Here is a 72,089-nt window from a genome sequence, read left to right as displayed (position 1 = left end):
CTGAGGGGAGTCAGGTGAGTCTGAGGGGAGTCAGGTGAGTCTGAGGGGAGTCAGCTGAGTCTGAGGGGAGTCACCTGAGTCTGAGGGGAGTCACCTGAGTCTGAGGGGAGTCACCTGAGTCTGAGGGGAGTCAGCTGAGTCTGAGGGGAGTCAGCTGAGTCTGAGGGGAGTCACCTGAGTCTGAGGGGAGTCAGTTGAGTCTGAGGGGAGTCAGCTGAGTCTGAGGGGAGTCAGCTGAGTCCTTAAGTGACAAAGGTGGGGGTTGTAGCACAGCATTGTGGGTAGTGGCCGTGTTGTTGTTCCATGGTCGGCAGGGCCGTTTCTCCTTGGAGTCTGGTTCACTGTTTGCCATTACCTCAACACCAGGAGGAATATCACACGGAGCCACGCTGGCCTAGTGGGGCCTGAAATGTCAGAGCAAGAGGGAGGCTTTTAAAACTATCGTGTTAGAGGTTTGCACTCAGACATGCACAGACACACCACACATACATACACACTCACGCATCACACAGGCGCACATGCACACATACACACAGTCTCACTTACAACATCATAACTTAACATTTGTTTTAAAGTTCCTTGATGTAAATAGCTAAATGTTTTGCTTATCCAATTTAATACATTGGAAAGGATGAATGTGCTAAATGCAATTTCTCTCTCTCTGTCTTTTCCAGCTATGTCCGGTCTGGTTGTACCTCCAATGTAAATGCACTTTCATCGTCTCAAGCACCAATCTTCTCACCACGATACAGGACACCCCTTTATCACACAACAAAGACACTGGCGTAATCTAAAATATTGAGGATATAGTCAACAGTTTATTCTGTTTTTAATGAAGATAAAAACATGATTTTCTTTTAAAAGACTATTTCAAGAGTTAAGATTTGGACATTTGGACAAAGCATTTCATTAGGAACTCAACAATTTTAGCTTTTTTGCTCATTTTATTTCCATTTGATCAACCTCGAAGAAGACAAAAGATGATGGAGTGTTTATTTTGCATACCTATCGGGTTGAACTTTGGCTTTGTCCAGTGAACCATATCCTGGAAGGAACTCTGTGGACTCATCATTTGGTTTTAATGTAAACACTGATGTACATTTACCTATGAACTTGTTTGCCTCAGAAAATGTTTTTTTGTTTTAACTCTCTTTCAATAGATTCACAATTGTGTGTCTTTATAATGTGACTTTTTTGTATTTTTATGTGTGATAAAATACAGTGGGGCCAAGAAGGTTTAAGATTTTCAACTGGAAAATATATGAGATATATAATGTAGAAATCAATCATAAAATACAGGAAATGCAAGTAAATGGGTGGGGCTGGGTGGGTGGGTAAGATTGTGTCATGTTTCATTCATACATCTTAAATTAAATTAGTAATTTATTGTAGCTAGAATTTCATCTTCGAAGTGAAAATGATCTTGGATTCAACAAGTACACTGGCGTATGTAGAACGCCTGGCTAGAGCTTCCTTTTAAGCAAGTGTGTTTTGCCACGTTTCTTTAAACTTTTTTGCTAGCACTGTATATTAATGCATTCCTAGGCTACTGTGAAGTCTGTTTCTTGTTGAAGAGGGCCATCCTCTTCCTTCTATCTCCAAATCCCCTTATGTGTTTTATATGTGGTTATAAACTTGTAGACTATTGTGATATTGCCAAAATTGTGCTAAATATTTAGGCATCTGTCTTTATTTTAGATCAACAACATTTAAAGCAAAATTAAACTCCATCTAAAATGGAAAGTAGTTCATTGTCATATTTCCGTTCCAATACACACTTGCGCTCACTTGAGGGAGATTTTGTAACATATCAACTATAAATATTGTATTTATCTCTGATATTTTGTATATTGCTTTTCATTATGTATGTATTAATTGTCATGCCCTTAATAGTGATGCAGCACAGAGAATTTCAGCCAAGAACTGTTGCCTTCATGTTTTTTTTGTATTTGATCAAATGTAATGTCCATATATTTCACATGTATCTTCAAAGTTTTGTTACTCTGTCAAGACTCTCTGTCCATTTTTTTTAAAGGGAAGTCAAACTTCATTGTTTATTTTTATATTGATTTTAAATTATCTATACATACCATTTTTGGAGAACTTTGTTGGTTGTATTGTCAAATAAATTGTTTGTGACCCATATGATAGTTGTTAAGATACAATAGAAACGATGTGCATGAGGGACAACCTTGGAGGAAGGGACTCCATTTGTGGTAGTATTTTCTTTCTGTTTTGTAGAATGTATACAAGTCACTTTTACTCACCACTTATGACTCTGCCACATAGCTTAAATGTGTTTACAGGGAACAAAAATTCAAAATGTCAAAATTTGGAATGGAAACAGAAATGAATAAGTGATGTTTTATTAAAATTTTCAGTAAAAAAAAACAATACTTGCTAATGCCTGTGGATTTCTTCAGTTGTTATCTTTACCTGAAATACGACAGCAACATACATTGATTAAATACACAGAACACTTTTGTACATGAAACCTTGGATTACACCTGTAAGAGCCAGGGATATCCACTCTCTCCATGGTGGTTTCTAGCCTTTTAGATTCAGAAACAGGTTGCAACAGACAGCTGGGCCAATAGAACAGAACTGCACAGAGCTTTGTTTTGACAATTTCGGGGAGATTATAAATACGTTTTAAAAGAAACTTAAAACGTATTTCTAATCTTCCCTAAATAGTCAAAACAAATCTCTGTGCAGTTCTGTTGTTCTATTGACCCAGCAATTTGACTTTGAGGCACATTCATATTGATCTTTATATCTGAATCTTTCTCTACAACCATGCTTTAAATAGCCTGTTAAATGCATTGTAGCCTTTCATAAATGGCGTGAGCTTTTTTATTCAAAGCACCCTAAAGAGGCCCCATTAAAATCCCTCATTTCATTGCATTAGGCTGCCTAGTTAATAAAGAATCAATACATTGAAAGAGCAAGGTTATCTTTTGTCTATAAGGGGTTGGTATTGTTTTGAAACTCATAGTTTGAACGCTGAAAGGGGGCCCTGTGAAATCTATACTCATCAAGTGGGTCAAACAGAGATAGAGAAGCAACGGGGAAGAATAGCGCCTCTCCTGTAAAACAACTAAACATCTTATCTGGCTTTCTGAGTGGTCCTGGAGACCAGGTCACAAAATGTCAATTTCTCATCAAGGCAACAGTGTCCATGACCATCTCACCCTATAATCATGTTTAAGTGAATGCAAGTTGAGCAGGAATCAGCGAATCACAGCTTATTATGCCAGCGGTGTGCATAGATCTCATGGCATATAAGATAATGCAGGTGATGCTGATAGTGTGATGTCAGATACACCAGAGAATGATTCAATTTTCAACTGCGATCGATGTGTGCGTCAAAGCATTCCCTCGATAATCTGACGTGTCTAATAACAATAGTCACATACCTGCTTCCTTATCTGTTTCTTGCTCAGTCTCTTTTTTTTCTTAAAAAATGCAAAAACTAGTTAAAGGAAAAACTGAATCCATCTACTCCATGTAAACACTTGTAATCATTTCTAGTCTTAGCATAAATTAAGTGTTATACATTGTTTATCTACAGTATGTCTGGGATGGGCAACTTTAACGGAGGTGGGGGCCACAAAAAAACTGAACTCATCATAGTGGCTCGTGGGTCGAAATTGCACCTTGTTTTTTCTATCATTCTAACTCTCAACAGTAAGTTGAGACCCCGACTGGCCTAGAAAAGGGGGGCCGCGGGCCGCTAGTTGTCCCTCCCTGATCTATGTCTATCAATGGACAATGATTTAATTTAATAGTAGGATAACAAACATAGTAGGCAAGCATTTTGAGCATGCCCAGTAATGCCAGGCAGGAATGTACTACTGCTTGGAAATCAAACCAGGCTCTCTCTGTACCAAAAACCAGCCCATAGCCACAACACTCAATCATGGTGAGAGCCTCTTTATTGGAGAACTCTAATGGCCTGGCCGCCCTCCACCATGCTCTTAATGTTTTCATTCAATATTTATAAATCCTGAGTCAATAACGCCCTATAACCAGGGCCTGACAGACACCCAGACAATGTGGCCACCACGCTCTCCAACACAGGCTGGGGTCAAGAGGTCATGCAATCAAAGGAGGCCAAGGCTCACCACATCCATATGTTGCTACTCTTATCAAGCCTTTCCTCAGTAGTGGTTATCTGTCAAAGGAGAGAAATATTGAAAGCAATATCGATCTTAACTGCCCACATATTGTTATATTTTAAAATACCCCCTCTTCATTACACAAATCAAAAGGTAATGTTGAATATATCTATTCAAGGTTTACTAACTGACTATTTTATTTGCTACTCCTGTTGTTCTAGATGTCTCTGCCATTGCTTTATTCCTTTCAGACGTGGTTGCCTCAGATGCTATACCCGACCATATCACTGCGATGTTCCTATAGTGTTCAGGTGAAAGATTGCACTCCAGTGATAGCGCCACACAAAAGCCTGGCTGGACAATGAGCCAGTCAATGGAGAGATCCAGTTGAAAGAGTCACAATGGCTGTGCATGCTGGGAATTGGGCTGGATGATATAAAGGAATGAAACCTCCATGGAGGACAAGCATTCAGAAAAGGGGTTTTGTTTGGTCTTTATCAATCCACAGTTTCCCATGAGGAAAAACAATTCAAACTGACCTTAAAAGAGAATATTACCTTACACATCCACTCCCTATGTAAGACTTATTCAGGTGCTTATATGTTAACTTTCAGGGGTGCTGATGTAATGGCTTTGTAGCCTCATGTGTACAATATCAAGATGTTCATTTATACAGTAATTATTATTCAACCTGGGATTTGAACTCACAACCTCTTGGTTCATGGAATTCCAGCATTCTTCCTGCTACGCCACCATGCGTGTCAATGACTGATTTCACCTGTATTCCTACACTTTGGACTTCAAAGTAAATCTCAGTTTTGTTACAGAATACACTCAAGAAAAACTATAATATTTATCATTGTGATTCAAAAGTAACATTAAAAGGTCCAATACAGCTATTTTTATCTTACTGTGATTATTTTCAATTAAAATGGTCAAAAAGAAACAAAAACAGCTTCTTAGCAAAGATACATTTCTCAAGCAAGAATGTTCCTAGGCCGGTCTGGGAGTGGTCGGAGTGGGGGGGGGGGGGGGGAAACTGAAAACTAGCTGTTATTGGCAGAGAGGTTTGGAAAACTAGCTGTTATTGGTCTATTCATTAATTAATTTACCACCTGGTGATGTCACCAGGCAGGCCAAAACTCCATCATACCAAAACAGGCTGAAATTTCAGGCGGTCTTTTCAAACAGCTCTTACACTAAAAGGGCATTATCATAATTTTCACAATTTCACTGACCTCCACCCTATAGGCTATCTCATCGTTGTCAGTGATATGGCCTACCATCGTCGTGTTGTCAGCAAACTTAATGATGGTGTTGGAGTCGTACGCGGCCACACAGTCGTGTAGCTCAGTTGGTAGAGCATGGTGCTTGCAACGCCAGGGTTGTGGGTTCGATTCCCACGGGGGACCAGTATGAAAACAAATGTATGCACTCACTAACTGTAAGTCGCTCTGGATAAGAGCGTCTGCTAAAATGACAAAAAAAACAGGGAGTATAGGAGACTAAGCACGCACCCGAGGGAACCCCCGTGTTGAGGGTCAGCGTGGCGGATATGTAGTTGCCTACCCTCACCGCCTGCACGCGGCCCGTCAGGAAGTCCAGGATCTAGTTGCAGAGGGAGGTGTTCAGTCTCAGGGTCCTGAGCTTAGTGATGAGCAGCTTGGAGGGCACTATGGTGTTGAGCACTAAGCTATAGTCAATGAACAGCATTCTCACATAGGTGTTCCTTTTGTCCAGGTGGGAGAGGGCAGTGTGGAGTGCAATAGAGATTGCATCATCTGTGGATCTGTTGGGGCGGTATGCAAATTCGAGTGGGTCCAGGGTGTCTGGGATGATGGTGTTGATGTTAGCCATTACCAGCCTTTCAAAGTATTTAATGGCAGTGGAGGCTCCTCAGAGGAGGAAGGGGAGGACAATCCTCCTCAGTGAAGTTCATAAAAATTAAAATAGTGAAATATTTAAAAAGTTATCATTTTTAGATAAAACTTTTAAAAATATATTCACGTCACCAAATATTTGACTAAAACACACTGTTTTGAAATGAAGGTCTACAGTAGCCTCAACAGCACTCTGTAGGGTAGCACCATGGTGTAGCCAGAGGACAGCTAGCTTCCGTCCTCCTCTGAGTACATTGATTTCAATACAAATAAACTTCCGGAGGACATCCTCCAACCTATCAGAGCTCTTGCAGCATGAACTGACATGTTGTCCACCCAATCAAAGGATCAGATAATTAATCTAGGACTGAAAGCATACGGTACAGCTAACTAGCACTGCACTGCATACAATGTGGTGAGTAGTTGACTCAAAGAGAGAAAAATACAATAGTTGAACAGTTTTGAGCAAATTAATTTCTTCAAAAATGAAGGATGAGCAAGAGAGAGAGACAGACAGGCAGACAGACAGACAGAGAGAAAGAGAGCTATATTTTATCATTTCTTTTTCACTTTCACTTACTTAGGTACCAAATGCTGCTGGCTAGTTTAGTTACTCAAACACCCGGCTCAAACAGAGGGATACCATGTTAGCTAGCTGGCTATGACTATCCAACACTGGAACTCTTCCAAGTCAAGGTAAGCTTTTGGTTTTACTAGTTTATTGCCACCAGGGCCCGCCGGTGTAACTGCTAAACTGCTTACTAACTGTACACACTGTACTGCATGATTGTAGCGGGTTTACTAACGTGTTAGTTCTATTATTAGCTATGTTGACTATGACGTTACTTTAGCTAATATGATGACAACGATGTAGGCTGTGTGTAGCGGTTATGATATGTTGTGCATTGAAGTCCACAGGCAAAGGGAAAAGGTGAGAACACGTAGATGTGAGCAGGAATAGAACAAGCTTTTTGTATGTGGCTATGAAAGTGAACTGTTTGCGTGTCATCCGGGGTGTATTCATTCTGCCGATTCTGTTGAAAAACATTTCTTAAACGGAACCAAACGGTGATAAACATACCTGAATTTGTCCAACTGAAACTCTCATTTGCAACTGTTGTACTAATGATTACACCCTAGATCAGCTAGATGTCGGCAAGTGTGTGCAAGGCGGTAATGAATGTTTAACTGTCTGTCCATTTCTCACTGTCTGTCACCTCAAATCTTTCTCTTGACCTGTGTGCACCTACATTGTAGACTTTCATTCATAGGCTAGGTTGTAGCAACCTTAGAATGGGTATTGGTAAAATTAGAGTATCATGTAGTAGCCTAAACCTATCAATGTTACATTGAACTGGGTTAATGGAATATGAATGACAGTCATACAATATGCTGTAATAGAAATAAGGCCATGCTCATAAGAAAAAAAAAATGGTCCTCCCTCATCTTAAACGGCACCGACCGCTACTGTTTCATAGAGGTGTGAGTGCTATGGGGTGATAGTCATTTAGATCACACAGTCGTTCGGAACCGCTGGTGCTCTCATGTATGGTTCAGTGTTGCTTGCCTCGAAGCAAGCATAGAAGGCATTTAACTTGTCTGGTAGGCTCGCATCACTGGGCAGCTAACGGCTGGGTTTCACTTTGTAATCCGTGATAATTTGCAAGCCCTGCCACATCCAACCTCATAGTGTGAAAGTATATTCTGTATAAAACACAGGAAAATAACATTTTTGACTGAACTGGGCCTTTCAAACAGAATAGTATGCCCCACCAACATTAGACAACTATACAGAAAACCATTCAATTACTGAAATAAGTATGAAATCAATGATGAGAGAATAATCAGATTAACTGATAACTACAGTAGTAGTGCAGATGGCAGTCTTTTGCTAAGTACAGAGATGTATTATAGGCAATGAATGTGTAGGGGAATGCTACTGACTTTGATGTGCAGCAGAAGGATCAGCGTACCCCAAATCCAGAGGTTGTGAGTTCAAATCCCAGGTGGGGTTATATTGAAAAGTCAGTACTAAGTGATCATGTAAAATGTACTGTAATCATGTTGTCATAGATTAAAGACTTTTACACTATTTTAGCTTTACAGCGTACTTACTTTAAAACACCCCCACCATTTCAATAATTTACTTATAATGGTTTGGGACCATCACGTGATGTCTTGACGACTGGTAAAACAAATGTCTTGAGAACATCTTACAAATGTCCTAACATGGCCCTCAATGACGTTCTTGGGTGGTTGTGTCATGGTCCCTAGGAGGGTTTGTCTAGTTCACGGTTTGTTCCAAAGATATCCCAGAGGACATTTTAAGGACGTTCTCTGAATGTTGTGTCATGGTCCCCTGGAGGTTTTGTCTAGTTCCCTGTTTGTTTCAGGGATCCCTTATGGAAAAAACACATGAATTTCATGTGAACACGTAAAGATAATGTGATAACGTGTAAAGCAACTAAAAACACTTTATCACATGATTTCACATCCCACATGTGAAGTCATGTGATTTTCCATGTGATATCATGTGGTTCAACATGTGATAACATGAAATTACATTGTTAGCCATTGCTGTTAATTTTGCGGGAAATGATACAGTCATTTTACAGTACATTTCTACAGTAATTGGATACTGTATTATTGTTTTGCTATATATTTACTGTCAACTGCAATGCACTTGGGTACTTTTTGGCCCGACCTGCAAATTAACTTGGCATGCCTCACTGGAAATTACATTTAAACTTATAGGATATTTTAGATGCACTGTAAAAAAAAAAAAAGAATCCTTAAGATGCTCCTGTCCATTTTCCAGTAACTTAATGGCAGCTGATTGACAGGAAGTTCATGTTTAATTTTCAGTTACTTACTGTTAACTAGCTGCAAGGGGGTTATTGTAAAATTCACAGTAACTTACTGTGGCTACTATGACACTCACTGACCTGATGGTGTGGCAGGGAAGTGAGTATGTTGACAATGAGCATGTAATGTTGCATGTTGCAAAGGCACAGTATTTTACTGACAAGTACAGTATTGCCAGCGGAAGCAAGTTGTCTGTTAGGTTACTGGCAACATTTTGCCAGTAAGTTTTGTGAATTTTACAATAATTTACTGACAAATGATTTCCAGTTAGGAAATTATCAATTCACAGCAACAGGTTGCCATTAATGACTGGAAAATGCACAATAACCTCGTTACAGTGCAGCTCATTAGTGACACATGCTCTTACAAAGTTTGAAGAACAGACAGTGTCAAAGGAGGTGCTTAACTTGCATCGGCATAACCTTAAAAAACTGCTACAACACTTCCACTGACGGTTGGCACAAATACAAACATATTTGAAAACACCCCCCAAAATGCTAATGAGCCCTACCAGTACTTTGCCCCCACCTATATTTAAAAGAAAAACGTCCCATTATACCTACATGTGAGTTCATACGTGTACATGTGAAATGTATCTTTAACCTTTTTGTGCCTCAGGGAACAACACTGTACCCTAACCATACCGTTATTTTTTGAGAGTGTGTTAATATACAGTATGTTCCAAGCAATAAGTATGAACCTGGTGGCGCTGCAGAAACATCGTTGCACAGTTCAAATCCCCGAAGCATTCATGTATACCCTATGTCAGTGGTATTCAAAGGAGATGATCGTGGACTACAGGAAACAGAGGGGCGAGCACGCCTCCCATCCACATCGATGGGGCCATAGCGGAGCAGATTGAGAGCTTCAAGTTCCTCTGTGTTCACATCACTAAGGAATTAACATGGTCCACACATACACAGTTGTGAAGAGGGCACATCAGCACCTCTTCCCCCTCAGGAGGCTGAAAAGATTTGGCATGGGCCCTCAGATCCTCAAAATGTTCTACAGCTGCACCATTGAGAGCATCTTGACTGGCTGCATCACCACTTGGTACAGCAACTGCAAGGCACGCGACTGCAAGACGTTACAGAGGGTGGTGAGTACGGCCCAGTACATCACTGGGGCCGAGCTCCCTGCCATCCAGGACCTCTATACCAGGCGGTGTCAGAGGAAAGCCCAAAATATTGTCAAAGACTCCAGCTACCCAAGCCATAGACTGTTCTCTCTGCTACTGCATGGCAAGCGGTACCAGTGCACCAAGTCTGGAACCAACAGGACCCTGAACAGCTTCTACCCCCAACCCATAAGACTACTAAAGAAGACTGCTAAATAGCTAATCAAATGACTACCTGCGTTGACCCTTGTTTGCACTAAGTCTCTTCCACTGACTCTGCACACACACACAGTACGTACACTGACATCCCAACTACATATACCACATACGCTGCTGCTATTGTCTATTATCGATCCTGTTGCCTAGTTACTTTATCCCTACCTATACTGTATGTACATAGCTACCTCGTACCCCTGCACATCGACTCAGTACTGTTACTCCCTGTATATAGCCATGTTACTTTTACTCGGTTGTTATTCACTGTGTATTTATTACTCATGTCACTATCTCTATTATATATATATATTTTTAATCTTAACTCTGCAGTTGGAAAAGGACCCGTAAGTAAGCACTTCACTGTTAGTCTACACCTGTTGTTTACAAAGCAAGTGACAAATAAAAATTGATATTGGGGTCGCAAGAGATGAAAATGTAATGAATTGAAGGTTATTTGCTGATGTAAAACATTTAATTTACCAATTTTAAGGTTGTGTCATTAGATTTGAGGTGGGGTCGGCAGAAATTCTGTCCCAAAAAAATGGGGTCCCCAGAAATTCTGCCTAAAAAAATGGGGTCATGTAACGTATACGCCGGGAGTCAGAAAGCAGGTGCAGAAGGTGAGTTTTAATACTAAACAGATACAAAAGCACACATGGGACACGTACTGAACGTAAGAGAAAAAACCAATAACACCTAAGGGGAAGTAATCAGGGAAGTGATGAAGTCCAGGTGTGCCTAATGATGAGGTGCAGGTGTGCGTAATGATGGGTTGCCAGGACCGGTGGTTAGTAGACCGGCGACGTTGAGCACTGGAGAGGGGGAGCGGGAGTCGACGTGACAGGTCCCCGCTGAAAAAGTATGAATACCACTGCTCATCAAGTGGCATTGAGCACTGTTAGTTTTACATTTATGGTGATAATTGTACAATTATTTACTTGATTCTGGGCAGCTTTTAGCATAGTGCAGAAATGTATTCTTGCCAATAAGTCTGTGGCCATATCTCTTTCATGGATCTGATACTGTAGCAGGGGATTTCAGGTTGCTAAGAGGTTGTGAGTTCAAATCCCACGTAAGGCTCAGTCCCAAGTGTGGTCACAGTGCAACATTTTAGAAGATTGTACAGTAATTGAAATCAGAATAGAGCAGCATACTGTCATTTTATAGAAATAACACCTTCAAGTTGTTGTATATATTTACTTTATTTTTACTGTAGCTTTCGGCAAAGTGCAGAAACGTATTCTTGGCAATAAATATACAGCCAATCTCTGTTATGTCCACAGGCCTCGTGGCGCAGGAGGAACTTCAGGTAGCTAACAACCTAAGAGATTGTGAGGTTGAGTCCCGAGTAATCAACATACAGTCCATTAACGCCTTAATTTAGCTGTTAAAACACAGTAACTTGTTGTAGATGTATCGTATTTTCACCGCAACTAGACACAAACCTCCAGGGTACCACGACACAACGTTCCGAGAAACGTTGAAATGTTGCATCCCCATGTTGTAAAGAAATTCACATGAGATCATGTTTTCACATGTGCTCACATGTTGTTTTCATGTTATCACATGTTGCTTCACATGTTGTCATGTTATCACATTAACTTCACGTAAAATCACTTGTTCACATGGGTGACCATTGGTCCGTCTATCTGCAATCCAGTCCAGAAAAAATAGATAAAGTTAGATCAGCAGAAATATATCTACTTCATTCACTGTGGAATAGCAAAGTATCCTAATGGTCAAAAATCCATTAAACTTGTATTTGGGTGTTATTTGATACTATTTCAGACCCACAGATGCAGGATTTCCTATATTATTTTCCATAAAGCACACTCAACCAAGAACAGTCATAGTACAGAAACACAGGTCAGAAAGTGAGAGATGACAGTGATAAAATAATATAACTTCAACTGCATTTTTATGCCATCCTCTGACACATAGAACTCCTTTCATAGTACCCCTCAGTAGTGCTTTGTCCACTAGTTCTGGATATGATATCATCTATTAATAATGGATTGGCAATGGATTACATAAAAAAGAGACCAGAAATAACATCCAATATTCATGCCCCCTGAGCTTGACTGTGTCGATTCCTTTTGGCCCATAAAACCTTACCCCCATTTCCATATACGCTGAGGGTCGAGATCAGGTTTGCCGCACAAAGACTCACAGAACAGCTCAACTCAGGAAAAGGGCTATAAAAATTTCTGAACCCTTATGAAACAGTCCTCCTAGAAAGAAAAAAACTCTTCAGATTTCAGCGCCTGTGAAAAACCTGGTACAGTATTTCTCCCTTTAATTGTGCCACTTGAGAAATTGACGTGACTCTGAAACATGCATGAATCACACAGTTATTGTAGTCCCCTTGTTGGGGAATGTTGATACAACATCTGCATATTACAGAAAATAATGGAAGTAGCAGAGGTGGCAGCTGCAAAGCAACAGGAAGCGTGCCATTTTCAGTCAGCACCGCTGTACAAACCACTAACTGTCTGCCAGCCATGGTCTTACAGTCGACACTGAGTGGGAGACTGTAACAAACAGGCAGGGTCTGAGAGCTGTACGTCCTAGGGGGGTGACAACACCAGTTTGACTGTCAATGAGGCTAATTAACAGTGTGTTTTAAAGAAACCTGAACAGTGATTAGGAAGCTTGAGACAGGGTCCTCTATCAACCGACATGAAGTTCCAAAATTGTTAAACTACTCTTACCCCATATCCCTGAACTCCCCAAAGAGGATGTGCCTGGGCCCTTACTGTATCTTTCTGTTCAGCCTTAAAACATTTCTCAGCATCCAGCATGTAATTTACCCCCATTTACCTAAGAAAACTAGGGCACTATAAAAAACATTATAATTTACATCCTCTAAAAGAACGTCTCATAAATTGTCTACATGCTACAGAAAATACTATAATCTACAAGCTCCAAGAGAAATGTCATCCTTCATGGCCTTATGAAGACATCTCCCTCTAGCTTCCACCTAACGGAGCAATGGCCAATGAAAGCCTGCGTGTAAGGGCCTTTCCTGAACAGTCCATGTCACACAGGTTAGCGTTTTTTGTCATTAATCTTGTTCTGGAGGCAGCGCTGCAGAGTGGTCACTAGCTAGCATGTCATAAAATCTGATTTTAAACCTAACCTGAAAAAGCAAAAAAATAAAAAATCCAGACATTTTTACCCTATAGCCAATTTTGACTTTGCAGCGGGCCTATCTAAGGGGAAATTCCTCAGTTCTGCCTCCAGGACAAGATTCATGACAATAATCATCAACACCGCGCCAAACCTCTGTGATTATCATTGCTTTTGCAGAGTGTCCAGGCCTGCCAATACCACTGTTCCATAAATGAATTTGGCCTCTCGTCAACAAATTACCTAACACGCAGAACTGTGTATGTGTCAGATTCAATTCCAACACACAGGCTTTTTTAGTGCCATGGCAGGTGGACTTAATTATAGATCATCAATCATAATATAATAATCACATCTATATTATTTTAAATAAAATATCTCAAACATTTTAAAGATACTGAGTTGACTGGGCCAGGTGTATTTTTTATCAATTAATAATAATTAATCATGACAAATCAGTGAAAGCTTTCCTGTAAGAGGATGCTCCAGCTCCACCAATCAAACACATATAACTGATCAACAGTTATCTCTGGATGAGTCCAGAGTTTGACACATACAGTAGGTCTACATGAGTATTTGTATGAACATGGAATCCAATCTGTAACACACTTCGCAACACAGTATAAATACTGTATGTTACACTAATGTTATTGACTACTACTACATTCAGACAGACTTGTGCCCAGACGCCATACATACCCCCACTCCAATTTAGAATATAATTAAACTGATAGAATTACAGAAAATCAAGACACTAGACATTGGTAAATATATACAGTACATCTTCTCTAGTCATACAGAACTTCTAATAGGTAAAGTGTATTTCTCACAAGGCTGCAGACAGTATTTGGCACCAAGGCTCTTATTTTCCCACTCCCTGATCCAGTCCACTCCTCTGTCCGGGACTCGTCATATAGATCGCAGTCTGCAGGGGCCAGAGGTGCTGACGGAGCCCAGATGCTCACAGTCTGTCTGGGGGACTGGGGAGACTGGTGCCAGGGGGTCCTGGAGCCTCTGAAGTGCAGCCCCTTCGTCAACAGAACACGGCTAGACCTGCACTTTCCAGCCTGAGACACTCTGGTTCCCACTCTCTAAAAACGAGGCTGTAGTCATAGGTTAATAATACGTGAAGGAATACACACACTCAGTCTCAGCCCATGTCTCTCACTGCAGTGCATACAGCAGCATACACGTTCACAAGTTCACACGGACACTCACACATAAACATAAGGCTGAGTGTTCTGGACTATATGCTACCTTTTGGAGATTCCCTTACGGAAAAAACATATGCATCACATATCTTGTGATCTTATGTGAAGTTAATGTGTTAACGTGACAACATGTAAAAGCAACATGTGATAACATGAAACTACACATGTGAAAACATGATCTCATGTGAAATAAATGCAAAATTTCAACATGTGATACACTATATTACAAAAGTATTTGGACACCCCTTCAAATTAGTGGATTTGGCTATTTCAGCCACACCCGTTTCTGACTGGTGTATAAAATCAAGCACACAGCCATGCAATCTCCATTGACAAACATTGGCCTTATTGAAGAGCTCAGTGATAAAACATTTTTACCCCCTTTTTCGTGGTATCCAATTGGTAGTTACAGTCTTGTCTCATCGCTGCAACTCCTGTACGGACACGGGAGAGGCGAAGGTCGAGAGTCGTGTGTCCTCCGAAACACAACCCAACCAAGCCACACTGCTTCTTGACAAAGTGCCTGCTTAACCCGGAAGCCAGCCGCACCAATGTGTCGGAGGAAACACCGTACACCTGGCGACAGAGTCAGTGTGCACTGAGCCCGGCCCGCCACAGGAGTCGCTAGTGCGCGATAGGACAGGAACATCCCTGCCTGGACAACGCTGGGCCAATTGTGCGCTGCCCCATGGGTCTCCCGGTCGCGGCCGGCTGCGACAGAGCCTGGACCACGATCTCTAGTGGCACAGCTAGCACTGCGATGCTGTGCCTTAGACCACTGCGCCACTCGGGAGGCCACGGGCTCAGTGATTTTCAACGTGGCACTGTCATAGGATGCCACCTTTTCCACAAGTCAGTTCGTAAAATTTCTGCCCTGCTAGAGCTGCCCCGGTCAACTGTAAGTGCTGTTATTGTAAAGTGGAAATGTCTAGGAGCAACAACGACTCAACTGCGAAGTGGTAGGCAACACAAGCTCACAGAATGGAACCGCTGAGTGCTGAAGCACGTAACGTGTAAAAATCGTCTGTCCTCGGTTGCAACACTCACTACTGAGTTCCAAACTGCCTCTGGAAGCATCGTCAGCACAAGAACTGTTCGTCCGGAGCTTCATGAAATGGGTTTCCATGGCCGAGCAGCTGTACACAAGCCTAAGATGCGCAATGCCAAGCGTCGGCTGGAGTGGTGTAAAACTCGCCGCCATTGGACTCTGGAGCAGTGGAAATACGTTCCCTGGAGTGATGAATCACGCTTTACCATCTGGCAGTCCGATGGACGAATCTGAGTTTGGCGTATGCCAGGAAAACGCTACCTGTCCCAATGCACAGTGCCAACTGTAAAGTTTGGTGGAGGAGGAATAATGGTTCGGCCTAGGCCCCTTAGTTCCAGTGAAGGGAAATCTTAACGCTACAGCATACAATGACATTCTAGATTATTCTGTGCTTCCAACTTTGTGGCAACAGTTTGGGGAAGGCCCTTTCCTGTTTCAGCATGACAATGCCCCTGTGCACAAAGCGAGGTCCATACAGAAATGGTTTGTCGAGATCGGTGTGGAAGAACTTGACTGGCCTGCACAGTGCCCTGACCTCAACACCATCGAACACCTTTGGGATTAATTGTAACGCCGACTGCGTGCCAGGCCTAATCGCCCAACCTCATTAATGCTCTTATGGCTGAATGGAAGCAAGTCCTCGCAGCAATGTTCCAACATCTAGTGGAAAGCCTTCCCAGAAGAGTGGAGGCTGTTATATCAGCAAAGGGGGGACCAAATCCATATTAATGCCCATGATTTTGGAATGAGATGTTCGACGAGCAGGTGTCCACATACTTATGGTCATGTAGTGTACCATGAAACTACACGTGACAACATTTGAAGGTTTTTCACATGTGAAAATGCAAATGTGATTTTCACATAAATCTGCAATTCACATGGGAGGTGAAAACGTTATTCTATTCATGTGAAAAGGTGGTGTGAGCTCTAAATGTTATACATGTGAACATATGGTTTCACATGAGAACAACTGACCTCACATGTGACTCTTTTGATTTCACATGAACATTTCAGCTCAACATGTGAAAACAGCTATTTCACATTTTTACATGTGAAATAGCTGTTTTCACATGTTGAGCTGAAATGTTCACGTGAAAACAAAAGAGTCACATGTGAGGTCAGTTGTTCTCATGAAACTGCACAGTTCATGTTTTTTTTTGTAAGGGAAGTAATTAAATGGTGTGGGTGTTTTAAGGTAAGTGTTAAGATAGTGTAAAGATCTTTAATCAACATGATTACATTAACATGATCACTTAGTGCTGACTTGTCAATATGACCCCACCTGGGACTTGAACTCACATTTGGGGTACGCTGATCTGTCTGCTGCAGCACAAAGTCTGTAGCACTCTCTGAAGTTCCCTACACATTCATTACCTATAATACATCTCTGCCCTTAGCAAAAGATTGCCATCTGCACTTCTATTTTAGTTATCAGCTAATCTGACTATTCTCTCATCATTGATTTAATTATTTGAGGGTTTTCTGTATTGTTGTCTAATGTTGGTGGGGCATATTGTTCTGTTTTAATGTTACTCCTGAATCACTATGATAAATATAATAGTTTTTCTTGAGTTTATTTTTTAACAAAGCTGAGATTTACTTTAAATCCAAAGTGTAGGAATACAGGTGAAATCAGTTATTGACACAGACTTGGTGGCGTAGCAGGAAGATTGGGATGCTGTGAACCAAGAGGTTGTGAGTTCAAATCCCAGATGAAGACATGTTGAATAATAATCACTGTGTGAATAAACATGCACCATGTACATCAAAGTGTGTCAAATATGTACGTTGAAAACACTACGACTGCGTGACATCCTAACGACGAATTTCTGTTTGCAGAGGGCATCACCTGTGAAATATCATCACGTTAAGTGTTCCATAACCACATGTGCAAACATGGACATTTCACATGTGGTTTTTCCGTAAGGGTTAACATTAAGTGTGACATTGCAGATGATACAATGTGCCCACTGTCAAACTCAGATCACATCTGCATGGCCTTGCCCCTGACTAGCTGCATCCTGTTATGCCCCACAGCATGGCATAACTACTTCAGTCATAAAATCTGAACCTTTGGCCAATAAGGCAGAGTACAGATAGGCTCCCTCTAAAAGTCTGGTTCCTCTCAAGGTTTCTTCCTTTTATTTACAGCTGAGTTTCTAGTCATTTAGCAGACGCTCTTATCCAGAGTGACTTACAGGAGCAATTAGGGTGAAGTGCCTTGCTCAAGGGCACATCGACAGATTTTTCACCTAGTCGGCTCGGGGATTAGAACCAGCGACCTTTCGGTTAATGGCACAACGCTCTTAACCACTAAGCTACCTGCCGCCCTTACCACTGTCATCCTAAACCGTCTCTTTTTGGGGAGTTTCTTTTGTCAAAATAGACAAAGCCCCCCACTCTCTCAAGACCCCAAAGATCATTACAATAGCTTCAGAGCATGCCATGTTGAAATTATATTAGTTTTTGAAGTGCTGGGCTATGGCGCCGTGTGTTGGTATTAGACTGCTGTAGCAGCAGCTGTGGAAGCTGGTCTGGCTGCATGGTGCCTTGGTGTCAGAGCCTCAGAGACATCAAGACAGAGGGGGAGGCAACATGATAGGGCAGTGGAGCCCAGTATAATATTGGTTTGTTGGTCAATGCTTATCTGCATGTGTAATACCCTGGAATCGCAAAGGCATTACACTGCCTCTTGCTGGGTGCTGTGATCTAGTTCTACTAATATGTTAAGGCAATATAATACACAACCAAACTGTATGTGTAAGCCTACAGTAGCATGTAAAATGAGGCTGCTGGACTGATGTACATATTGCATGATAGGGTAAGCAGAGAAGGACTTTTATAGAAATTGCCAATGTGAGTTGTGACTACACTGGTATGTGATGGATTAGTATAGGGAGTAACGATGGTTGACTGTATGAGGTGCGAGCACAGAGTGTCTGTATTTGATGTGGGGGCAGACAATTACTGTGTTATGAGGAGGGATGGCAGGATATGAGATGGGAAGTAGGGAGTTACATTAGAGACAGGATATAACTTATGAAATGGAAATGTTGGGAAATATTGTTATAGAAGCCTAAATATATCTTAACACTATCAGCAATGATTAATTCAGCCTGACTTGGTCACAGCCTTGTAATAACGATGTGAATGCCACCGACCCTTTCCTCGGTCCTTCAGAAGCTCTTTTGAGTATGTGTGTGTGTGTGCACGTATGTGTGAGGGCGTTAATAAATGTTGAATCAAACGCCGCACGAGACACCCACACTCCTTAAGGGTTGCCCATTAGCGGTGTGTGGGTGTATGGGGAGTTTATCAGTGTCTGGGTGATTTATGAAGTCAGACTCAATATCCTCCACTTTACCCCCACACACACGCATGTACACGCACCACACACACACGCACCACACACACGCATGCACACGCACCACACACACACACAGAAGCAAATATTAGGACAAAATTAGACGTTTCACAGAGATTAACAGAGCAGATAATAAAATAGTAGTCTCAACCGCTTTTAATGGTGTCCATAATTCCATTATAATTCCTTTGAATCACATGGCCAGGATGATATTAAAACAGAGTACTAGCACATGCATGATACTAATATAAGTTATCAAAGTGCATACCGCATTTTTCTCTGATCCCTGAACTGTAACGGCCAAACTACTCGCACATCTGCTAATCGGTTGGCCTGTATCTCTGACTTAATACATATAACATATCGTTGACCTTTTACTCCCCTCTGTTGTGTAGTGTAGCCTATTACATAGACTTGACTTAGCCACAAGAAAAGAGGGCGCTTACAGTGCACTTCAGAGTGTGCTCCTTTTAAATATGATCCCCTGGTGGCTCTGTCACAGCAGCCTTGGTTACGGGCTGACTGTAGCCTGTAGCCACCACAGGCATCATTAGCCCTGTGTGAAACCACACACTGAAACTCATTCTTCATCTGCCAGTCTACAGCAGTCTGCCTGCTTCAACATCGAGGCTGGAATTGTGCTCTGATGGCAGAGTGCTGTGAGTCCAACAGTACGGCAGAGATGCATTCAAAGATGCTTCAAAATGTACCACAGTTAAGTAGAAATGGATGAATCAGTAAAAGTCGGTGAGATACTGGTTTGCAAAAATAGAATAGCAGAAATTATATAATATTGCATAGATTAAAATGACTGTCAATCTAATCCTCACAGAAAAATGTTCATGCACTCTTTACCAGGCTGCCTTCATATACCTCGCTCTCAGAAAAAATATATAATTTCTCTCAATGGCATTAAATTGGAAATTGATCCCATTGTTCAACTTACAGATGAAATGTGCCTGAAGAATTGAAAGCTGAATGTTTATGCCTGTTTCCCGTTCTACACTGCCCTCTATTGGAAAGCATATTTTTTTATAAAGAAAGAAGCACTAATATTATTTTCAATGGTGCTTCAAATTTCAGCCATATTTGAGATGGCTAACTGCACACAATAACACATCTATTGCAAACTATATCTACAGTTTATTCTGGTATAACTACAACATTTAAAATAATTAAGTGACTGGTTATGCAAAATGAAGCTTTTAAAACTTTAAATGTATTTCTGAAAAATATAAATAATTTTAAACACTATCGTTGTAGGTGAATCTTAATGAAGAAAAACTAATGACTCAAAACACAATTTCGAGCATTTTTCCTGGATGTTGAACAAAGCATTCGCTTGGCAGGAAATACAATAACCAACGAAAGGTACAAAGAGTGATTTAGCATAGGAAGGAAAACGATTCAAGTGACATATTTTGGAGAAATAATTATTTAGAGAAACCATTCCAACAATAACTGGCAACACAAACTGGCACCCATGGGAACATATGCTTGTAATTCCTACTGTTCAATGTTAAAGTTATTTTAGTGCCTTTAATTTCAGATCAACATTAACTATACAGTATGATTAGTAGAACAGAAGAGCAGTAGTATTGGCATAAACATAGTTGTTATTTATGGGTGTCTACTGGTGATTGTCTTATCTTGTCCCGCTGCAGTATAGTTAGAATCTATTTCACTGTACTGCTGGACTGTAGAGAGCGTTGTTACCGCCGTTCTAAAACTGAGGACCAACTAGGGTGGTAGACTGTGCCCTCTACACTAACCCTCCCAACACCTCCACTCCTTTAAACCTACACTTTATTCTTTCACATGAATTAAATTAGAACACAGATTGGACAGTAGGACAAAGCAGAACAGAAGCAAATTGAAAAACAAAAACATGAAAGCTCTCCCTTGGGTTATAGACAGCATTTTCAAAATAAGGCACAGCTGACACACATTTCACTTGTGAAGCCGCCCCATGTGCACGTCATGCAACTATGTGCAGGTTTCCTCAGCTGTGGTTAATTGTTGACATCGCATCTTGCTTACTGTTGTATTTCACAAAGCAGGATAAAGGAGTTAGCTTGCTTACTGTGATAAACAGTCAGAAATAATAGTTGGTGTTCATTCATATAACACAAAGAAAGCTCTTAACTGTTTCAGGAAGTACAGTGATTTCAGAATGGTTATACAAGTTGTCTGGATAACACTTCAACCCTGCTTTGTAAAAAATATCCCACACTGGTCTTACTATATCACTCCACTGTTCTTCAGTTTTCCCCTTTGACCTTCTCGTGGGTGAGCAGCCATTGTTTCAGATGGTTACCTTTGCCGCCCATGTACATCCCACTCTGACCACTGCTGGAGATGACGCGGTGGCAGGGGATGAGAAGAGGCATCTGAGGTGGAGAGATAAATTAAATTGCGTGTTTTGGCAATATTGGGGGTACAATTGGTTGAACAAGCCTGTCCTTGTTCTTCACACCACTAGTTATGAAGAGAATACGTCCATGTCATAACAACGTTTAGTCAAGTGACATGACAATCCAGAGGCTGCATTCTCATGTTGACACAGACAGACACTGTGAATGTAGCATAATTGTTGATGCTTTGATAACACAGAACCACTGAGGCATCCCTGATTTGCTATATATGAAAACATGAATCAACAACATTTTCCCTTCATTTGATCATGTAAAAAAGCCACGTCAAAAGTGTCTGGTTTGATCCTGAACAGATCCACATTGAACGTGAACGCTCTGTCTTTGGTTATAAATGATTTTTGACTCTTTAATAGTATAAAGCAAAGCAGCAATCAAAAATTAATGGGCAAAAACACCAGCAGGATGAATATTCAATGGAGAGGGTGTCAACATTAAGATCTGATAACCCTGTGATCATTAAAAATAGGAAGTTGATGGTGCGTTTACTCTTGTTGCAGACGACTGCCAGGGGCTCTGGATTTCTTTGTAAACTAAATGACTGGTGAAGGATAAAAAAAGTGAGATTACACAAGTTCATTCATTGTGGAATCCAAACAAGAATAGTGGCAATAGGGCAGGCACTTTATAACAGTTGTTTGCATTTTCAAACGTTAGCCTAGCTTACATCGAGTTGCTCTTACTCCGCCTGTATATTGCCTGCATATTACCTGTATTTTGCTGTCATTATCAAATATTAAAAGTATGTTATTAGTAATTACATATTAGCTGGCATACTGCAGCCCTGTAATTTAACTAGATGTCACTAGTTCAGGGTTGGTTGTCATGGTTTGATGGTTGTACCTTTAGCCCTTCTCTAACTGTAGAACAGTAGGAAATCCTATGCGTTTTAAATCTATCATTAAAACCACTCTCATGTCAACAGCAATAAAACTTTCAGACCCCAGATTAACCTTACTGACAGAGGGATGCTGCAACGCTATGTGGATCAATACTGGGTTCCCCGGGTTTGAAGAGCAGTCTGGGTAGGGTACTCTCAAGGCCTTTGGATCAGCCTCTTCACTCGGGGAAAGAACACTAAAGCTTATCAATACTCAAATCCTGGTAAAGAAGTGCCACAGAGAGGCAGAAATCAATACTTTGCAGAGCTTTTCACAGCTGAAGCCCAAGTGTATCAGCAGTACTGTCAAGTAATTGACATTGAGAGGATCTGATTCTAGATCATGAGCCAAAAGGCTAGACTCTTTATTGTTTAACTGGAAGGTATTACTCTAGAATGTAATAGTGAGTAAAGGTACTTTTAGTGCATATTACAGAGCAACAGCGTAACATAATTCATAATATTGTATTTATATTTCCATACATTTAGGCTTTAAAACGAACATTGGTTACCTTGTAAAAACACAATGCATGTGTCTGTGTGGGTGTCTTCACAAAACTACTATTACTACTACTGCTATACAGTGCCTCCATCACATGCCCACAGCTAGCCAATTAAACTCAACTCCACGATTAATGATGGAGTTGAGCGGCGACTAGTGTTGGCGGATGGAGCGCCGACGTCACATAAAATGAACAACATTGTTCTGTGTAATTGCGGGCTATTCTTTGGGTGCTGAAATCAGCAGTTTTTGATAAAAACTTCATCTTATCTGAAGTCGGACCTCCAGTCGGCCCACACTAGTCGCCGCCCAAGTCCATCGCAAATCGTGAAGTTGAGTTTAGTCGACTAGCCCACAGCACTACAGTCGTGGTCAAAAGTTTTGAGAATGACACAAGTATTGGTCTTCACAAAGTTCGCTGCTTCGGTGTTATGAGATATTTTTGTCAGATGTTACTATGGTATACTGAAGTATAATTACAAGCATTCCATAAGTGTCAAAGGCTTTTATTGACAATTACATTAACTTTATGCAAAGAGTCAATATTTGCAGTGTTGACCCTTCTTTTTCAAGACCTCTGCAATCCGCCCTGACATGCTTTCAATTAACTTCTAGGCCACATCCTGACTGATGGCAGCCCATTCTTGCATAATCAATGCTTGGAGTTTGTCAGAATTTGTGGGTTTTTGTTTGTCCACCCGCCTCTTGAGGATTGACCACAAGTTCTCAATGGGATTAAGGTCTGGGGAGTTTCCTGGCCATGGACCCAAAATGTCGATGTTTTGTTCCCCGAGCCACTTAGTTATCACTTTTGCCTTATGGCAAGGTGCTCCATCATGCTGGAAAAGGCATTGGTCGTCACCAAACTGTTCTTGGATGGTTGGGAGAAGTTGCTCTCGGAGGATGTGTTGGTACCATTCTTTATTCATGGCTGTGTTCTTAGGCAAAATTGTGAGGGAGCCCACTCCCTTGGCTGAGAAGCAAACCACACATTAATGGTCTCAGGATGCTTTACTGTTGGCATGACACAGGACTGATGGTAGCACTCACCTCGTCTTCAACGTACAAGGTGTTTTCCGGATGCCCCAAACAATCGGAAAGGGGATTCATCAGAGAAAATGACTTTACCCCAGTCCTCAGCAGTCCAATCCCTGTACCTTTTGCAGAATATCAGTCTGTCCCTGAAGTGGCTTCTTTGCTTCCCTTCTTGACACCAGGCCATCCTCCAGAAGTCTTCTTTGCAGATGCACTCACACCTGCCTGCTGCCATTCCTGACCAAGCTCTGCACTGGTGGTGCCCCGATCCCGTAGCTGAATCAACTTTAGGAGACGGTCCTGGCGCTTGCTGGACTTTCTTGGGCGCCCTGACGCCTTCTTCACAACAATTGAACCTCTCTCCTTGAAGTTCTTGATAATCCGATAAATGGTTGATTTAGGTGCAATCTTACTAGCAGCAATATCCTTGCCTGTGAAGCCCTTTTTGTGCAAAGCAATGCTGATGGCACGTGTTTCCTTGCAGGTAACCATGGTTAACAGAGGAAGAACAATGATTTCAAGCACCACCCTTCCTTTTAAAGCTTCCAGTCTGTTATTCTAACTCAATCAGCATGACAGAGTGATCTCCAGCCTTGTCCTCGTCAACACTCTCACCTGTGTTAACGAGAGAATCACTGACATGATGGCAGCTGGTCCTTTTGTGGCAGGGCTGAAATTCAGTGGAAATGTTTTTGGGGGATTAAGTTCATTTTCATGGCAAAGAGGGACTTTGCAATTAATTGCAATTAATCTGATCACTCTTCATGACATTCTGGAGTATATGCAAATTGCCATCATCAAAACTGAGGCAGCAGACATTGTGAAAATGTGTATTTGTGTCATCCTCAAAACTTTTGACCACGACTCTACATGGACAGAGCTAAACAGACTTTGATCAAAGGTTCTGATCAAAAGCAGCCACACCGTTTTCCCTCTGGCTTTTCATTTTGTACAGACTGAATAACATCACCAGTATAAAAGATAGAGGGTAGGGCTGGTTTCCTACAAGAGCCATACATTTGAACATAGCCTTTACAATAATGCAGATACTCAGAAAATGGAGACCAAAGTTATATTGGTTATGGTTAGTATACTATAGTATAATAAAATGAATCATTGAGTTAAATTATTATTTTGAATAAATCATTGCTAAAGCTGTCTGTGCCTTACTGAAGCTGTAACAGGTATGTACTTGATACCCACCACTAAAAGATGTATACCTTTGGTAAAACTAAAGCCAACTTTGGTGTCCTGACTACCTATGGCTAATCTCAGAGGAGTGTGCGTGTCAATCAAAGAGAGCCCTACTGACCGGGTTCCTCCTCATGGCCCCTCCCACAGCTCTCACAGCCCTGGGGTTTCCTGCCATATCAGCCACCCGCTTGTACGACACCGTCTCTCCCAGCTTCACGTCCCGCACCAGAGTCTGCAGAACCCGGCTGGTGAATGCATCTACAAGATCAAAGAGAAAGAGAGAAAAATGGAGTGAGTGGGAGGTATAAAGGTAGAGACTGATGCTCACTTAATCAGTCACACTCCTGACACCACCACTCATAATAAAGGACGACATGTGCAAGGTCTACTTCCTTATTCACAATATTGTGTTTAAAACGTGATTTTCCTGTATTTTATATACAGTATATTTCACACCATGAGGTTGGAATAATACAGTGAAATTGTGAAAATTATGATAATGCCCTTTTAGCTGTTTGAAAAGACTGCCTGAAATTTCTGCCTGTTTTGGTGACATCTCCAGGCAGTAAATTAGTTAAAGCTGCAATATGTTACTTTTTGGGTGACCTGACCAAATTCACATAGAAATGTGATTTATAGATCTGTCATTCTCATTGAAAGCAAGTCTAAGAAGCGGTAGATATGCTCTATGTGCGCTATTTCTATGCTTCCCGTGATTACGTTTGTTTTTGCGTCTTTTACTTTCGGTTTTGTACACCAGCTTCAAACAGCTGAAAATACAATATTTTTGGGTATGGAAAAAATACTTCACAGCGGTTTAGATGGTACAATGATTCTCTACACTATTCTTGCTTGTTTTGTCACATAAACAGAAATTAGGTAAACTAATAGAATTTTAGCAACCAGGAAATGGCAGAGCAATTTCTGAATAGTGCATCTGTAATAGACCACTAAGAAAGAGCATTCCAAACCTTTCTGCCAAATGAAAGCTCGTTTTCCCCTCCCCACTCAGACCAGTCCCAGACAGTCCTAGCAACATTTTTGCTTGAGAAATTGCTCTTTGCTAAGAAGTTTCTTTTTGACTATTTTCTTTGAAAACAATCACAGTAAGGTGCTTAATTGTAACCCAGAAATGAATTGATATTGAGATAAAAACGGCTGCATTGGACCTTTAAAGGAAGTCATTTTCTTTTGTTGAGCAAACTACAATAGAGAAAGAGTAACACAGATACCTAAGTTTTACCTTTAAAACACCAGTTTAACATGGCATTTTACATGAAGGAAATTATTTCTGAAGAAGGACAATCTAGGTTATATTAGATAAGGTCACAGCTAAAATTATAAGGTCGCTCTTTCATTTAAAAGGATTAAGAGAGGCCAAATCTGTTCTATTTTCTTTGAATAAAAATAATTTGAATGTTGCACACAATTTGTGGCAGTGGGATGACTTCGAGGTTAATAAGACTAATTTGTCCTTTTAATTGCTTTCTATTGAGAGTAGATTCATTATATCAGGCTCTCTTAAATGGTGGAATTCACAAATTATTTGCAGCTTAAGAGGCCACATTAACAGCTTTGATTTCATTAACGCTTTAGCGGTAGCATTAACTTTAACTGTCCTACCAGACTACTGATTACTTACAGTAGAAATGCAATACATTCAAATCTGACCTATTTTTACTCTGAACATTGACTAGCTGTGTACAATTGAACTGTACCTTTGTAAAGTGAAATAGTGAACACCATACGCTTGTTACTCCTTTAATTCATGTATCCTACACAGTCAATTAGTCATCTAGCATTCCATCTCATTCTGGTCTAAGAGAGCACCTGACAAGTGATCTACAGTATGTGAAATCACTCTAAATTGGCATTGTGTGAAAACATGTAACCCCCCAGTATCTCTTCTACAGAGCGAACATCCTTCACTCCCTAGGCTCCCACCTTATAGTCACTCTCCGCTACACAAAGCCACGCCAACAAGGCAATTTGCCTAAACTGAGGGGAATAAGTATAACACCTGAAGGAGATATATTTGATTGATGCGTACCCATGTGAGTTCTTTGTCTTCAACAAGGCCCGTAGGTACTGTTTAATAATTATTCAGGTAATAATCACGCTGTCAACGAGCTGATGGGTTCTTACGAAGGCAGACTTCATGTTAAGAGGAGAGAGGAAGCTTTATCCTCAATTTTTAAATAGATTATTCTTGCTCGTAAATTATGGATTTGCGTGCATGGTGTGTGTGTTACATATTGATACTGCTGTTACTCTGGTGGCTAAACAGCACCACTTCCTGACTACAGATACAAATCAGTGTTTATGTACACATTATCGACAAACAACTAGTCAATGTCAAATTGACAGACTCTACATCATGACCAAGGCTATGTTAACTTGCACTATATGTCTTAAGTGAGTCTACACCCCCAGTTTCTTGGTCCAACAAGAAAAAGGTTTATACTGGTTCCACAGACATAAACCTACACGTCTAGAGGTTAAACAACTCTGGCCTCAACAGTGTTGGAGAGAGAGTTTCATGAGGGTCACTTCAGGTGACCAGCAATGATTTGAGAGCGGTCCCCTAGCCCCATACTTCATAAAGGGCTTAATATGGTGTGTCTGGGGTCAAGACCCTGTTTAGATAGGGTCACACCGATGTCAATTGTTTAAATAAAAGTTGAGGGGCACCACTTACACCTTTACAGACTTCCCATAATGATGTCACAGGTCATTACCTACCATAAGGGCAGGTGACAGGGACATTGGAGAGGCCAGATTAGCTGGGACTAAAATCGATGTGTAGGAATGGATTATATGATTTTAAATCTACTGACGTAATTGTTCTTTTTAAATGTAATACTGTACATAAAATAATAAATCCAGTAGTTTATTAGCTGTTCATAATGTTGTGTAGGTGACTGTGTGGAACATTTGCAGACACTACATAAGCCTAGCTAACTAACACAATGAGATTTGGAGAGATACTTTTCCAGTTGCTACCCAACCCTCTGTAGTTGTGAGCATAAAGTACAATAGTGGAAATGCGGCCCCCTCATTATCCTTTGTGTCTAATGGCAGGGAGGAGAGAATTTGGCTCCTAGTCAAAGTGTCTCCTGAGTCTTGGGGGATCCATACTTTTGAAGGCTAACGGGGTGTTCATGATTCTCTGATTATTCGATATTCTGAAAACGTTCATTTCCCTAATTCCTCTCCACATCACAGGGGCGGGTCCTGGAGAGTCTCATCTCGCCCTGCGCTGTGCACAGAGGGAGGTTCAGACTCCTGCAGGAACCCAGTCATATGGGCTTTGAAGAGCACCCTTCCCCCTCCCAACACGTTCCCCGTGCCGCTTACCCAGACTAAGATCCTCTCGTCTTTTACATATGGATGTATAATTAATGAAAGAATATGCATCATTCTGAGAACCTGTGGTGTCTGTGTTTGAGGAGACACACACACACACTCACTCTCTCCATCTCTTCTCGACCAACCAAAGTTTGTGTGTGATGTGGTGCATGACAGCCAGAGTGTAGGGAAACAAGTTTCACAACTTTACGCAGAGAAGCTTAATATTAAAAGTGGTTCCATTTTTATGAACCGAGCAAATGAATGTGACAACATTTAAAAGTAGAGGCAATGATTCATATGTGAAGCTGTGAGTACTGTGACATCCAGCTTTTCTCACCCCAAAAAAACAATTCCATTATGTTGGACATGAACTGTTCTAATTACTCTATGCATTTTATGAATCTCCTGAGGACACTTAACAGGTTAGTATAACCAGCAATTCATTTAAACTGTAAACACATCCTTAACCTGCTCATAACCAGAGGAACATTTACAAATTCTGATGATCATCAAAAATATAGAAAGTACATTTTCTTCCCTCAATAGACAAATACTCATGCTGCCTGCATTTAACATGTCTTCACTGACAACCGTTACAGCTATAGGACCACTGAGAGCAATTCACTCCTAGGCTACCATCTATTTACCCAACCTCACAACAACAGAGAGGTGTGTGTGTATGTGGGGGGGGGGGGGGGGGGGTAACAGAGCACAATCATTTATTCAGATCAGGTACTAATGAAGAATTCCATCTATCCAGAATTTTAATTAAAACCCCAAAGACTTCAGATGAGATGCGATTTGAAAGAGCCCGGGGCGGGTACACAAGCACTTGGTGGTGGAGGGAATCACGCTGGAAGTTGATATCGTAATTGCTCCTGATGTATTTCTGCATTGCCTTTGCGGGAGCGTGGGACTCGTTGCAGTATACAGAGTCTCAATGGAGTACCTACTCATTGAAAATGCCATCACTCAAGCACTGTGTGGATCTGCATGAAATTAGACTGCAACTAAAACCTAATAGCAGGGGAAGAGTAGTACGGTTGTTGAGTACATGCAATGGAGTGGATTTGAGTGCTGTCATATTTTTGGGTGTAGGTGCGCTTTATTTCCTCCTAAATTAAACCTCTTCAGAAAATGATCAGCTTCAATACAATAAGCATTCCGATTTAAAAGTCTAATTGTCTTATATTTACATTTTCTTGGAAATGATTTTGAGTCCTCCAAAGTTTATCATTTCAACAATGTCTTATGACATTATGATACTCATTTATTCTTGCAGAAAATGCTCTGATAATTGCCTACCTATCTTCGGTCAAATGTACTGCTGTGTGCTCTATCATAAACTATGAAATCACAGCTATTTCTTGAAAGCACACTAACTGTCCATTGTGAAGGCTCTCTTGTCCCCTGCTGTGGGTGACTGGTCAAGTGAACAATGCCCTCATTGAAACTTTACTAACATTCACATGTTCTCATTAAAAAAAGCTTCCCTTCTGAACATGTCAAGAGTGGAATTTGATAAGTTTTCAAGAATGTGCCAAGAATCATGGGAACAGCGGCCAAGACTAACACACGCGGTAAGGGCTGCCACAGATTACTGAACCAAGTTACAGCTCCGGGTTCTGTTCTCTCTCTCTGCCTCTCCCACTCTCTCTCTGCCATAAAATACTTCATTATAACACAGTGATCCAGAGAGTGTAAGTGTTGTAACTGACAATTAAGAGTGAAAGCCAGATTCCAGTCATGGCGCTGAAAAAATATTTATCCATGGCGACAGACCTCCATGCAGGGTGGGGTGGTGAAAGACCGGGAGCGGGAGCCTCCCCACGGTCCACGGCTTGCTGAAGTAGGCCCGAAGCCATTCCACGCAGCGCTGCAACTCTGAGCCCATTTCCTCTTGGCCATCGCTAACAGTGACCACACAGCTTAGGGAGGCATCGTCACTCCTGAGAGAGATATGAGAAGCACCCCCCCCCCCCCCCCCCCCAAAAAGAAGATTAATAACAGACCATTCTCGGTTAGACAGTATCATAGCATGTCATATGTGTGTAATAAAAGTCATGAATGAAAGGGCATGAATGATAGAGTAATGACAAAAGTATTTAATTGTATGCAAACTGACAGACGTTGTTGATATGAATGAAACAGCTGAATAGTTTGGCATTACATCAAAAGCTAAGTATTTCATGCTTCATGCAACAGTGTTATTGCATGTCAGTTGTCGAAAATAACAGGATTTACAATTAATCTTATGGCAGCAAGGCTCTAAAACTAGTTTAGTCCCAGACTAAAAAAAGGCAGCATATCAATTTAAAGGGGTGCCTACAAGAAACAGACAAAACTTGGATGTGGGAAAGCACTTTGCCTATGGTTGAGTTGGCATCACTTAACAAAGATGAGGTTGCTTGGTGATGCTGACCAGCCTCTAGGTCCGTGCAAGCGGACTGACCCATTTTGGACATGTAAAGACCCTACTGGGATAGCCATCTCTTAACATGTACATTTCGGTAAAGTAGACCCCAAGCTGTGTTGCGGCTCAACACTGCCAATTCCATTAACTGGTGTACAGACGTGTAAATAAATAATGACACCATTTAAGTGCCTTTTTGGAAGATTGGATTATCCTGTATAGTATTAATAATACACATTTAGTTTGTTAAACACAAAGAGCATATTTTTTAGAACCCTAAATACATAAGTCAACATGGTGTACTTTTTAACAGTTTGTGCAACAACAAAAAAACGAAGGTTGAGGTTTACTAGGTAGTGTGTTATGGTGCAGTTCAGTTTTCAGAGAGCACCATAGCCTAGGTGTTTGTGGCTGTAATGAAACTCTCAGGGGTGCTATTTTACAGTAGGTGTGAACACTGTAAAAGGTGAAAATACTCATTTCAAAATACACCAAACCACAGTTGAGTTTATAGTCAAGTGCTGACAACTCAGACAGCTAGCCCTGGTCCATGCCGAGACCCAGTCAAACAATGGCTCTGGCTCATAGCAATCTCTTTCGGCATGGGTGAGTGCCCAGCCAGCCCCTACTTTTCATTGTCTCTCCCTCACCCCCTTCTCCCCCTCCCCAATCTCTGCTCCCCCATTTCCTCCTCATTTCTCCCTTCTCTGAATTTCTCTATTCCCTCTCCAGATCTCTCCCCACCCCACCCTTTCTCTCAGTGAGGATGTTCCAGCCACTGCACACTGACAGCTCAGGGATATTGTTTGTGGAAATGTTCCTGTTGGACCCGTAGGCCCTTACAATCTACTGGACAGAGGCTAGAGCACCTTTGCTTAACGCATGGGACCTTTGACCTTCACTCACACTTTAGACCTGTCACTATGGCTGTTATCCCACAGCCCTTTGCTACAGACCCTCACTATGAGCGTGTCTGAGTGATCCTACATTGACATTTACATTTAGTACAAGTCAATATAATACAGTCAGCAATGTAAATGTTACAAAGTTAGTTTAGCTGAAGACATATTGGGAGAGGCTGGGCATTTGTACTCTTTATCATCATACGCAATTTGTAAACTCAGATTATGCATGAGAGCATCTCTCTTTCACCAGAATACGGATTATAAAAAATTAAATAAAAAAACTGAACTTTATGGAAGGAAGATTAGAAACCATGACCTTGAAATGAGAGATCAGAGATATCCAATCAATGTCTTCAATGTTCTTCCAATTACAATAACACTCTCCCAGGAGAAATACTTGTGTCTTGAGATAAACAAAAAGAAAGCCAAATTGCATACAGCTTTTGTATACCGACCAACCCACAAATGAAGTGTTCAATTCCTGTTGGCCCTTTCAAATCGCACAATTTTAATGTTACTTATCCATAGTTTAGAATGGAATATTTTTAACATCCTGTGACCTGTTTTCCATTGGTTATCAGTTTCCACACAGGCAAGGGTTTGCGTCAAAGGACAACATATTTCCCTTGATAGTGGATTGTGAGTTGAAAGAATTTATAATATTGTGCTCCTGTCACAATCGATTTGCAATTACCATAAATCACTGCTGTGCAGTGTGAGAGTTGTTTAGCACTCTACCTATTGTATTTGAACTAATACAAATAATGAATTGAGCATGTATATAGTTATTAGGTTGGCTATTTAATTTACCCTAGGATGAACATTAAAAAAAGAATTAGGGAGCGATACCGCATCAACAAAAATATTGTTGCCATATTTTGTCAAAACTTGTTATAGTTCTTCTACAGTATGACTTACGCTATCTACTGCACAGTGTGTATCAGGGACATACTTTGGTGGGAGTATCTACTGTCATTTAAAGGAATTGCTTTAATCTAATTGTGGACATTGTTGTCAGAGTACTTTAGAAGGAGGAAAAACCTTCAGCTTTCATGCCTCCATCCTGTGAAGTGTGATCTTGCTCATCCTGTCTCGATTGGCAGCCACGTTTGGCACCACTTACCCGAGTTCTCCTTCACCAATCATGGGTAACATGGCAGGTCAGAGGATGAAACAGAAAAGGGCAAGACTGGTCCATATTTCCCTTAGCCTTACAGCAGCAGATACTTAACTCTGAGATGTCAGGACTCGAGAGAGCATGAAAACAGCCTGAAATGACTGTCTAAAAAGGGAAGATCTTGATAGACTTCAAGGCAAAGGTTGTGTTACAGTTGTATGCCACTTGCTCAATGAAGCTTACTCAAGCAGCTGAAATTCCATTTGATAGCCCACTACAGTATCTAGCTACAATAGCCACAGAGACAGTGAGGTACTTCAAGCTGGCTGTAGCACATGGCTTAGTAACCATGGAATCAAAGTAGACACACATTACCAGTGCCTTAGTTCTTACTCTATCATCCGCGTACAACCAACTCAGCAATATGTATCTACATGGGACTAGTGAGCAGTTTAATAGTGTTTTCAGCCTCTAGTCTCCAGTGTCTTCCAAGGAGATTATAATTACCAGAGTGGTAAAGTAAGAAGGCAATGAGGGAGTCAATGTATTAAGGATCCCCTGGAATGAGGACCTCTGGAGCCACAACTGTCTATCCCATGATGAGAGAGGGGGGGGACAGTGACCCTGCATGGATAGCCTCTGTCGAAATTTGACCATGTCAAGCACAAAGGCATTATGGGAATCCAGTGTCACCAAGTCCTAATTGCCGTCTGTGTTCGGAGCAAATGACTGCCTTGTTCCTCTGATTAGTGAGGAGGGTAATATTCACCTGTTATGCCAGCCCTGCTGAGGGCCCTTGAGTGTTAGTGCTTCTTCTTCTGTAATTTATTTTTAAATCAGTGCCCGTTCCCAGGAGTTTTGAGTGTTTTGTTGTGAACCGCTTACCATGATCCCCACCACCGCCCCCCCCACCCCACCCCTAAATCCTTGACTAAATCCTTGTTTGGTGCCGTAGGAAGATAAGCAAGAACAACACTTGGCCATAATTGACTCATACTCCTCTCCAAGATGTCAGAACACAACCATCTTCCTGCTTACTGCTTCAGTACACCACACACTGTACAGTGTTTTATAGCAAAAATGTAGAATACTTTCAGTCTCAAAAACAAGCCACATGGCATCATGCTACCATCAAACGTTTTCAGATAATAATAGAACATTTTGATCTAGAAAGGTTTCTCAAAATACAGCTTCCCTGGGTGAAATAAATCCAACCCGGCCTAACTTGAGATTTGTGCTCCCAACCCACATTTTCACACAGATCTCAAGTTAGGATTCAGCCCTGGGTGAATCTACATTCACAAATGAATGGCTGTGTTGGGCAGTTTACAGGTAGTGTGTCAACACAGGTGTTGGTTTCCACAGGAAATGACACAGACAGCCTGATTGGGGACAGAGTCCCAGGAGACAGAGCTATAGGCACAGAGCACAGATGGGTCCAAGGGCCACGGGGAACTGCACCTTAATGAACCTGCAGCTGAGCACTAGGCCAGATAAACAAAATACATCTACAGTACCTAAGGCCATTCTAAAATCTAAATGCAAAATGATGACATAGTCTAACCCAGCGTTTCCCAAACTCGGTCCTCGGGACCCCAAGGGGTGCACGTTTAGATTTTTGCCCTAACACTACACAGCTGATTCAAAAGCTTGATGATTAGTTGATTATTTAAATCAGCTGTATAGTGCTAGGGCAAAAACCAAAACGTGCACCCCTTGGGGTCCCGAGGACCGAGTTTGGGCAACCCTGGTCTAATCGAACTTGTAATTTCATGAATTATATAACATATATGTCAAAAGCTCTCACAGAAGCTGATTATTGCGTCTTAAAAATTGCTCACAAAGATCTGAGTGTGAGCTGTGCCTTTTTTCAGTCTCTCTGTAAGGTATATAGCACTATGGAGATATATTAAACATTTTGATAGAAATCTACAGTAAACTGTATATAGCACATCCACTTAAAATCTATAGCACTCCCCGTCCACTCCCGTCCCCAGAAAGAGGCCTACTGTTGACGGGTCACTTGATGAGCATGAATCATGCAAACATGCCCAGAAAACAGGAATAGGTTTCTGACACTATTCTGTGTGAACCAGCACATTGATTACCAACACTGCATGAGTGTGAAAAATAGATAGACACACCACTCCAGGTCATTCACACTAGTATTAGTAGTGTGTTAAAACTGCTGTGACACCTGGGGTATTAGACAGAATATAGAAGGCATGCTTAGACAGTTTGACAGTGAAAATGTTGAGGGAGAACAGTTACAAATCAAACACTCGACCTCATGTGGTCTATGACAATGGAGGGTATAGGTTATACTAACTGGGGCTAAATAGACTAAAACACTGAGGATATCCATTCCTCTTGTGTGTAACACAGTCTTCCTCTCTTATGCTTTACTATAACATGGCGAGCACATTCGTACAAAAGACTAATTACTCTTGTACTGTAAGGTTTTCTTGCCTCTTTCTCCTCTCAATGGGTATTTCTTTTACAAGCAGGCCTGATGCTGAACAAAAGCATTTAAAAATCTGTGATTGCTTTCATCCATTTTAATTACATTCAGAAATGGCATTTCTGCCACATAATACACCCCTATTGTTTCAGAATTATCTGGCTCGGAAAGGAAAATCTACAATTTTTGATGATATTCCTGAGTTAAATCGCCTCTTGAAATTGAAATATGCTGTTGAAATACAAAATAAAGACAGCCTTTCCTGCTGATATACCACAAGCTCCTTGGCTTTGTGCAGGGTGCTGCTATTATTATGCATATCCAGGTAGAAAGTTAATTAACCCAAAGCTTAAGCTAATTATGGTAGCAGAATGCTATCAACCAAATGCTTTCAGTCAGACAGCTGTCCAGAATTTCATTTGCTAATCAGTTGTCTTTTGGAAGAGCATATGGTAGATTTCCCTGCTATCAGAGGCAAAACAAACAGATGAAAACAATTAACTAAAAACAATGTGCACTGTTGAAAAATCAGACACAGATTTATACAGCTTTGTGAGGGAAGGAAAAAAGCTGGATTTATGGCATAGGGAAGTATAATGACAATTTTGGTTTGAGCCACTTAGGCTTTCCGGCGCATCACATGATCCATGTGTGATGGGAATTCAGATGCACAAATATATTGTTTATATCTATATGCAAATGAGACCGAGTGTTCATTGTTTATCCGTGTAGTATTAATGAGAATATCTATGGAAGCATATGCGGGCCGGCCGGCAGTTTTTCTAACAGTTTCTGTTAGAGCACCACATTTTCTGTTTGTCCAATGTTCTTTTTTTGTTAAAGCAGGAATATATCACTGTAATATTTTACCTTTGAATTAAATCAATTATTTCTGTCAAATATTGTATGCATTATTTTTGTTACAAAATTGCAGCATAATGGTAGCTGTTAAAGAATGATTGATATCAGTATCGCCTTGCAACATTATCAGGCAATAAAGACTACTCAAGTACTAATGCAACATGTCACACACAGGCATCTGTAGTACATTTCTATTGAGGACCTCACAAGCTAAATTGCTTTTTCCAGCTCTCCCACATCTCAGCAAGGTTGACAGACAAATTGATCAAAGCATTGTAAAATAATATGCCCACAAAATGTCTTGGGGGCAAAAGTCCAGCCCTTTTCCATTTTTCACTCTAATAAAAAAGTAGTCTGTTTTTCGTCTGTATAACATGTCTCTGTTTTGGTGTGAGAAGCATCATATTTCAGATAATAGTAATCTCCTGTAAACAAAATGTGTATCATTTTTCAGTGAACAATGTTTTGGCCATGTTAAACAGGGAATGCTGGTTAACAGTGTGTTGGGTGGATTGAGCCCCAACAGGGGTTGTTGAGATATAATGAATTTGTTCATCTGACGTTGCCTTCAGGGCTGTCGTTAGACTGGTGGAGGTTTATTTCAGCAAATGTTGCCTAGCTATATCAGTTAGGAAGCAAAAGGGGCTTGAGACGTTTCTATTAGAAAAGCTGACGGTCATGGTGTGTAAGCAATGCTTCAAGTGCATTTGTGTAGCTATAATGTCATTTATCAATCACAATTTTTCAATGTGGCAAATGCTTTGTTACCACTGCTGTTGTTTTGCTCTGAACAATGCTAACCCTAGGGTTCAACCAAGCACACATCTTTGGTTGCCAACTCTTCTAGTGCAAAACACTCCTGGACCAAAACCAAAACATTGTTGGAAAATTATACACTTTTTGGACAATTATAAATCTTGAGGAAGACTGGCTTAGGCAATTGGATTCTTGTTGCTTTGTTTTGCCATTTTGATGCTAATTGTATCGGCTACTTTACAATTAAATTGTTGCTGACATACTCAACTTAATTATCAATGCCAGTATCCAACCGATTGTGATAGCATTCAAACATTATCCAAGTTAAATCCTTACTTGTTCTTACATTTGGGAAGATACATTGCAGTCTAACAGAAACTACGCTGATGGCCGACATAGCAAATTATATTAAACGCAGCATCTACTGATGCGAATCATTAAATTCATTTGCATATTCTCACTGAACCTGAACACACAAATTAAACCACATCCAGAATGAGGGGCAGAAAAGGTGCTTGTGCATGGTTACAGTACATCTTCCATAATCACATTCCATATTATTCATTTCTACACTTCTGCTGATTAACAAGTTGAATGTTTTTACTGCTTGATTAATTTTAGGGGATGGGAGACAGCTAGGAAGCAGACATATTGATTTAAAATATACAAGGGCATTAATATGTTTCCATAAATTACAGTTTGCCATACATTACTAAAAGGGTGACTTCCTTTTTGGTGAATGTAAAAAAGCTTTAATTTCCCAAACAAATGAAGTTGATCAAATTTGAATCTGTGATACAGGGATATTTAATTTCCATCTAATCAAAACAAATGTGAAATGTAGGGCATGGACCTGAAAATGTGAATTTCTGGAAATTAAAGAGTACATACTTATTTATGCAGATATTAATCCGTTCCAATCATTCAAGATTGCAAATTGTCAATATTATTGAGCAATGATTGCTCTGAAATCCCACAGTACCTGTTTGAGGAGTGTAAAAGGGTTTTCTAGAACTGACAAATATCAGCAAAATACATACGGGTATACAGTACGGAAAAGGCCATGTTCCCTTAGCTGACCCTAGCCTTCCACACTAATACTCACCCCTGTGGGTAATAAACAGTTAGGTTTCAGAAGATCTCAAATATACTGCAGGAAGAATGTGCCATCAGAAATCAAATTTCGAGCTCAACTGTATTCTAGCGCCCCTCATATTTCTAGTGTCTCCTATATTTTGCCCAACTTTCTTCGGGATATTTCTTAGGGGATCAACAAAAATGCCCCTGCTTCCAATGAGGAATAGGGGGCACTCGATCAAATGGGTGGATTCTGTCTGCCTGTAAATTGCACACCTTTGTTTAGAATGTCAGTGGCTCTACAGTACAGTACCTTTCTGCAGGTGGAACATCCATTAGGATCTGGATGGTGTGCACACCATTTTCACATCCGCTGACTTGGATCTTTCCCAGGGGACTTTGCAATGAGATGGTCCTCTGTGTGCACTGACCGGGACTCTTCATGTCATTGCCCTGGTAGGGAAACATATGCATTGTTGTATTCATGTAGGTGGCTAACTTTAATAATTTTTTACACATTCTATATTGAAGGAATTGTTGAAATGATAGCAAGCCACGTAAGAGTCAAATATTAATGATTTGTACACCTACCCTTGAAATTATGTCATGATGTGACTTGAACCTTACATTAAAATCCTGTATTTCTTTGTTTTATGGTGAAAAAAACTATGTGCCCATCTAACCAATAAATCGCTCGTTTTTTCCCGCATTTCTTTTTTATATATCATATAAATGAGAAAAACAATGCAGTATGTTCCCTTGTCTGGTGAGGGATTCCCTAGATAGCTCAACATTATTTTCAATCCATCATTTTTGGTTGATGGCCGGGATGTTTTCCTAGCATTAAATTTGTTCCTTAGGGTGCAACTCCAAGGGGATTCCGGTTTCCAGCCCTTAACAACAGTGAAAACGTGCAGCTTTTCTGACGACTGAGATGGATTTTGGCAATAACCAGACAGCACTTTCTTTTTTATTTTTACTTTGAGGGAAGGAGAGATGATTGACTATGTTATATTGCTACTTTTTGAGGTATGGGGGTTATAATACATAAAGGTCACATTGATTCCAAGAAACCTCTATTTTCTATACAGGCCTGCACATTAGTTATAAAGTCTAGAAATAACAATGGGTTTACATTTCCCCCATTTTCCTCATGCACTTGTTAAAGTAAACAGGAGGTACAGTCAAAAACACAACCATGATACAATCATTTGTTGCTGTCATAATAATTTAAGTGATTTTGATCTGTTTAACTGGACCTATTGCTCAATTCCCTTCCTCTCTATCTACTGAAACCACACAACAGCTTCCAGGAAAAAGCAGAGCACGTAAACTCCTCCCTAACTATTCCAGCAACTCCCAGGTTGTGTTCCATGAGGGGGGGTTTAGGCTATGAACTAAACAATCAAGCTGCAATGTTGCAGAGCAGCGCCCACATTGGCAAACCAAGCAATGAAACAGCTTTGAGACTGGGGTACTGTACACATATGAAACACGTACAAAATGTTTATCCTATATAAATTATAAGGAGGGATATAGAGAGTTCAGCTGTTTGATGTGCTGATTAGGCCTAATATACATTATCTAAATGTGGTGCAAATAACTTTGTATGCATTTAGGTATAGCTTAAAGTATACTAGGTTTATTTAGCCTATTTGTATACATAATGAACAGACAAAGCGATACAACTATTCGAACAGTCTGTCTGTAGCCAGCGTGACGAGATTTGGATGGCCTCGCGAGACTAAATAATGTGCAAACTACTCGAAATTCGCGCGCATACTATCCCTACCCTAAACATAACCCTTACCATTTTAAATGTCAACTTCAATGTGATAGGGACGTAGCAAGGACCCGAATAGCACGGACCATGCAGATATTCGCGGGTAAATGAGGTGCGCAGCACACGTTATCTTCTAAAAACCGAAAAATAGCAAACATGTATGACATGTGTTGGTGTAGTAATATTGACAGTAGCCTAATATTGTCAGGAAAATAACAAACAAGAACGTAGCCTACAACTTTATATAATGCCCAAATACTTGCCTGCTCCATGTAACAATGTGTAGTTGATTCTCTTCCTGGTTTCTTCCACAACGTGTATGAGGCAGCCAATCAAAAGAGGCAAACGGCTGCATCTACTTTATCTTTACTCCGTCATTGGATAGACGTGCTTCCCCCTCTGCTCCCTACAACAAATAATGCAGCTATACTGCTAAAAGCACACATGCACTATAGTATTCAGTTAATAATATACAATTTGTCATCAGCATGAAGGCTGTATGCCTAATCAAACTTTTAAAAGCAGGTAGGAAAAAATATATTTAAACAAACTGCAATTTTCAGCCCAAATCTCACCCACTAGAATACTTCAATGATAATATTTGTAACACCCAAAACTTTCCTGGTGCTTATTTGATCCACTCATAAATCATGTATCTTCATGAGCTTGCAGCAGCTAGGTAGCCTACTCTCTACACTTTCTCTGTACTATATTTCCATGCAAGTTTCCAATTGAGCTTTGGGTGGCAAGCCAGGCAAGGCCCACACCCCACTCAGTGGTAAGGGTGGGAGCGTGGAGAAAACGCCACCCCTGCAGAGAACATTTTGAAATCTTTGAGGATTTCCGTGCCATCTGGACCCTCTGCCAGTCTGCCCCAGATAGTAAGGGTTGGCAGCGCTACCCGACGGTGCAATATGGCTCTCTCTCTAATGAACTACTAACTGTCCCCCGTTTTAATTGATGTGACATTTGAGCCATTTATCTCTGACATTTCAATGAAAGATGATTCTCAGCCTTGCCATTTACTTTTTTGTGCAATTTCTAAGTCATTTGCATTTTGCTGCTCTAAACCTGCTTTTTGTCTCTCGTTAGCTAATTAGAGGAACATGCACAATTAGGCCTAATAAAAATGAACATAACCTGGTTTGATATTAGCTTGCATGAGTGATAATATAAATTAAACTTTTCTTAATTCTGCATGTGATTCTGATGTAGGCTATAAGTAAGTGAGTTAGGGATTATTAGAGGCATTTCGACCTTTATTCACATATCTTCATGTAGGACAGCTTATGTTCACAGCATGGTGAGAATCAAGCTCAATTAATCACCATATGATTGCAGTAAGCAGCCCCCTCTGCTGGAAATGCTGGGCCATGATGCCTTGACTTTGGTTTAATGATGATAATGTCCCAACAAAAATATAGGCCTACCCTGCTCTTAAAGCAGTTTACATTGGAGTTTTTGTAATCCAATTTTAGCAAACAAATATGTTTTAGTAACTCAAATGAGCATTAAGATTGTTTTTTATCTGTTATACATACTCATGCTTTTGCCCTCACCCATTGTATTGGCTCAATGCTGTTTTGAAACATCCAAGTCACATACATTCTGTATTGGTTTAAGCATCACCACAGTGGTATTCATTCAAATGAAATGAGTGGAAATATTTAACAAAACAGGAAAAACTCTGACCATGGTGGGGTCAAATGAATAATGTGTGTGTGAATGACCTGTACAGTAAAGCTTCCAGTCCCGATTGTTTTCCATCAGTGGCACACAATTTAATATTTTTAAGATATCCTTTAAAAACACAGTTCCACTGGTGACGGCTGTTCCTTTGATTGTGAGCAGCATCAGTGTAAAGGTGTGGTGCCCTGTCTGTGTTGGCAGCAAGGCTGATCTCTTTTGTTTGAAACTCAAAGAGCTCCTTTTCCTGTTCGGTTTCCCTCACTATTTTTGTTTGTGTGAGGTGTTGATGGACTTAGAGTACAACTTCCTTTTAGTGTAGCCTATGGCACCAGATGTTTGTGAGAATAACAGGACCTTCTTCATGAACACATAAATTGTTTATGAGCAATTTCGTCCATCCGCTCCTCTACGTATGATTGTCATGGCTCTATCCTATACTGTCTGTCTCTGTCTCGCCCTTTTCCTTTGTTCGCAGACTTCTCCTGATATTGACATGGGAGGAGCTGCCGTTTATAATACCCAGCATGCTTGAGGAGTAGAGGAAAGTCCTGGGAGATATGAACACCATCATTCTTTCACAGGTATGTGAGTGAATTTTCATCAGGAAGAAATGCTTCCTGGGCCTCACACTGTGGAGTTCCTGGGTTCTGTATTGTTCGTAATGTACAGTACGTGTGAACTGTTTATATTAAACCCCTTCTATTCGCAGAACTGTATGAGATACATTTTTATTTAGTTAGTTGTATGCTTATTTCTAATTGATTCTTTTCATCCTTCTACCGAAGAAGCTTGACCACTACATTACACCCCCCCCCCCCCCCCCCCCCCCCCTAAAAGCGGTGATGCCATAATTCTCCATACCCACTGGTGTACACTTATTCACTGCCTCTGTCCTGCTCTCCCCCTTTTTATGGTATGATGTGGCTTTTCCTATTTTACTGTTGACAGTGTTAACAATGTCTGAGCACTTTGCAAATGAAGAGGCTTGAACTCCTGACAGGCTCTGTCGCCGACGCTGTGACACACTGGCCTGCACATGCTGCGCAGCATAATGATGACATTAGGATCCAGTGATAATATCAGGACACTCTTCAGATAAATGACTGATAAACCAGGGGTTGTACCTCTCGTATTACACGCCTGACAGAGCAGCTAATCAGTGTCCAAGTGACTGCTATTACATAAATCATGAGCTCGACTTTGATGCATATTCCATCAGCGTTCCCTATTCATCACGTCATCTGGAGAAGACTGACTGGCTGCACAGGGGGACAGACATTTTAAGAGCACGTTATGTTTTCATTAGAATGTGATATGATCTATTTCACTGTTGAATTGATTCGATTTTCTGTGTCGGGCCATTTGATAGGAAATTAAAGAAACATTTCCAAAATGTTCAACTTCATATTCATCTCCAGCACCACCTCAACATCAACATATGTGAAAATGGTGCGTTTCTATGTTTTGTAGTAAAAAGATAGAGGAAGATAAATGTTTTCAATGACATCATCAACCATTTAGTAGACCATTAGTAGGTAATGCCTACTCATAATTAGTTAAAATCACACAATGCACACCGATGATGTCATTGGAAACACTTATCTTCCTATCTTTTTTACTACAAGACATAGAAACGCATAATTTTCCACATTTGTTGATGTTGGGGTAGTGCTGGAGGTGAATATGAAGTTGAATTTTTTTTTAATTTCCCTTTAAATAGTACTAAGCATATTGCTACATTGTGTGAAGTTTGTTACAGTGGGTGTCCTTTTCCACTAATTTACAGTATTTATATGAAAGATGTGTGTTGATTTTACAACATTATGAGTGGTACATAGTGAATGGTTATATCAACTGTTTCATGGTGTTTTTTGCAGTAAAGTTTCAAAGGTGTCTGAAGATGACATATCCAAATATGTCAGATAGGGAAATAATGCACGTTCTAGAATGCCCTTCAAGCCAATCAGAAACAAGTATTCAACAATGCCATGGTATAAGTCAGTTATATTCTACAATATTGTTTAGTATCACTCAATCGATTACAACATGTAGAAAACAAAACAAAACCCCATCTTTTTAGAAGACCACCAAGTCCATAAAATGAGGTCTGAAGCATGAAGTAGTCTTTGATTCAGTCATGGTGTATGTTTTATTCTGCACTATTGGGGTCACAAGATGTGAAGGTAGGTGGGGGTGTTAATTTAATCCCCATTCTTACCCAGAGCATGGCCACACTCTCTAAGGAGCTTTATCTCTGACAACTGTGTCAAATTAGAGAGACCACGACTCTCTTATAAAGAATATATCTGTCAGAGCACATTGTTCCTGGCTCTTCAAATTGTATATAAGGCTAGAAACAAAAACAATCGGTAACACCATAGTTGGACTTCAACATGTTACATTCATTTTAGGCTGTGTAGGCCTGTCACAGAGACAAACCACTAATCCAACAAATGTTCTACATTTTTGTGAGGTTTGGCTACTCTGAGGGTCCAATGCATTATTTTTTAGTTAACCACATGTAACAGTATAATATGCTGCAGCAACGCAGTTCCAATTCAGTTGAGCCTCAATTTATTGTAATTTTCATTTTCTAATGGTTATGGTTACCGGATTAGTCCAGTATGATACGTGCCCATCATTTATCTCTCTGGTATCATTGCTGTCCTGCAGTCAAACATGTAAATCAACTCTTAATGTTCTCCCTACTCCCCTATAGGTGTGTCCTATTGTCATTGTTGGTCGTATTCTAATGGGACTTCCTCTTGACTAGTGAATATTTACAAGCATGTTTAATATATAATAGATCTCATCTATGGATATCAGGAGCCGTTTTCTGCTCAGTCAGCCTTAGCCTGATGCCCTGAGGTAATGGGTGACCCGAGCCTCATTTAGGCCAAATAGCATGCACACGTATTTTAACAGTCCTTAGGGTATAGGCTACATGTTCATAACAAGTAAAGCTGCCTGTCTCTCAAATGTAAACATCTTAGCACTGTAATATTATTATATCACCAAAGTCCCAGAAGGTGGAAGATTTAATAAAGGGGGTGGATTATATTAGAGAAAATAAAGTAATAATTTGAAATTGTTAAGAGACCCTTTGTGTCAATGGGTATATAGAGGCTAAGGGACAATTTCAGTCCCTTAGGCCACTGTTAAAAAGCAATAGCTTTTCTTGCCGTACATGCACAGCATTTTGAAATCAACATGCATTGCTACCACCAAAGGCTATTATCGTGATTAGTAATACATAATACATTTGATACCATTATCATGTAAGGAGAATGAATTAAGGTTGTAGAAATAATACATTTTCTGTATTGAAAACAGGACTGCAGTTTGAATATATGCGTATTACGGAATAAAAGTCATGGTTTGCAACTCTGGTGCTTATACAACCACAAGGGTTTTTAATCTCTTTTCTTGCCGATGAAAGTCCCAGTAATTGCTATATTTCCCTTTTTTGTTTCAAGGACCTTTGCTGATCCCTTGGCTTGCATCAGGGGGCAAAGTCATTAGTGGCAAAATGAGCTCAAGTGAAGAGAACGAGATTGCTGGGCTCCCAGCGTGGTTTGAAACTTTACCACACATTGCATTCTAATTTGAATTTAATTCCCAATGTATGCGTGTGTCATAAAGACAATTATAAAAACATATATTTAGGCCTATAAAATGCAATTGTTATTGTCTTTATTATCCTCGCCAGTAATATTGAACTCTTGACAGCCCTGTTCATGTTCTCTGTCAATTTGTGTTGCAATTGCTAATGTGAACAATTTAATTGTATCCCTGCAATTACAATGTTGACCTGATTTTGCTATCACTCCAATTCCTTGTTTACTTATTGTCATACCTATTGTTCTAAAGCCTATTCTGTTGTCAATTTTGATAATCTCATTTTGATTTTATATCTAACTAGTTTGGAAGAACTACAGCTGCATCTGTTTTCTTTAAGCATCTTATGTTCATTAAGACATAATGCTGTTCAAACACATAAAAATATGCAAACTTTTCTTGTGAATGTGTGATAGGGATTCTGTGACATATCACTTATATTCCAATTAAAATATAGCCCTCTTGAATAGTTGTACACGCACTGTGAGTCGATAGCCTAGCATGTGTTGCTCTCGCCGTAGTCTTTCTCTTGTGTGGAGTCGCTGTCCCCTGAGTCCTACCACCGGTCCCCAGGGTGCACTGCACATAATTACCCACAATCCACCCTGAAACAGCTCTCATTTACAGTAATCAACAGTCTGCACCTCAAAGGATCCATGTGGCATCCGACACAGCGAGTCAGCGTGTGTTATAACAAATTATTATTACAGATTCACAATTACCTTTGTGCTGAGGGTGAACACTGTATGGTGCTAACAACTTCAAAAAGCCAAACATAGGTTCAGTATTATAGGTTTGAATAGTGATAACATAGCAATCTAGATAAAATCACGACCACATGACTAAAACATGTAGTCACATAGTTGCAAGTAAAAAATGCATGGTAATTTGGCAGATAGGGTAGTCACTGTGATAATGGTCATTAACATGAAACTTTGCAATCATTACGGTTGATTTCAGATAATGGTCAGCATAGAAACCCTTTTAAATAGTTGTACCCCTTTTCCCATTAAATATGTATTAAGAAAAGTACCACATTATGAAATGGGAATCACTATGGTGCAGTGCCTGGTAGGTAATGTAGTTATAATGTGAGGTGATTTCTCCAGACTGAAAACACTCTGTTTGCATTCACAATGCTTATGTTTATGATATTGCATTAATTTTGGAATAGAGCGTTCTCTCTACATTAAGCTAGTATTGTACAGGAGTACCATGTTTTGATAATGGCTCACTTTTTATCTGTCTTCCATTCACCCCTAATAGTGGCAAAATATCTTCTACATCTTAGAGACCACCTTCACACAATGCATAGTATGTACCCCAGTGTACTGTGTAGCGTCCTCCGCTGAAGCTGCCTTTGACCCTCTGGCACTGCTGGGTCTCATCATTGCCGGTCCATTAGGGATGCTAGAGTAGGTCTCCAAACGGGCATGCTTGCTTCTGCTGCACCACATTACTCCTCCCCATCACTGCTGGCCTGCATGGTCCCCTAGTGGCCAGGTCATGTCATGGCATGGGTACCCTGTGAGTGAGCTTGTACCGGGGCTGCCCTTGACATGCACCCCCCACCCCCCCCACCCCCCTCCCCCCTGGCAGAGAGGAGAGAGCAGACCATCCGGATAGGGCATCAGGGGTGCCAGCTGGTGCCAGCTGCGAGGGGAGGTTTCCAAGGTGGCAGACACCTGTCCTAACTTGCGCCCCCCAGCTCCCAGAATGCATCAGCTGCTGCCCGGCAGACCCATCGTAGGGAAATGAGGCGCTAACCTTGAGGAGAAATGCTCCCAGCGTCACATTAAGAGAGAGCCTAATTGCCCAGTGCTACCACTGCCAAACGACATTAGGAAGTGCTGTCGTTTACTTTAACATAATGGCTCAGTGTGTTCTTTGGCCGAAGCTACTTTGCCTCTCTGAGATGCATCAACGCGACATCCATTTTGACCCATCCTGACCAATCGACATGGAACTTGAGGACAATACTACATCTGTAGTATTCTGAAATTTTTTAGGAGTACATCTAAAGGAACCAGTGGGACTAATGTCAGTATAAGAGAACATTCCACAGTAAAAAATAACTTCCAGTAAGAGCAGAGGTCTGTGGGACTGCCATTCTTAAACTACTAGCATCATTCACATGCACATCCGCTTTAGTGATTGTATTATTTATTTCCCTTTATCAGACCACATGGCGATATGACTGGATCGTTAAATGACACACTAATACAGTATGCACTCAGTGTGATTAAATTAAACAAGCACACTCATTACATTATGCATACAGTAATACGAATAGCCCTGACCGCTCTGCATTGGTACAGTAGCCTCCGCCGAGACAGATCACACGTCTCGCTGCTGCACCAGATTTTGGGGCGCCCATTAGCAGAACAAAAATCACCTTTGATTTAATGAAAGGTCCTCATTTGCTCACCGGCTCCCCTCACTTACGGGCACATGGTTGAATTAAGCCCTCCCCCCATCGTATAAGGCGGTGGAGAACGCCAGCGTCCTCACTCCTGCAGTATAATGCTGTGATGATTCTATGATCTGGTGTTTCAAGTCTGCAGGAGTGTCACGAATACACTGCAAGGTGCTTCTAATTGCAGATACACCTCAGCACTTGATAGTAATGAATGTGAGCACGGTGAAACCTCCAAGGATCCAACGCTAGTAATATATCATCAGTTCTGAAAAGGGTAATTCGTTTCCCTTCGCCAAGCAAAATATTATAAGTTCACATAAGGGGTTTATTATTAATTTATTCCTTCCCTCAATGCATGATTTTGTAATTGAAGTGCTATGAATAAAGTTACCCATATATCTTAGTGAGCTCCTTGCCTTGACTAGACGTGGGATTTGAGCGTGTAAATATTGGTTGTAATGAGGAGCAACAAGGATGCTTGTTCTTCAAACAGACGGATGAAATGTTTGATTTGGAATGAAATATCTCCTAAGACCTTTACAACCCATTTACAACTGTGTCTCAACTTCAAATCAGAGTTCTATCCTGAAGGTGCATGTGGAAACCATAAAATATTAAGTAAAAAAAATCATCAAATTATTATGATAACAATCTTCATGTACAATATGTTTCAAATCCAAGCTTACATGCATCATTCATGGGGCTCTATACAGTATGTGTACCTTTGCTATATCTATGCATCTAATCTAAGTTATTCCTAAATCCAGCTACACCAGATACCTCAACAATACTTCACCTCCAGCCCCTAGGAGGTAATCGTGCCATAGGGACTTTGTGAAAACAGTCCAGCAGTTCACTTGAAGACCGCCTCTTACAGCAGGTCGACCTTTGCGGCCACCAAGCTGTTGACCCCAGCAACGTCGGGGTAACAAGTTCAAAGCCCAGCTGTCTGTCCGTGATCTCCCATGGTCGTATATGCCATGGTCGTTCACCATGGGGCTACTTCCCCGCTGCTTGAGACTGAAGTAAAAAAAAAAACAAAAAAAAAACTGGATATGCCATGCTCTCCAAATGGCGCTTTAAATTGCTGGAGTGCAGTTGAGTGAAGAGTGTGTTTGTGTGTTCACTGGAGGTAATTTACAGCCTTGTGTTGAATGCTATAGCTTCCAACCTTGCGCTGAGTGTGGCGACTGCACGTGTCTTGTATGCTCTAACCTCTGCTGTAGAGCGAGCTTAACAATGTGCCATTCACGGGCCAGATGATATCCTACTGTGAAGAAGAGCTGGGACAGGAAGGTTGAGAGAAGGGCAAAAAAATAGTATTTTAGATGGCCTTTTATGAGGTTAAAATAAAACAGAAATAGTTAAACCATCAAGTCAAAAGAAGTAGGAGAGATTCATAAAATGGTCATTGATAAAAACACATGGAAACATTAAAAGGTTAAATGTATGTCATACTTCTACTTTTGGATCTAATTAAATCATCATACAATAGCTCTATTTCTCACATTCACTCCTCTCTCATGTAATTTACACAGAGAGCAGTGAGATGGGCGGCCGTTGAACCAGGGCCTCGGCAACCTGTCATCTGCACCGACCGGTGAGGAGGTGAGTGCCTTTTGGGGGAGTGATAGGGGGATGGAGGGGTCCGAGGGGCTGATAAATGAGTCTCTCCCTAACTGCATATGGTATGTGTTTTAAACTGTCTCCCCCTTGGCCGCTCTCGTAGCGAGCCATCCTTCATGGAGAGTTGAGGGGAATTCTGCCTTACGTGGGGCCCCCTTTGTTGCCAGACCAGGCCCCCTGCATAGCATCCATATGGATCTGTGTGTGTGCAGGTTGGCTGCTTTTCATAAATCGTTATGGCAGTCATAGTGTTGGCTTTACGTCAGGCAATTTCAGGGGTTACACTGTGGTAATTTACCGTTGGTGCATTATTATGGTATTTATGTGTATGGTGCTGTCAGCCCTACATTGTAAACAAGTCACTCTGGTCAACCTTCAGTTCCAGGAGGAGTGCAACCCCCCCCCCCCCAAAAAAACAACATAGTTATACACACCCCAGTGCTCAAATCCACTTTCAGAAACAAATTCTAATATATTCCACTCCTTTACCAAACACCCTTTCACGAAAGCTCCTTTCTGTAGGAGTCAGTGCAGTAAGATTTCATATAATCACGCAATACATTGAAGCAAATACATGCACAGCATCACACCTGCAATGCTAGTAAACTTCATAGTGACAATAGAGTGATGTGACCTTGGACACAAGGAGGAGCATCTATTGCTCATTCTTCCATCTTATAGCCCATAATGCCATGGTGGGTGCTCAGCTCACCAAGCTATTCAGCACTCTTTAACCAGCCAGCCGGACACATATGCCCTGCGGTTATTCCACTGGACCCTCACCTCCTCCTTATAATAGCCCCCCCCCCAGCCTCTCACTCTTTCCAATGTATTCTACTCATTGTTTACAGTACATGCGGGTCGAGAGTAATAATAAATAAGGAACGTGTGTGCTGTGCCAACATGATTGATTACGACAGGGAGGCAAGGTCAGGATGGAGGAACAGGCTAGGGCTGTCCGACTCATTGAGTTAACACTGTATCCGTGTTGTATGAATGTCACCAGCGATCCAGTGATTTATTACTACAACCACTGCTCAATTCTCTTTCTCTCCCCAGTTGTATTTTTTGGGGTGTCTGACCGAGATACATGATTTGAGTAAAAATTAAGACGATAGAATATAGACGTAATACATTTGTATACAGTAATATTCTATAGATTTGCTATAAAATGTGAAAGAGATTGCAAATGTATGGTAAATCATATTTACGATTTGAAGAATGGAGGAGCAAAGTAAATTGTTTCACCCATTTTCTTTGTGGTAACGTATTACATTTACTTTAAAGTAAATTATATACTGTAAGTATTAATTCATTTTACTTATTTAACCAGGTTTGTCCTCTTAGTAACAGGAATAACAGACAGGCCTAGCATCCAGAAAAAAACCTGCAAACAATGGCATTACAAAATCGGATCAAATGCAAGCTTTAAAAAGATAATTGATTTGAATATCATCCAGTAAATCCTATTGTCAACTTTAACAACAGTCCGTCAATAAAAAATATCTCTCTTATATTCCTATTTATGCTTTTTCATAGGATATAACCTTTAGCCTCTGGCTGGATAAACAATGGCCCTTAGGACCTCTGGACTGCTCACTGTTTAGTGCATGTCAAGATGCCACCAGTCTGGACTATTTCCTCTGGGAAGAGTGTAAGCAAGCGCCACGCTGTGTCAGTCATCCTAAAATGTTTCAGGCTGAAGACGGATGGTGACGACGTGTCACTGTGGCCTAACCGGACTTTCACTGCCATGCCCTGTTCCTATCAACCCAGCAACTGAATTGCTAGGCATCGTCCGTTTCGAGTTCCACAGCAGAATGACACAATATAACAGTTTACTGGAGTAGCTCGTACTTGTTACAACATCCATAGTGACATTATTGGTTCTCCAAATACTTACATTCATGTCATATTATGGATGAATATGGTAGCTAAAAGGCTGCATCATTTGGAAATGCTAAATAACATGAAGCACATGTATATTCAAATAGCCTAAGGAAGACTCAAAGGGCCTGACTCAAGAGAACCTTGACATGTAAAGTCTTAGGGAGTGACCTTTCTGTCTGACCTCCTGCAATATGTTTCCACAGACAATTCCGTAATTCTCCAGCCAACATTTAAAGGCTTCCTGTTTAACAGGAAGTTCCCCATCACTCTGTGGGACCAGGAGCAGTGCTCAACAGCGCGAAACGAATGGCAGTATGCAGGAACCTGGTATAATTTATACCACGTCTCATCACCTCAACTCTCACATACCATGCGGATACACTCATGAATGTGTGCACATGTGCGTACAAATGTGCTCACACATACGTACACACGTATGAACACGCATATAAAATAAACTTGTATTTGTCATATGCGCACAATGCAACAGGTGTAGACTTTACCGTGAAATGCTTACTTACGATCCCTTTCCCCACAATGCAGAGTTAAACAATTCGAAAAATAAAAATAAAAATTGTAACACAATAAAATAACAATAGCGAGGCTATATACAAGGAGTAACGGTACCGTTTCAATGTGCTGAGGTATGAGGTAGTTTAGGTGAGGTAATATGTACATGTAGGTAGGGGTAAAACTGACTAGGCAATCAGGATACATAATAAACATAGTAGCTGTGTGTGTGTGTCAGTGGTGGCTCCTCAGAGGAGGAAGGGGAGGACAATCCTCAGTGAATTTCATAAAAATTAAAATAGTGAAACAATAAAAAAGTTATCCTTTTTACATAAAACTATACTAAATATATTCACATGTCACCAAATAATTTATTTAAACACACTGTTTTGCAATGAAGGTCTACAGTGGTCCTCTGTAGCTCAGCTGGTAGAGCACGGCGCTTGTAACGCCAAGGTAGTGGGTTCGATCCCCGGGACCACCCATACACAAAAATGTATGCACGCATGACTGTAAGTCGCTTTGGATAAAAGCGTCTGCTAAATGGCATATTATTATTATTATTATTACAGTAGCCTCAACAGCTCTCTGTAGTGTAGCACTTTCACTTACTTAGCTAGCAAATGCAGCTAGCTAGTTTAGCCTACTCAAACACCCGGCTCAAACAGAGAGGGATGCTATATAAGCTAGCTGGCTATGGCTATCCAACACTGGAACTCTTCCAAGTTAAGGTAAGCTTTTGGTTTTATTAATTTATTGCCTCTGGGGCCCGCCGGTGTAATTGCTAAACTGCTTGCTGACTGTACACTGTACTGCATGATTGTAGCAGGTTTACTAATGTGTTAGTTCTAGTAGTTATGTTGACTATGATGTTTGCTAATATTGTGACAACGATGTAGGCTGTATTTAGCGGTTATGATATGAAGGTTTGGCTTGAAAAAAATTTTTTGCCTGGACACAGACAGCTGATGTGTTGTGCACTGAAGTCCACAAGCGAAGGGGAAAGGTGAGAGGAGGAGAGTGTATAGATGCGAGAAGGAATTATACAATTATCAAAGGAATCATGCTATTTGTATTTGGCTATGAAAGTGAACTGTGTTTGTGTGTAATCAGGGGTGTATTCATTCCACCGATTCTGTTGAAAAACATTTCTTAAAGTGAAGCAAAAGGAACGAAATTGGGATAAACATACCTGAATTTGTCCAATAGAAACTCTCCTTTGCAACTGTTGGACTAATGATTACACCCTAGATCAGCTGGATGCAGACAAGAGTGTGCAAGGTGGTATTGAATGTGTCAATGTCTGTCACTGGGATTACTCAAATTGCTCTCGACCTGTGCACCTACGTTGTAAAATGTCATTCATAGGCTAGGTTGTAGCAACCTCATGATGGGTATATGGAAAATTTGAGTATGATGTAGTAGCCTAAACATATTGATGTTACATAGAGCTGGGTGAATGGAATATGAATGACAGTCATCCAATATGCTCTAATAAAGAATTGTCCTCCCTCATCTTAAACGGCACGACCACCACGTGTGTGTGTGTGTTGGAGTGTCAGTGTAGTGTGTGTGTGGGTAGAGTCCAGTGAGTGTGCACAGAGCCAGTGCAAAAAAAGGGGGTCAATGCAAATAGTCCAGGTAGCCATTTGATTAACTGTTACGCAGTCTTATGGCTTGGGGGTAGAAGCCTTTTGGTCCCAGGCTTGGTGCTCCGGTACATCTTGCTGTGCGGTAGCAGAGAGAACGGTCTATTACTTGGGTGCTGGAGTCTTTGTCAATTTTTAGGGCCTTCCTTCTGACACCGCCTGCTATAGAGGTCCTAGATGGCAGGGAGCTCGGCCCCAGTGATGTACTGGGCTGTACGCACTACCCTCTGTAGCGCTTTAGGGTCGGATGCCAAGCAGTTGCCATACCAAGTGATGATGCAGCCAGTCAAGATGATCTCAATGGTGCAGCTGTGGAACTTTTTGAGGGTCTGAGGGCCCATGTCCATGCCCATGCATTGTCATGCCCTCTTCACAATTGTGTTGGTGTGTTTGGACCATGACCATGATAGTTCCTTAGTGGTCCTCTGTAGCTCAGCTGGTAGAGCACGGTGCTTGTAACGCCAGGGTAGTGGGTTCGATCCCCGGGACCACCCATATACAAAAAATGTATGCACGCATGACTGTAAGTCGCTTTGGATAAAAGCGTCTGCTAAATGGCATATTATTATTATTATTATTATTATTATTATTATTATTATGTTATTATTATTATTATATTATTATTATTATTATTATTATTATTATTATTATTATGAAACTTGAAGCTCTCGGCCCGCTCCACTACAGCCCCTTCGATGTGAATGGGGGTGTGCTTGGCCCTCCTTTTCAAGTAGTCTACGATCAGCTCCTTTGCCTTGCTCACGTTGAGGGAGAGGTTGTTGTCCTGGCACCTGACCTCCTTCCTATAGGCTGTCTCATCATTGTCGGTGATCAGGCCTATCACCGTCGTGTCGTCAGCAATCTTAATGATGGTGTTGGAGTCGTGCGTGGCCACGCATTCGTGGGTGAACAGGGAGAACAGGAGGGGACTAAGCACACACCCCTGAGGAGCCCCCGTGTTGAGGGTCAGTGTGGCGGATGGGTTGTTGCCTACCATCAACACCTGGGGGTGTCCTGTCAGTAAGTCCAGGATCCAGTTGCAGAGGGAGGTGTTCAGTCCCAGGGTCCTTAAATTAGTGACGAGCTTGGAGGGCACTATGGTGTTGAATGCTTAGCTGTAGTCAATGAACAGCATTCTCACATAGGTGTTCCTTTTGTCCTGGTGGGAAAGGGCAGTGTGGAGTGCAGTAGAGATTGCGTCATCTGTGGATCTGTTGGGGTGGTATGCAAATTGTGTGGGTCCAGGGGGTCTGGGATGATGGTGTTCATGTGAGCCATGACCAGCCTTTCAAAGCATTTCATTGCTACAGATGTGTGTGCTATGGGGTGATAGGCATTTAGACAGGTTACCTTGGCGTTCTTGGGCACAGGGACTATGGTGGTCTGCTTGAAACATGTAGGTATTACAGACTGGGTCAGGGAGAGGTTGGAAATGTCAGTGAAGACACTTGCCAGCTGGTCAGTACATTCTCTGAGATCGCATCCTGGTAATCCGTTTGGCCCTGCGGCCTTGTGAATGTTAACCTGTTTAAAGATCTTACTCACAGTCGTCCGGAACAGCTGGTGCTCTCATGCATGGTTCAGTGTTGCTTGCCTCGAAGCGAGCATATAAGGCATTTAGCTCCTCTGGTAGGCTCGCTTCACTGGGCAGTTTGCGGCTGGGATTCCCTTTTGTAATCCGTTAAAGTGTGCAGGCCCTGCCACATCCTACGAGCATCAGAGCCGGTGTAGTAGGATTCGATCTTGGTCCTGTATTGATGCTTTGCCTGTTTGATGGTTTGTCTGAGGGTGTAGCGGGATATTTTATAAGCGTCCGGATTAGTGTCCCGTTCCTTGAAAGTGGCTGCTCTAGCCTTTAGTTCAATGCGGATGTTGCCTGTAATCCATGGTTTCTTGTTGGGATACAGTATGTACGTACGGTCACTGTGGGGCGACGTCTTTGGTGCACTTATTAATGAACCCGGTGACTGATGTGGTAAACTCTTCAATGCCATCTGATGAATCCCGGAACATATTCCAGTCTGTGCTAACAAAACAGTCCTGTAGCTAGCATTCATCAGACTACTTCCTTATTGATCGCGTCACTGGTACTTCCTGTTTGAGTTTTTGCTTGTAAGCAGGAATTAGGAGTTTAGAGTTATGGTCAGATTTGCCAAATGGGGGGTGAGGACGAGCTCTGTATGCCTCTCTGTGTGTGGATTAAAGGTGATCTAGAGTTTTTTCACCTCTACTTGCACAGGTGACATGCTGTTAGAAATTAGGTTAAACAGATTTCAGTTTTCCTGCATTAAAATCACCGGCCACAAACACCCGCATCTACGCACCCACAGACACCACAGTCTCTCATTGACCGATAACTGCCATCTAGTTATATAGTGGCCATACACCACTCGTTAAAGTAGAAGTCTCTATGACATTGTTTTTATCTCACACTTCTTCTCTTTCTCTCTTTCTCTCTCCTTTCTCACTCACTCACTCACTCACTTACTCACTCACTCACTCACTCACTCACTCACTCACTCACTCACTCACTCACTCACTCACTCACTATTTCACTGTGTTGTTATTGGAATGTGTGTGTGTGCTGGTGCGAACTGTGACACTGATGAATGACCAGCCGTGGCAGATTCATAGTCCGGATCCTGGTGCAGCTGGAGAGGAAACTAATGGCAAGCTGGGACTGTGGAGGTCTCAGAGCTAATACCTGTCTCTTCCATCAGGAGACCTGGGGGCATTTCTTCTCTCACCCAGCCAAATAAGAGCCACCCCCCATGCTGCCCCTACTTTTAACACCATTCTCCCCTCCAATACCCTCCAATACAACCCCCACCACACATGCATGTGCACACACGTAGAAATGCACACCCGCACGAACGCACACACATGCACGCATGCAGTGGGCTGCTGGTGGCAGACTTTCAGACTGGTGTGGGTACTGTAGCATCTGCTGTTTGTGGGTGTCAATGTGTGGGACAAGGACAAGGATGGCAACTATACTTAGGGTTGCAAAATTCCTGGAATGTTCAATAAATTCACTGGTTCTCCCAAAATCCCGGTTGGAGTTCCCGGAATCGGGATGGAATAAGCAGGAAATCCGGAATCCTCCAACCAGGATTTCTGGAGAACCAGGGAATTTATTAAAAGTTCCAGGAATCTTTGAACCCTAAATGTACCACATTTTGGCTTTAGTACCCCGCTGCTCCACCTCAGTGCTATAGCAGCTTGTCTCTCTTGCTTTACTCCAAAGATGTAGTTAGAGATCTGCCTAATGTATTAGTAAATATATTACAGTAGTAACTTCCTATACATTCCTCTCATTAGGTTAACATACTCATCCAGAGAGAGGAGCTACAGGAAGTCATTAGTCAGTTTGCAGTGTGCATATGCTCCATTGACCTACACTATGTAAATTCCTGCATGCGATGCTGGGCCTGCATATGGCCAGAGTCCCCCTCTGCACTGGAGGCCCGTCCGGCATGGTGCCTCATTATACACCAGACTTCCCAGAGTCCTCTCTGTTCATTAGAGTGTTTCGTGTGCCATGTGACTTCAATGGTCTGACGACCTGCGGTCAGGGTAAGGACGTAAAGATCTGTCGGTCTGTCCGTTTGTCTGTCCATTAGCTCGTTCACCCATCTGTCTATTTATCTGTTTGTCTGGCTACTGTATTGGACTCAATCCATCTGTATGTTATTTATCTGTCTGTCTGTCTGGCAAATCATGGCTGCGGACAATGTATATTTTTGTGACTGTATAATCACTAAGAACAAGTTTATTTTTTTTTATCCCCTTTTCAGCTGCTTGTCAGAATTAAGAGACAGTCAATGAGTTTACCTCCAGGGCGACTACACAGTACTGTCAGCTCCCCACCGTTCTCCGGTTTAATTGTTATTAATCTAGAGGAATTAAAATGTGTTTTGCTGTCAGTTTTTTTTCATGCTTTGACAAGCATGGATATTGTTTACATGCAAAGAGAAACTGTTGAAGAACATTTCCAAGCAATGTCAATGCCTATGCATCGCTCTAAGCAATTCCGGCGCACATCGCGATAAAGCCCATATTTGAATAGGAGTGTCATATCAAACACATTCATTAGGTTACATGCTTCACTTGATTAATTATATCTAAGAAAATTGTGGGCATTTCGGATCTTAGTCTGGTAGTATCGCCATGTGCCACGGATCCCTAATTTCCAAAAGAAAAGGGGGGGCTAGGGGATTTTTTTCTCCCAGACTATCCCGGACAGCCTGCCCCTCTCCCAAAGGAAATGAACGTATTCAAATGTATCTCCATCAATGAGCACAGTAATTATGAATTCAGCACTAATTAGTAGATACACTACTTTCCTTGCATATTTGATTTCCACTGTGAGATGGTAATAAGGGAAGTGCCCATTTTTGTCCTATCTCATAAAATTCCAGAATGTTGGAGAGGGTGGAGGAGGAGGAGGAGGAGAAGGAGGAGGAGGGGAGGGGGGCAGATGGCGAGGGGGGAACAGGGGATGCATTAAGTATGCATGGAAGTCGAAAAAATAAGTTTACAGATAATTGGTGTGGTTACTGCTGGGGCTAAAACAACACTGCTTACCTTAGTTAGCTTTCTGCTGGCTAAACATGCCTTTTAAAAGACACACATTGTATCACTATAGTATATATATTTCTCTGGTCCCGATTTCTCTCCTCGTTCGATATGCAAATACATATTTTTCTCCAGAAAAGGCACATCAAATTACTAATGTGAGTCTCTTTTCATGGTCCATAAGCATGATTAATAATCTATATTATTGAACATGTGAACTTTTCTCTCCTTTCGCATGTTGTGAAAGAATATCTGTAAATTCAATGCTTTCTTACAGTGCTGAGTGGTATGTGTTTTCCTGCCAGGGAAAGTAAGTATATATATACACTACAGGTCAAAAGTTTGAGAACACCTACTCATTCCAGGGTTTTTCTTTATTTTTACTATTTTCTACATTGTAGAATAATAGTGAAGACGTCAAAACTATGAAATAACACATATGGAATCATGTAGTAACCAAAAAAATGTTAAACAAATGAAAATATACTGTATATTTGAGATTCTTCAAATAGCCACCCTTTGCCTTGATGACAGCTTTGCACACTCTTGGCATTCTCTTAACCAGCTTCATGAGGTAGTCATCTGGAATGCATTTAAATTAACAGGTGTGCCTTCTTAAAAGATAATTTGTGGAATTTCATTCCTTCTTAATGCGTTTGAGACAATCAGTTGTGTTGTGACAAGGTAGGGGGGTATACAGAAGATAGCCCTATTTGGTAAAAGACCAAGTCCATATTATGGCAAGAACAGCTCAAGTAAGCAAAGAGAAACGACAGTCCATCATTACTTTAAGACATGAAGGTCAGTCAATATGGAACATTTCAAGAACTTTGAAAGTTTCTTCAAGTGCAGTCGCAAAAACCATCAAGCGCTATGATGAAACTGGCTCTCATGAGGACCGCCACAGGAATGGAAGACCCAGAGTTAACTCTGCTGCAAAGGATAAGTTCATTAGAGTTACCAGCCTCAGAAATTGCAGCCCAAATAACTGCTTCACCGAGTTCAAGTAACAGACACATCTCAACATCAACTGTTCAGAGGAGACTTTGTGAATCAGGCCTTCATGGTCGAATTCTGCAAATAAACCACAACTAAAGGACACCATTAAGAAGAAGAGACTTGCTTGGTCCAAGAAACGATAGCAATGGACATTAGACTGGTGGAAATTTGTCCTTTGGTCTGGACTCCAAATTGGAGATTTTTGGTTCCAACTGCCGTGTCTTTGTGAGACGCGGTGTGGTTGAACAGATGATCTCTGCATGTGTATTTCCCACCGTAAAGCATGGAGGAGGAGGTGTTATGGTGTGGGGGTGCTTTGCTGGCGACACTGTCTGTGATTTATTTAGAATTCAAGGCACACTTAACGAGCATGGCTACCACAGCATTCTGCAGCGATACGCCATCCCATCTGGTTTGGGCTTAGTGGGACAATCATTTGTTTTTCAACAGAACAATGACCCAACACACCTCCAGGCTGTGAAAGGGCTATTGTACAAAGAAGGAGAGTGATGGAGTGCTGCATCAGATGACCTGGCCTCCACAATCCCCCAACCTCAACCAAATTGAGATGGTTTGGTATGAGTCGGACCACAGAGTGAAGGAAAAGCAGCCAACAAGCGCTCAGCATATGTGGGAACTCTTTCAAGACTGTTGGAAAAGCATTCTAGGTGAAGCTGGTTAAGAGAATGCCAAGAGTGTGCAAAGCTGTCATCAAGGCAAAGGGTGGCTATTTGAAGAATCTGAAATATAAAATATATTTTGATTTGTTTAACACTTTTTTGGTTACTACATTATTCCATGTGTTATTTCATAGTTTTGATGTCTTCACTATTATTCTACAATGTAGAAAATAGTAACAATAAAGAAAAAGACTTGAATGAGTAGGTGTTTTAAAACCTTTGACCGGTAGTGTACAAAAATCCAGAAAATCACATTGTATGAATTTTAAGTAATTAATTTGCATTTTATTGCATGACATAAGTATTTGATACATCAGAAAAGCAGAACTTAATATTTGGTACAGAAACCTTTGTTTGCAATTCCAGAGATCATACGTTTCCTGTAGGTCTTGACCAGGTTTGCACACACTGCAGCAGGGATTTTGGCCCACTCCTCCATACAGACCTTCTCCAGATCCTTCAGGTTTCGGGGCTGTCGCTGGGCAATACAGACTTTCAGCTCCCTCCAAAGATTTTCTATTGGGTTCAGGTCTGGAGACTGGCTAGGCCACTCCAGGACCTTGAGATGCTTCTTACGGAGCCACTCCTTAGTTGCCCTGGCTGTGTGTTTCGGGTCATTGTCATGCTGGAAGACCCAGCAGAAGACCCATCTTCAGGGAAGGAGGTTGTTGGCCAAGATCTCGCGATACATGGCCCCATCCATCCTCCCCTCAATACGGTGTAGTCGTCCTGTCCCCTTTGCAGAAAAACATCCCCAAAGAATGATGTTTCCACCTCCATGCTTCACGGTTGGGATGGTGTTCTTGGGGTTGTACTCATCCTTCTTCTTCCTCCAAACACGGCGAGTGGAGTTTAGACCAAAAAGCTCTATTTTTGTCTCATCAGACCACATGACCTTCTCCCATTCCTCCTCTGGATCATCCAGATGGTCATTGGCAAACTTCAGACGGGCCTGGACATGCGCTGGCTTGAGCAGGGGGACCTTGCGTGCGCTGCAGGATTTTAATCCATGACGGCGTAGTGTGTTACTAATGGTTTTCTTTGAGACTGTGGTCCCAGCTCTCTTCAGGTCATTGACCAGGTCCTGCCGTGTAGTTCTGGGCTGATCCCTCACCTTCCTCATGATCATTGATTCCCCACGAGGTGAGATCTTGCATGGCGCCCCAGGCCGAGGGAGATTGACAGTTCTTTTGTGTTTCTTCCATTTGCGAATTATCGCACCAACTGTTGTCACCTTCTCACCAAGCTGCCTGGCGATGGTCTTGTAGCCCATTCCAGCCTTGTGTAGGTCTACAATCTTGTCCCTGATATCCTTGGAGAGCTCTTTGGTCTTGGCCATGGTGGAGAGTTTGGAATCTGATTGATTGATTGCTTCTGTGGACAGGTGTCTTTTATACAGGTAACAAGCTGAGATTAGGAGCACTCCCTTTAAGAGTGTGCTCCTAATATCAGCTTGTTACCTGTATAAAAGACACCTGGGAGCCAGAAATCTTTCTGATTGAGAGGGGGTCAAATACTTATTTCCCTCATTAAAATGCAAATCAATTTATAACATTTCTGACATGCGTTTTTCTGGATTTTTTTGTTGTTATTCTGTCTCTCACTGTTCAAATAAACCTACCATTAAAATTATAGACTGATCATTTCTTTGTCAGTGGGCAAACGTACAAAATCAGTAGGGGATCAAATACTTTTTTCCCTCACTGTATTGTAAAGGGGATGTGTAATACATTCTGGGTATTTATGGCGGGGATGTACAAGACAGGGTAGGAAGGGGTAAAGTAATTTTTTCTTCTTCATGTGTTTGGATGTCTAATGTTATGTCTAAACCATGTCTGTGTTTTGGTTTTGGATATTTTTTTACGCAGCACATTTTCTGTACGTTTCACACACATTTCTGTGAACAACAGACAAAGTCTAAATATATCAGAACAATGTTTATGTCAGAAGTGAAAGACGTCATATTGCCATCCCTCTCTGATTATGGCCCAGATAGTCATCCTTATATCAGGGTCACTGTGTGGAAGGTTGTACCTTTACCAATACCACTGGCATAGTTCTTGAGCACACAGAATTACAAGAGATACAGTGGATTTATCTAATGTATCTAATCATCCCTCTGGAATGGAGGTTTTATGCCCATTTGATCTCCTCCTTCTTGACAGGATTGGGCTTTTTTGTGCCAGCCTGCCAGCCTAAGAGGCTGGTCCCCTTCTCAAGGACCTGCTATCGCCATGTGGCGTGTGCGCCAACCTCTTCCTGTACCAGGGAGATAGCGAGGTCACACAAAAAAAGCATTCACACAGGCACACACTCACACGCACCCACCCACACGCACACACATATACAGGATGGGGTATAAACAAACATCGGGTGTCACTCTGGGTCTTACTCTATGTAAAGATCCCTGCTGCAGTAATGAAAGAAGAGGCTACTGAGGAGAGTGGCTTAATGACTCTTCTCTTTCCCTCACACACACACACACATACACACACACACACACACACACACACACACACACACACACACACACACACACACACACACACACACACACACACACACACACACACACACACACAGCTCCCTCACACACACACAGCCCCCTCACACACACACACACACACACACACACAGCTCCCTCACACACACACAGCCCCCTCACACACACACACACACACACACACACACACACACACACACACACACACACACACACACACACAGCTCCCTCACACACACACAGCCCCCTCACACTCACACACACACACAAAGGCGGCCCCCTCACACTCTTATTTGACTTTGTGTGCTTCGCCGGGTTTATTATGACAGGCTGAGCGGCGGGGAGGGAATTAAACTGTTAAGCAGACATCACAGGCTGTCTAATGTTTAATGCAGGAGCCGGGGCGTGTGCTGACTGATAATGAATACAAACAGGGCAACGTCTTATTTGTTGTGCTTTTCATTGGGAACGACTGGAGTGCTTGACATCCGCGCCTAATGTACTGTATGGTCTATTGTTGCACCCCCCTCATCTTTTCCCCTCGCTTTCTATGCTTTCAGTTGTCTTCTTTCATTGTGCGGATTCTCAGGGATATGCTGGTATTATCGTCAGACACATGCTCACGATAATGTTGTAATTCTTGGGAATCATGGCCCTATAATGATAATGTGTGGATAGGATGTGGTAATGGTTGCCCTGGTGAGCTGTAATTGGTTATTTTGTACCTCCCTACCTTTGCTAGGATGGAGGCATGACCTCGAGGGCAGTCGCAGTAAATATGCCATCTTGAGAGGTGTAATTATACAAGCCAAACTTCTTGGCTCTATTTCTCACAGATTAAGGTACTACTGGTGACAAAATTGACAATTCCAATTGTAATGACATTGTCATAGTAGTGCTATTGCATGTATCAACACTGCTATGAATGTTGAAAAAATTAAAATATTTACATTAATTTCTTTATGCTTTGAGATAGTGTTATGTGGCTTGTCATCTGCGGTTATGAAAACCGTTCTTCTGTGCTGACTTCCACCATCATACCAACACCAGTATTATCAAAAAAGGTGAAGGGGCATGCAGTGGAACACAATACTGCAAGAAAGCACTAGAGAGGAGAGTAATGGAGCGTGTTCCTTCTTGTTGTTACTACCTTCTCCTAGGACAGGTACTGTACGTCTCAGGGCAGGCAGGCCCATAGCACCTCCCTGTGGTATTGTACGTCCCACTGTACTGTTCTTCTTGTCTCTCATGTACCAAGACATCCATAACGCTTGGGCTTGGGTGGGGGAAGCTGAGTTTAGCAGTCCTCTGACAGTAATATCAGCAGATATCTTTCCCTAATATAGAAACTCATTGAGAGGCATGTCAAAGGAGACAGTGGTGCTTTATGAAGTGCATTCATTTGGCCATTTGCCATGTTTCCTCACTAGAGGACTGCTGTGATGAATGAAGCAGATTTCCTCTCCCACTTCTCAGCTCTCCCCTGTGATTAGTTATCCAGAACCTAACCTCCCACACTAGATGAGAATTGTGGGCTGGTACCGCACACATGTCTGTGATCATCTTCAGTTACCCTGTTTCATTAACCTGGGACTCAGCTTTCTGACTTACAGTGGCTTGCGAAAATATTCACCCCCCTTGGCATTTTTCCTATTTTGTTGCCTTACAACCTGGAATTCAAATGGATTTTGGGGGGGTTTGTATCATTTGATTTACACAACATGACTACCACTTTGAAGATGCAAAATATTTTTTACTGTGAAACAAACAAGAAATAAGACAAAAAAAAACAGAAAACTTGAGCGTGCATAACTATTCACCCCACCAAAGTCAATACTTCGTAGAGCCATCTTTTGCAGCAGTTACAGCTGCAGGTCTCTTGGGGTATGTCTCTATAAGCTTGGCACATCGAGACACTGGGATTTTTGCCCATTCTTCAAGGCAAAACTGCTCCAGCTCCTTCAAATTGGATGGGTTCCGCTGTTGTACAACAATCTTTAAGTCATTCCACAGATTCTCAATTGGATTGAGGTATGGGCTTTGACTAGGCCATTCCAAGACATTTAAATGTTTCCCCTTAAACCACTCAAGTGTTGCTTTAGCAGTATGCTTAGGGTCATTGTCCTGCTGGAAGGTGAACCTCCGTCCCAGTCTCAAATCTCTGGAAGACTGAAACAGGTTTCCCTCAAGAATTTCCCTGTATTTAGCACCATAAATCATTCCTTCAATTCTGACCAGTTTAACAGTCCCTGCTGATGAAAAACATCCCCACAACATGATGCTGCCACCACCATACTTCACTGTGGGGATGGTGTTCTCGGGGTGATAAGAGGTGTTGGGTTTGCGCCAGACATAACGTTTTCCTTAATGGCCAAAAAGCTAAATTTTAGTCTCATCTGACCATATGTTTGGGGAGTCTCCCACATGCCTTTTGGCGAACACCAAATGTGTTTGCTTATTTTTTTTCTTTAAGCAATGGCTTTTTCTGGCCACTCTTCCATAAAGCCCAGCTCTGTGGAGTGTACGGCTTAAAGTGGACCTATGGACAGATACTCCAATCTCTGCTGTGGAACTTTGCAGCTCCTTCAGGGTTATTTATATATATATATATATATAATTATTTTTTGTCATTTAGCAGACGCTCTTATCCAGAGCGACTTACATGAGCAATTAGGGTTAAGTGCCTTGCTTAAGGGCACATCGCCAGATTTTTCACCTAGTCGGCTCGGGGATTAGAACCAGCGACCTTTCGGTTACTGGCACAACGCGACCCACGGTTATCTTTGGTCTCTTTGTTGCCTCTCTGATTAATGCCCTCCTTGCCTGGTCCGTGAGTTTTGGTGGGCGGCCCTCTCTTGGCAGGTTTGTTGTGGTGCCATATTCTTTCCATTTTCTAATAATGGATTTTAATGGTGCTCTGTGGGATGTTCAAATTTCACCCAACCCTGATCTGTACTTCTCCACAACTTTGTCCCTGACCTGTTTGGAGAGCTCCTTGGTCTTCATGGTGCCGCTTGCTTGGTGGTGCCCCTTGCTTAGTGGTGTTGCAGACTCTGGGGCCTTTCAGAACAGGTGTATATATACTGAGATCATGTGACAGATCATGTGACACTTAGATTGCACACAGGTGGACTTTATTTAGCTAATTATGGGACTTCTGAAGGTAATTGGGTTGCACCAGATCTTATTTAGGGGCTTCATAGCAAAGGGGGTGAATACATATGCACGCACCACTTTTCCATTATTTATTTTTTATAATATTTTGAAACAAGTAATTTTTTTCATTTCACTTCATCAATTTGGACTATTTTGTGTATGTCCATTACATGAAATCCAAATAAAAATCCATTTAAATTACAGGTTGTAATGCAACAAAATAGGAAAAACGCCAAGGGGGATGAATACTTTTGCAAGGCACTGTACTTGATACATTGTTATCACATGAGTACTTTTGTTGTCGATATGTTGAGGGCAAAATTTTTATAAAATGTATAAAAACTTTGCATTACGTGTTTCCCGCCACTGCAATTCATCTTAGAGACATTTATGATTGTTGTTCAATTTCACAAAGTTTATGCTTTGTTTCACCTCTCAATGGAGCGATGGAGGCATCCAGGCTAGGTCTCATGCTGTAACTAACCAAAGGTCACTACTCCCCAACCCATGTATCTAAACTACTCACCATGGGTCATGGTTTAAGAACACTTAAACTTTCAGATATGTTATTTACTGTATATATAAATGTACAGTTCCAATTAGAAATGCTACCCTTAGGTCATGGGGATGAAGTCAATATATTCTAAATGCTGAATCCAGTGAATTAAAGTGGGCTGTTTCAGTGTTAGGGGGATATACTGCTGTGGAGGGGCGGACCAGGGAAATGTATGTGGGAGAAAAATGTACATTCTCAGCAGAACAGCTCCTAACCAAACATATTATCCTTCCTAAAGCCCTCCTCTTCATAGCTCTGATGAGTTGTTCACAGGGTGTAATTTGCTGGCGTGTTCACACATATTGGAGACTTAGAGGAGAAGCTTCTAAAAAAACACATTGCTTTATGAAAGAAAACTGGTTTTTGACCAATACTTAACATCACATCTTTGTCAATTCCAAGTTCATATACTTTAAATAAAGTGAAATGTGTTTTTGGCCAGACATGGGCAGGGTAGCCTGTAACTCTAGACCTACAGTGGGGAGAACAAGTATTTGATACACTGCCGATTTTGCAGGTTTTCCAACTTACAAAGCATGTAGAGGTCTGTAATTTTTATCATAGGTACACTTCAAATGTGAGAGACGGAATCTAAAACAAAAATCCAGAAAATCACATTGTATGATTTTTAAGTAATTCATTTGCATTTTATTGCATGACATAAGTATTTGATACATCAGAAAAGCAGAACTTAATATTTGGTACAGACACCTTTGTTTGCAATTACAGAGATCATACGTTTCCTGTAGATCTTGACCAGGTTTGCACACACTGCAGCAGGGATTTTGGCCCACTCCTCCATACAGACCTTCTCCAGATCCTTCAGGTTTCGGGGCTGTCGCTGGGCAATACGGACTTTCAGCTCCCTCCAAAGATTCTCTATTGGGTTCAGGTCTGGAGACTGGCTAGGCCACTCCAGGACCTTGAGATGCTTCTTACGGAGCTTCTCCTTAGTTGCCCTGGCTGTGTGTTTCGGGTCGTTGTCATGCTGGAAGACCCAGCCACAACCCATCTTCAATGCTCTTACTGAGGGAAGGAGGTTGTTGGCCAAGATCTCGCGATACATGGCCCCATCCATCCTCCCCTCAATATGGTGCAGTCGTCCTGTCCCCTTTGCAGAAAAGCAACCCAAAGAATGATGTTTCCACCTCCATGCTTCACGGTTGGGATGGTGTTCTTGGGGTTGTACTCATCCTTCTTCTTCCTCCAAACACGGCGAGTGGAGTTTAGACCAAAAAGCTCTATTTTTGTCTCATCAGACCACATGACCTTCTCCCATTCCTCCTCTGGATCATCCAGATGGTCATTGGCAAACTTCAGACGGGCCTGGACATGCGCTGGCTTGAGCAGGGGGACCTTGCGTGCGCTGCAGGATTTTAATCCATGACGGCGTAGTGTGTTACTAATGGTTTTCTTTGAGACTGTGGTCCCAGCTCTCTTCAGGTCATTGACCAGGTCCTGCCGTGTAGTTCTGGGCTGATCCCTCACCTTCCTCATGATCATTGATGCCCCACGAGGTGAGATCTTGCATGGAGCCCCAGACCGAGGGTGATTGACCGTCATCTTGAACTTCTTCCATTTTCTAATAATTGCGCCAACAGTTGTGGCCTTCTCACCAAGCTGCTTGCCTATTGTCCTGTAGCCCATCCCAGCCTTGTGCAGGTCTACAATTGTATCCCTGTTGTCCTTACACAGCTCTCTGGTCTTGGCCATTGTGGAGAGGTTGGAGTCTGTTTGATTGAGTGTGTGGACAGGTGTCTTTTATACAGGTAACGAGTTCAAACAGGTGCAGTTAATACAGGTAATGAGTGGAGAACAGGAGAGCTTCTTAAAGAAAAACTAACAGGTCTGTGAGAGCCGGAATTCTTACTGGTTGGCAGGTGATCAAATACTTATGTCATGTAATAAAATGCAAATGAATTACTTAAAAATCATACAATGTGATTTTCTGGATTTTTGTCTCTCACAGTTGAAGTGTACCTATGATCAAAATTACAGACCTCTACATGCTTTGTAAGTAGGAAAACCTGCAAAATCGGCAGTGTATCAAATACTTGTTCTCCCCACTGTATATAGAGCATGGGGAAAGCAGCGATGTTTACTGGCCAAATAATGACATTAACAACCCATTCATTGAAATTGGGCATTGAAAACGAGGAGACACTGCAGTCCTTGAGGATTACAGAGGTACACTCCTGCTCCATCCTCTGCTCAGGTCTCAGTGACAATACTTTGGGAGGATGGGTCAGATGAAAGATCGGAGCGGGAAAGCAGGATCAAACGCCACATGCTTTCCTGTATGCCTGCTTGTTCTAAGGGCCATACATAGTGCATTGGATTCATATCACAAGGTCTTTGTACAGACAGAGACTGCCAACTAGCAGTGGCCTTATTATTATTTACTTCAATAACAAACCCACGTCTGTCCTCCTCACGTCTGTCCTCCTTTCCATCAAAGGCACAGAGCTCTCCAGAAGTGAAAATACACCTCTTCCATGAAATGTAAATTACTTCTTTGAACATCGTCTTTGGGATTATACTGTCCGGTATATGTCAGCATGTTTAAAGACATAGCAGCACCCCCCCCCCCTTCACTTCTTTTCATTTTAAACATGGTATAAGAAATGTGGTTTTCTTTATCACACTGAGAGAAACTACAGCACATAACTTCTCATAGCGCTCACGCCAACTCCATTCCCAGCCAGTAAACACATCCACTCCCCCGCTCTGAGTGACAATAACTAAGTTGGCCACATCCATCCAGAGCAGTTATCCGAGCGTAACCTATAAAACAGAAATAACGCGGAGGTTTACTCACAGTGAGGGGTGATCCGCAGACCGGACCTGGGCAGCCATTTGTAGTGACAGGACCGCCCATCATGCTACTCTAACGGGGTCAGTAGGCTGCATGGGGACTTGATCCAGAGCGAGGCCAAGGGGAGAGGGACCACAGAGAGGATGGATGGAGCCGGGGAAGGAGGGAAGGACAGGCTGATTACATCATTTTTCAGCACCTCCAAAAGGCCTGTAATGACCGCTGGGCGACTGGATTGACAGCTGGCCTCTCTGCTAATATATTTTGGAGTGATTTGTCAAAAATGAGGAAATTGTGCTTGCTGACCCATCTCACTAAGGCACGAGTGACTCAATTGGCCAGTCTTGACAACAAGAGCAACATATAGCTTCTTTAGTTCATGTTGAATGGGCAATATGAAAATAATCACAAACATACCTGGAAATACTTTTTCAAAATAGTAGGTCTGTTGATATGGTGACATCAAGTGAAATCTGACAGAATGTGGCACAGATTAAATCACTTGCATAATGTAATGCTGTGCTGTATCATTTGTTTTGTTGGAGGGAAATGTTTTGAATGTTTTGTTTTTGTGCATTTCCTGAGTATCTACAAATATTCCCTCCAGGCACGCTGTGGTACTACCTGTTTTCAAAGGACACTCACTCCCCAGGGCCCCTCAACAAATCGTCTTCTCTGTCTCTCCTGCAGGGTAAGAGACACAATCACTCTTGGGTTTTGGGTGTCACATCAGGCTGAAAGATGCTATGTTCAACACTTTCATTTTTCCAACAGGTAAAGGAAAAACCTCCCTGGGCTATAATGGAAAACTAAGCAATTATCAAATTAGCCAAAGGATCTGAAATCTAAAGGAATATTCTTCCTCTTGCCATTAATCCATCTGTTTATTGAATTGGTTATTATCCGTTTCTTGCCTCCAGTAATAAAGATTAAATCCTGCAAATTCATTTTTGCTCCCTGCTTTCATTACTCAAAACAGAACATTTGCTTCAGTCCAGTCATATTAATTTTGCCTCATTGTTTCAGAATTGAAGGCGTAACGACTGACCTGGATTCATACTCCTGTTTTCAATCCCCACCTCTCTCTCCAAGGTTATTGGCCAAAATCCAAAGGTTGTTCTAGCATTCTACTTCACCAGCCGAGGTGGCAGAACATCATGCAGAGTTAATAATAATCTGTTGTATGGTTTACAGATGTTACACAATGAACACAGTGCAAACCCCACACAACGCAGAGGCCTTAGAGGGTGTTATTGTAGACCCAGATCTGTCTCTGAGTCACACTATGACTCCGACGTTAACAGAAGAGACTTGCTAGGTGTTGAACTCAGATACAGCCACTAGATTGTCTGCTGGTATCGCGAAGGTGAATCATTTCCACCTTAGCCTTGTCTAAAGTCCAATTTTGTCTAAAGTTTCTCATCTTCATGTTTAAACCTTCAACCTATTTATTTTTTGACCTTTATAACATTCACCATTAATTCAATGTGTTCTATGGCGTGAGAGAGAGGGAGGAAAGTTTGGAGTGGGTGGTGCCATGTCAAACAGATGTTCTTTCTATTAGCTGGAAAAGCAGAGGATGCACTATGAGCAATAACCTTCACTATAACGCACTGCAACATTTATTACCAGACTTCTCATCTCAAGGGCAAAGCAACATCATGTCTCATGTTATGACAGTCTAGAATACTTACACTGTGATAACTATGATTAGAAAGCACAGCAAAAGCTTGGATTTATCTAGCAGACAAACATGGTTAAAAATTGAAAGCTGAAGTTTTCTAACCTCAGCCCTTTTCCTTACAAAACAAAATCAGAGGAAACAAAGTTTACTTATTTACTGTCTGCCATACTTATCTACTAATGATGAAACTGACGTCTGTCAACAATGCCTTTTTTGAGGAATAATGAATATATTTACAAGTCATTCAGAGCCACAGTTGCCTCTAGACAATTGAGCTTTCCCTTCATCCACTTCAGTATTTTATTCAAAACTGCAGCCTCACAAAAGGAACATTTTCTATTATCCACCCTTACATACGAGTCTGAGAAGAAACACAGGGTAAAACAGTGACTTAATATTTCATATTTCAGATTATTCATCCGCACTTCCTTTTTCCCCGCTTACATTGCAACGTCCTCATTAAAAATGGGACATGTACGTTCAAACATTTTAAAAAATCAAATATTGTCCTTCAATCTTTCAACAGCTTATATCTAATGAACTTAGATTTAATTTGGCATGGTTTAAAAATCCATTTGCATGGTTCATAATTAGAAATGCAGGCATGGTTATTAAAATGAAGGGCTAAAGCCAGCACTAGGTTCTGAAGTGAAACACTATTAATTGGTTCCACCTTAAGAATTAATTGATTGTCTTTGCGAGAGTCAGTTTAATCACCTCTTACAGGAGAAAAAATACTCACACACACACACACAATGTTATTACGGTGCTTATTTCTCTTCAATCAATCTGGAGCTGTTTCATTTGTCTGTCTTTCAGTGCCCTAGAGAGAAACAACCTAGCTGCTATCAGAGTTTAGCTTTTGATGTGTGTCAATATCAGACTTTAAAGCAGGATTATGTCCTACTGTCCGCAATAGGGGTAATAGTTATACATGTGTTAAAGTAAACACCAGTCCTTTAATGTGTAGAGTTCTACTTTAGATAATCTCATGACAGAAGATAAATCTGTCATTCAACTTTTGACAGACCAGCTTTCCTGTGAATGATCACACACTGAGGGATTCATTCACTCAATACTGAGGGACTCCATATTGTACTACACATTCCTTTTTCTATGATTTGGTGTCTTCTGGGTATGAAGGAGAGACAGAAAAAAATCCCACAGCTCACTTTTATTTGTATAAATGTATTTATGTATTTTTTTTGTTAGTCTGGATATTTCTAGAGAGAGAGAGAGAGAGAGAGAGAGAGAGAGAGAGAGAGAGAGAGAGAGAGAGAGAGAGAGAGAGAGAGAGAGAGAGAGAGAGAGAGAGAGAGAGAGAGAGAGAGAGAGAGAGAGAGAGAGAGAGAGAGAGAGAGAGAGAGAGAGAGAGAGAGAGATGTACAAAACAATCCTTTATATTGTATACACACACATGCAGTCATCCGTGATCATTCTATTCCAGGTGTGTGTGCATGCGTTTCTGTGTGTGTGTTTGTGAAAGAGTTGTGCCACCCAACTGCTTGCGTTCTATTTATTCTACAGAACATAGACACTGTACACCGCCTCTCCTGGTACGACTGACAGCAAACACCCTCACAATGCTGTGAATTACATGCAGGTCCATTAGACACCAGATCACATGATGGGATTAATGGACTGGCGTCTTCAAAGCTGCTATTACAACTCCTGAGATGTGATACAGGCTCCCCCACCCCTCTCTGCAGGGGTATGTGGATCTTCCTCTGAGAATTACCTGACACCGCCGCGTCTCCCTGTCTCTGCTCTGGGAAACAAGTGCTCTGGCTCAGAGTGGAACAGCAACATCAGTCGGAGACGATCCCCCCACGCTGTGCAGAGCCAGCAAACCTTACATTAAGTCCCCTGTGTGAGCCGCCACCATGGTTACATGAGTTGACATCAGAGAAAGGGAGTTAGGGTGGTAAGGGTGGTATGATTGGAGATAATGTGGATTAATGATGGGAAAATACCATCATATTTGAATGGGGAGGAACGCTCA

The 72,089-nt window shown here is 41.5% G+C and overlaps 2 protein-coding genes across 7 annotated transcripts in view; one reads left to right on the top strand and one right to left on the bottom strand.

The window, feature by feature from the left end:
* The window catches only part of LOC311110687 (transcription factor COE3-like), a gene marked incomplete at both ends in the record, with an annotated part of 79,594 nt that extends 78,888 nt beyond the window's left edge, over positions 1–706 (top strand). For all 6 annotated transcript variants that reach the window (XM_084153227.1, XM_084153226.1, XM_084153224.1 and 3 more), the window contains one exon: positions 675–706. In XM_084153227.1, coding sequence (XP_084009353.1) covers positions 675–706 — 32 coding nt within the window. The remainder of the gene's footprint in view (positions 1–674) is intronic.
* A 19,548-nt stretch (positions 707–20,254) lies between these two features.
* On the bottom strand, positions 20,255–40,030 carry LOC311110959 (methylated-DNA--protein-cysteine methyltransferase-like). The gene is made up of 5 exons (XM_084153609.1): positions 39,979–40,030; positions 38,246–38,385; positions 30,125–30,291; positions 25,110–25,249; positions 20,255–21,338 (listed from the first exon to the last, which is right to left on the bottom strand). The coding sequence occupies exons 1-5, from the start codon at positions 39,985–39,987 to the stop codon at positions 21,210–21,212; spliced, it is 585 nt and encodes a 194-aa protein (XP_084009735.1). The 5' UTR covers positions 39,988–40,030; the 3' UTR covers positions 20,255–21,209.
* Positions 40,031–72,089: the final 32,059 nt, after the last annotated feature.

Source organism: Coregonus lavaretus (genome assembly GCF_964263955.1).
Source record: "Coregonus lavaretus genome assembly, chromosome: 36".
NCBI lineage: Eukaryota > Metazoa > Chordata > Actinopteri > Salmoniformes > Salmonidae > Coregonus > Coregonus lavaretus.
The sequence above is the reverse complement of the archived record's forward strand: the minus strand, read 5'-3'. Positions and strand labels throughout refer to the sequence as shown.

Coding starts and splice junctions, on each gene's coding strand:
- LOC311110959 (XM_084153609.1), bottom strand. Junction 30,292..38,245: donor GATGTTCCACCTGCAGAAAG/GTACTGTACTGT, acceptor TATCTCTCTCAG/GAGTGACGATGCCTCCCTAA. Junction 21,339..25,109: donor GGGCCATGAGGAGGAACCCG/GTCAGTAGGGCT, acceptor TCTCCACCTCAG/ATGCCTCTTCTCATCCCCTG.